At 42.5% G+C, this 72,089-nt stretch overlaps 1 protein-coding gene across 1 annotated transcript; it reads right to left on the bottom strand.

Moving 5' to 3' along the window:
* Positions 1-40,301: 40,301 nt before the first annotated feature.
* On the bottom strand, positions 40,302-71,285 carry ZBTB10 (zinc finger and BTB domain containing 10). The gene is made up of 5 exons (XM_061995832.1): positions 70,328-71,285; positions 61,635-62,532; positions 47,460-47,633; positions 45,214-45,389; positions 40,302-42,485 (listed from the first exon to the last, which is right to left on the bottom strand). The coding sequence occupies exons 1-5, from the start codon at positions 71,273-71,275 to the stop codon at positions 42,180-42,182; spliced, it is 2,502 nt and encodes an 833-aa protein (XP_061851816.1). The 5' UTR covers positions 71,276-71,285; the 3' UTR covers positions 40,302-42,179.
* Positions 71,286-72,089: the final 804 nt, after the last annotated feature.

Here is a 72,089-nt window from a genome sequence, read left to right as displayed (position 1 = left end):
TTTCCTATTTCCCAACAGAGCTCCTCTGCTTGCACTGCAGAGAGCAAGAACTCAGTTAGTGGAGGGGAAGATTGACATCAGGGGAGAATCAAGCTGGAAGTGATGTTTCTGTCTAGGAAAACTATGGTAGAGGTCAATTCAGTTTATAGTAGTGCTGTTCCATAAACATTTGAATGCTTTCTTTCCTGACCAAAACTTTCAGTTGAGTCTGGGTGTCCTGAGTCTGTATTAAGGCTCATAAATAAGAGGACGATTGTCAAACACATTATGTTTTACAGTTGCTTTAAAACTTGAACCAAAACAATTTATAGGGAATCACAACTATGAAGACATTTATTTTTCCTAGAAAAAAAAAAAATAAGTATTTGACCAGTGAATCGATCATCTTAATTCAAACATGGCTTGTTGGAACACACTGGAAACAAACTGGATGAGTTTGGTAGTGACCTGTTAGTGTCAGACCCACAAGACATTTCTGGGAGATGTAGTCTGATATACTTAATCCTTTTTCCTCTCTGGGATGGTTCTTGTTAAGATGTTGTGGGATTTTTTTTTTCCCTTTGATGTAACCCACATTTTGGCTGGAACAGAATGTTGCAGCAGCAGGAGACCCACGACTGTTCTGAATGGGGATGTAGGTCTGAGGTCTATAGTGATGAATATACATCTCCATGTGGAACAAAGCTGAAAGGAACTGTGTTGAATTGCAAAACATCAAAATGAAACTTTCCACATGCAAATGTGTATATATTTTGGGAAGGGGGGTAGTGGTGTCATATTTGTCAGTCCTCATCCTAAACAATACCATAGTCTTGAAATATGAGAACTTAATCATTCGGATTTCTTGTTCAGCAAAACACCTGCAACTTATACTGAGGTTAGCCCAAGGAGAAGTTTCTAAAAAGACTCAGAACAGCAACAAAGCTCTAACCAAGTGCTGGATCGTGCAGCCAAGCAGTAGGGTGGAAGATATCTTCTCTCCTATACCATGCCCTGCTAGGAAGCAGCAAGTGATGCTTTCTGTGGACAGACCTTCAGATGTTTCTCATTGTCAGAGTTTCCAATTTAAAACTAGACTTTAAAAATATCTGGTGAAGATATCTGGTGGCAACTTTTTCTGATCTGCCGCTGTTAAAAGACAATTCAATTTGAGGAATTAAATCGACATGGAAGGCAATGCATGCTGCTAGAGGGCAAGTGACGGCTCAGATGAATGGGACTTGGGTTAGATTGTTGAGGTAATCACAACTAGTACTCTGAGAACACTTTTGTTCCGTTGTGCCACCTATGTCAGTGTAGCTCACATCTTTGTGCAAGTCTCTGTTTGCTCTAGGCAGGTAAAACTAGAGGCATCTTTAGGTTTGATGCTACTTTTTGAAAGGCTGGTGCTTGTTGGTCTGCTGTAAACTTCTGAGCCCTTCCAGCGCACTTCGTTACATCTCTGTCACACCTTGGCACAAGCTGAGGTAGGAAATTGAAGAATGGGCTTGTAGGGACAGCAGCCACAGGAAAAGAACAGGCAAAAGGATAGTCTGTGCTCATCACAGAGCTGTGCTTAGATGCAGTGGAGATGTTTTATCTTAAGCTGGCAATGACTTTTGCTTCTTTGATCTAACAATGTACAGCTGAAGGAACTGTAACAAGAGACATTTCAAAACTGGAGGAATTTTAGCATAGTGTTTTCTAAAGTACCTCAAAGTTATCTGAGACATGATCAAACAGTCCCTGGTATGGGAGGGAAAAGGACTGTAAAGTTGTGGACAGCTAATGAGCATCTTGTGTGGAGCAAAAGGGAGGGAGAGGAAGAACTTCCCAAATGATTAAAAAACAAAAAAGAAAGGAAGTGAAGCCAGTGAAATGCTTGGCTTAGATGGCCAAAACTTTTTAAGGGTCTTCCTGATAAACTCTGTGAAGCACTGACATAAAACAGCACCATAAAATAGACATGCAAGAGCTTTGCTGAAAGTGCCTTAAAGTGTTCTTCTCTTTTCTTCAGCCTTTCTGTACTTGTTGTGACTTAACTCCAGCCAGCAATGAAGCCCCACACAGCCACTTGCTCCCTGCTTTCCGTGGGATAGAAGTGTAAAAAGGGTAAAAGTGAGGAAAAAGTCATGAGCTGAGATAAAGACAGTTTAATAGGTAAAGCAAAAGCTGCTCACAGCAAAACAAGAAATTCATTTGCTGCTTTCTATGGTCAGGCAGGTGCTCAGCCATCTCCAGTGTATCAGGGCTCCATCGTGTGTAACGGTTACTTGGGAAGACACGTGCCATCACTGCAAACATCTTCCCTCCTTCTTTCCCCCAGCTTTATACGGTGAGCATAACATCATGAGGTTTGGGATATCCCTTTGGGCAGTTGGGATTGGCTGTCCTGTGCACCCCCAGCCCACTTGCTGGTAGGGTGGGTGAGGATCAGAAAAGGCCTTGAGTGTGTAAGCACTGCTCAGCAGTAACTGAAACACCTCTGTGCTATCAACACTCTTTTCAGTACAAATCCAAAGCACAGTCCCATGCAAGCTGCTATGAAAAAAATCACCTCTAATTCAGTTCACTCCAGCCCAGTGTTCCTTTAGCCATGTTCCATCCCCTTCAGCTGCACTGCTGGGTGCAGTAGCTCATGCCTCCCCATACACACCATAAGTGTCCAGAGAAACACCTTGATAGGTTCAGCACAAAAAAAGTGGGACGGCAGAGGTTAATAGTGCCTGAAAAAATGGATTGTTCCAAAGGGCTGGTGGCTTGGGTAGCTTCTGCAGGGGGTTTGGACTAGATGATCTCTAAAGGTCCCTTTCAACCCCTACCATTCTATGTAAAGAAACACTGTTTCTGTAACGGACAGAAGGTATCCACTCAGGCCTGAAAGGTGAGAAGCAAGTGAATAAAAAAAGATAAAGCCACAATTCTACTGCTTTGTTTATTTCTATTCAGAGCCTAATACAGCAACTTCTCCACTGAAAATACAAGCTGTGGCAAGTGCCTTGGGAACTGAGAAACACAGATGTTTTCTTTTAGAAGTGGTTTTCATGTGACATTCCAAAGGTGAAGTGCACTTTTAGCTACTTAGCTTTAAAAATAGGCTATACAAAATCCCACTTGAATTTTCTGAAAGACTTCATTTAAGTTCACACACAGAGTTTTCTACTGTTCTCATGTTTGACTACTGGAATTGTATGGGCAAATGTAAGCATTTTTCTGTATTCCACAGTTCTCTGGAAGGGCTGAAATTAAAAAGGGAAATACACAATTACGGGGCTGTGGATTCCTGTAGGTCAGAGCCTTCTGACACTTGCAAAGCCAAGCACAGAAAGCTTTCCACTTAAAAGTGCTGCCAAAGCAGTGACAGCTCCTTTTGGAAGCACTGCAGATGTCTTTGGGTCAAGCCCGGATGTATGATAAACAGTAGGATCAACAAGCATTTCAAAAGAAGCTTGTCCTCCATGCTGATAAGGAAAACCTAGAACCTTTGAGAGCCAGTTTACAGAAGCACAATGGCTGGAGCTGTTCAAGGACACCACTGTCACTGAAATGGTGCACAGTTGTGGCTGCTTGATGGGAATTGGGAGCACATACTGGCATCCATCGCCTTTGGTGAGAAAAGGGTTACTCCATGTCACTCAGCTCGTCTCTTTGTGGACTCACAGTAACTCTGTACTTCTAATTACTGCATTTAAGCGCTCTGGTACCACTGCAAATTTAACACCTAAATCCCAGAGGCACCTGTGGAAATTTCACACAGAATCACAGAATGGTAGGTGTTGGAAGGGACCTTTAGAGATCATCTCATCCAACCCACCTGCAGAAGCATAGGAAACCATTCAGGTGGGTCTTGAAGATTTCCAGAGGAGACTCCACACCCTCCCTGGGCAGCCTGTGCCAGGGCTCCCTCACCCTCACAGTAAAGAAGTTTTTCCTTATGTTTAAGTGGAATTTTTTGTGTTCCAGCTTTTATCTGTTACTCCTTGACCTATCAATGCGCACTACAGAAAAAAGTGTCACCCCATCCTCCTGACATACACTTTTAAAATACTTGTAAGTTTTAATGAGGTCCCCCCTCAGGCTCCTCCAGGATGAACAGCCCCAGTTCCTGCAGCCTTTCCTCATATGAAAGATGTTCCAGTCCCCTGATCATCTTGGTGGCCCTGCACTGGACTCTCTCCAAAAGTTCTCTGTCCCTCTTGAGCTGGGGAGCTCAGAACTGGACACAGTACTCCAGATGAGACCTCACCAGGGCAGAGTAGAGGGGGAGCAGAACCTCCCTTGACCTGCTGGCCACACTCTTCTTGATGCATCCCAGGATGCCATTGGCCTTCTTGGCCACGAGGGCACATTGCTGGCTCATGGTTAGTTTATTATCAATCGGGACTCCCAGGTCTCTCTCTGCAGAGCTGCTCTTCAGCAGTTCGACCCCCAGCCTGTACTGGTGCATGGGGTTGTTCTTTCCCAGATGCAGGACTCTGCACTTGTCCTTGTTGAACCTCATGAGACTCCTCTCTGCCTAATTCTCAAGCCGGTCGAGATCCCGCTGAATGGCAGCACAGCCTTCTGGGGAATCAGCCAGTTCTCCCAGTTTGGTGTCATCAGCCAACTTGCTGAGGGTACACTCTGTCCCCTCATCCAGGTCATTGATGAAGACATTGAACAAGACTGGCCTCAGAATTGATCCCTGTGGAAGCCCACTGGCCACAGGCCTCCAACTCAATTTCAAATTAATTCATCAAAAGAGTATATGAATTCACCGTGTAATCTGCACAAGCCTGGGTTAGCAGCTCCTAATCCCACACACATCCAACTTCATGCTGGAAACAGCTCTCTTCCTTTTATGCACATGGATGTTTTTCCTTAATATCTGTGTTTTTCCTATGTTAAAAAGACCTGTCTTAAGAGTGTGGCAGATGAGCTTGTTTCTTGATTTTACAGACTTATCCACTGCACAGCTTACCTGCTCTTCTACAGACAGTTTTGGAGTATGGGGCTACTGCTTTGAGGAACCCTGAAGTCAGCGAGGCACTTAGTCCAGTGTCTCAAACTCCACATTCACATGGCCTAACAGGAGAGAGGAGCAAAATCTCATGGACTTCAAAGACGAGCTGCCTCAGAAGTGAGGACTTGCACTTGCTGTCATGTTTTTAAGGATGACAGTTCTAAGATGCACACGGGTCCCTGTGTTCTGTTTCCAGGTTTACCTGGACATCACCGTTTTCAGATGTGGCAACCTGTGAATCGGACAAATTAAAAGTGCTTGCAGTTCAGTGCACAGCCAGCCTTCTTGCCTGAACAGCCATCAGCCAACCCTAAATATGGTCTCAGCCCTGTGAAACTGTCAGTAATTGCTTCCAGTCTTCACTGATGTGACAGCTCACAATGCAGTACTGCTTGGCTTTTCCCTGCTGCTCTGCTCAGACTGTTTGCTAAAAGGGCAGCACTAGGCGAGGCCTCTACTTTCCTCTGGTCTTCCTTCCGTTCCCTCTTTCTGCTCTTACTATTACAAAACATACTCTCTAGCACTGAAGGAACACACTTGGTCCTACAAAACAACTGTGGTGAGACTTTGCAAGCAACCTAAATAGGTGACCACAGACAGTGTTTAGGGAGAAGCCAGGGTATTTGGGGAGGGAGGGGAATGGAAGCTGGAATTTATGTTGTTATGTTGTTTTACAGCTGCTATGTCCCTAAGCTTAGTGACTGAATAGCTGAAGCAGCATGCTGAAGGAAACAGGCTCCCAACTTCTTCCTTCTCTCTCCAATTGATGTCAGTCTCTCACAGACAGACACTGGCAGGCTTAGCAGTAACATTGGAGGCCTGAACACACCCAGCTGACACAACTCTCACTGCCAGAGGTTACAGGCTTCTAGTAAGAGAAGAAAACATGAAGTTTATGAAGCTTCTTTCTCCCTTTACCTTGCAGCTCATATTTCACATCCTAGAGGAAGCGCATGGTTTTCTGACAAACAAAAGACTACTCACACAGATACAGCTGAAATCTGCATTTTGTTACTTAGATCACTATCTACTCTCTAATGAAGAAACCAAGTAAGCAGCTCCATGTACCCTATGTGTTCCACCAGCTTGAGACCCTCTGAACAGATCCTGCAGAGGACCAAGTCTGTCTAGTGGAGGACAATGAAGCACTCAATGAAGCTGAGATTCGTGGCCGTGCTTCATACTGGTTACCTGATTATCAAAACCTGAAACAGCAGCATTGTGAATGTGTGGCCTGGAAACTCAACAGAGATGGTTTGTGTTGTATCTCAAGATCTCCTATTACTTACCCTGGCTGCTTCGCCTCACTATTTGGTCCCCAGCCTTCCACTTGAAAATGGGGAATTACCTCCCTTATAAATAATTTCAGTGACGTCTGTATTAGCAGCCTGAACATGTTCAGTGCCTGTCCTCTGACTCTAAGGGCCAGTGGCACTGCCCAGCTTGTGTCCATGTGGCAGCATTCTCCTTCTCTGCTAAAACATGTGTCCGTGCTGCCTGCTGGGAACAGTGGCTGGCTTGTGCAAAGGCATTGCCCCAGGAGCACCAGCTGCACAAACTAAAGCCATCCCAAGCAGCACGCTGCCAGCGTGAACAGCCACTCATCAGTCACCACTTGTGCCCTGTTTAGCTCATTATTTTTGTGACAAAATAAAAAAAAAGGGGGAAGTGCTTTTCATTTTTTTGCTTACTAACGAGAACAGAGTTATGAAACGTGAGTTCTTCGAATACAGACTTAGGCAAATGTGCAACATAAAGCACAGCACAGAGTGTCATGGGGACACAAGGAGCAAGTCCTTCCCAAAACACACAGCATGATCTGCATTTTAGGAGGCTTTAGGACATCGTTTTAGCAACAACTAAAAAAGCCTGAAGTAACCACACCTGGCAGCCCAACTCTTTATTTACTGGGAACTGTAAAATGAACTCTGGAGGCAATGTTATGTTCTTAAAGAGTCCTTGTCAAATTAAAAACAATAGAAAACACACTTGCATTTCGAACTCGTTTGTCTTCTGCTGTTGTATGTCACATAGACTGCAAAACAGATGCGATTAGGTTTTGGTGGTTTTTTTCCCTTTGCCTGGTGTGCTGGCAAACTTCAGGGCTATTTTGGGGGATCTTCCACGCAGAAACAGGAAGGAGAAAACATTTTTGAAAGTGTGATTGTAAAACCACAAAATACTGGGTTGGGAACTTGGCCACTTGTCCCCAAAGCTGCCCTTACTTCAAACCAAAAGTAACTAAACTCTCTACACACCCCACCCTTATCCCAGTAACCGCCTCCTCAACTATAGACAACCTTAAAGCAGTCTTTAAAAAAACCTGTCACTGCTGGATGGACTGTGCCATACGGTGAATAAAGAGGTTATTCCTTTCCCAACATCCACAATCCTTAAACCTATTTCCTCATCTCCTTTTTCCACAACATAAACAGAACAAAGGAAACTTCTGCCCTCCTAACTTCTGGCTTCACTAGCGGCTGCTGGAGCATACAGATCTCTGATGGGGCAAGCCATCCTTACGCGGAGCCCCGCTGCCCTCTTCTCTCTGCCCTCTGGCGAGTCTCTCCCGGCAAATCAGTACCGCATTCCGGCGCCTGGGAACGCCGGCTCCCCAGCCGCGCAGCGCTCAGCTCACACGCGGCTCTCAGCGGGGACACGCTGCACCTCCGTGCCCCGTGAGCCCAGCCCCGCTCCGCAGGCGCTACTCGCAGCCCACAGCACCCTCCCGAGAGCTGCAGGCACCGTGAAAGGAGAGACAGCCGCCATGACCGGATCGAAATGGGAAGAGAGGTATTTTTACATAAAGAGAGTATCTCAAAGGACATCAGTACTGCGTTTGGTCAAATGCTGGTCCCACGGTGGGTTTTCTTCCTGTGGGATTCTGCCATCGTTCGGTGAGCAGAACAGGCAAGGGCCACTTGGTCAGTGCCAGTTTCTCTTCTTTCTGCCTCTGTGTATCCCCTTATATGCCAGACTCTGCTCTACACAGAGAATTATTCATCAACGTTGCTCAGGGCCTCAGCACAGTAACTCACCAACATTCATGTATATGTTGTTACACACCTTTTGGAGGAAGGGGGCAAGTTTTCACACCATCATTACTTACTCTAGGGATAAAGGACTCAGGGTGTTGCTATAGGAAAGTTTCCTCCCGTGGCAGAAGAAGATGAAGACATTACTTCTCTCTTGGCCCCCATTTCCAGCTGCCCAATCCCACCCTTGCAGTACAGTTCACTGCCTCCATATCAGCACTGATGTTGCTGCCATTTATGAGATTGGCCTGTAAATCACCTGCACTGCAGGCTCACAAATATTTTCAGTGATATCCAATGATAGCACAACAGGCAATGCGTTCAAGCTGGAACACAAGAGGTTCCAAAGAAACGTAGGAAAAACTTCTTCACTCTGAGGGTGATGGAGCATTGGAACGGGCTGCCCAGATGGATTGTGGAGTCTCCTCTGGAGACATTCAAAACCCTACTGGATGAGTTCCTGTGTGACCTACTCCAGGAGGTCTTGCTATGGCAGGGGGTTGGACTAGATGATCTTTTGAGATCCCTTCCAGCCCTTAAGATTCTGTGTGTGCGTGAGATAGAGCTGGGAACTGCTGTGCAGAGGCAGGGAGCAGCGTACAGGCAGGCATGATGTGGGGAAACAATTTAGCTTTGGTATCACTGTACATGCTCATTTAACTAAACCTTAAAGCTAGTAAAGAATATGATGAAGAAGGAACACAGTACTTTGTATTCTAAGACAGTCCCAAGTTCTATTTTGCTTACTTTTTCAGAGTATTTGGGGGATTTTTTTTCACTCTGTTGGAACTAGAACTCTGGTGACAGCTGTAGCTGTGATATGACAGGCTGGACATCCAAGCAATGGAGCACACACCTGCTAGTGGCCAGCATGGTGGAGTTTAAGCTGCTGCCCACCTGTGTATAGCAGCTCTGTGACTACAGTTCTATTAAGTGCTGTTTAACTTTGCTCCTGAGACCATCTATCTTGTTTCCCTCCATCATGTTGATCACTAGATGTGTTCCAGTTTCTGCGAAACTGCAACAGGAGCTGGCTGGATAACAGTGCCCAGCTACAGCTCGTCCCCAGAGCTCCATCCACTTCATGCACTGAGGAAGAGTGGCATCCTGTGGACAAAAAAACCCACATGGCCATGTCATTGAAACCTACAACGTGATGAATATATGCAGAAGGATAAATTGAGTCCTGTGGCATAATTCTGAAGGTTGTATTAAAAGCAAAGAGGGGACATGCATCCCATCACCTGAATTCATTTATGTTACTGCATTATCATTAGCAGGCTTGATGAACACTGTAACTCCACAACATATCCTTCTGCCACTTGAGCTGGAGCACTAGCTTCTGTCAGTGGCAAATTGCCATCTTTCATGCAGATGGAGTGGTGTGGGGATTTGATGGTTTCTCACTGTTATTTTTTGACAGCAGAGGAATTGCAAATCGTGGGTGCAGCTACACATTTTCCTGCCTTGCTGGTCTATCAGCATGGCGTCATCCCATTCCCCTCAACTCTGCAGTAACGACCAGCACCCCTCTCCCCGCAGTCACCTTCCTTGCCTTTATTTTGGGCAGGGATGAGGAGAGACTGAGCAAGGCGGCTGCGGTGAGCCTGGGGCCTCCTCCCTCGGCTGAGTGCTCAGTCGGCAGCCTGCGAGGGAATGCGCCCTCCGCCACCACGACTGGGAGGGTAGTGGCAGCCGATGATGAGTAGCCTTGCTGCCTTTACTGTTCCCAGGCTCATCTTAGATTCCTCCCCTTCAAGCCGCTGCTCGGGAACCTTGTGTTACGCTTCTGCTGCTCTGCTTGCGTCCCCATCCACCCCAGCGCGCCCCATGCTGCGGTCCCTCCAGCGGCTGAAGGAGGGGACTTGCAGCATCCTCTGCCTACACCGGGTCTCGCCCGCCGTCCGTCCGCTTCCCGGCCGCCGCGGCTGCCGCTTGCCGCCCGCGTCGTCCCGCCGCCCGCTCCCGCCCGCCTTCCCGCCGCGCCGGCCTCCCCTCAGCGCCTCCTCTGCCGCCACAGCCCCGCTTCGTCCCCTTTCACACAGGAAAGGCTCCCCGCCGGCTCAGCCCGCTGTCGCTTCCCTGCGCTATTAAACATAAATAAATCTAACGGGCGGCGCGCTGACTAAATTTAGACTTCGCCATTCCCCCGCCCCGTCCTCCCGAAGCAGCACTGCGTGGCGCGAAGGAAATCTCAGACCGCGGCGTTCTGGCCTGACTTCTCGCGGCCCCTCAGCGGGCCGTGCCGGGCCGTGCCGTGCTAGGGCCCCGCCGCGCCCGCCGCCCCCGCGCCCCACTGAGGAGGACGTGTTGCCATGGCGGCAGCGGCCGCCAAGTCGCGGCCTCTCGGCCTCTCTCCTTCCTGCTCGCTGTTGCGCGGGAACGGCGGCGGGCCGGCCCGACCCTGCCCTCCCCCAGAAAGCTTCTCCAAGGAGGGAAAACGTGAGAGAACAGGAGAGCCGATATGGGGAAATCCTTGCCTTTCGCCCCAGAGGATGCGGTGTTATCCCAGACGCAAGCTCTGGGGGCGGTCTGAGCGGGCACAATCCCGAGGGCAACTCAGGTCCAAGCCACCAGTTTTCCCCGTCCCTGGGCAGGATGGCAGTGACAGCCTGCTTTTTCCAAGGGGAGGCTGGTTTTCCCCAGGAGATTTCCATGTCCCTGTATAAAACACACAGGTACCATCCCAGGGCGTGCTGTACAGTCAGGCACCAGAAAGTCTTAGCCAACATAATAGCATGTGCTGCATCAGGGAGAGGGTCAGTTGCCCGTGTCTGAGCCACTTTTGGAAATGCTTCCAAAATATTAAACCATTAAACCATTCAAGTTTTTCCTGAAATACTTGTATTTCATGGAAAACCAGGTGATTAGTGCCTCTTTGAAGGTTCCACTGCTGAGTAGGGGTGGGGGATCAGGTTGTAGTCAGGCTGGTCTGAAATAAAAACTGCTATTCAAGGATGTCTCTATTTTTTTATACATAAGCAACACTTCAGTCACGAGTCAGACCAGAAACTCCAGCGGCACTGTTAACTCTGCTCTTTTTGCTTGCAACTTTGGTACTGAAATCTTCCACGGAAATGGAGTACAAAGTGTTCTTACAAACATCAGGGCTGTTGAAATTATATATTACATCATTTAACTTTAAAAAATCAAGACCATTAAACGTAGGCATCAACAGTCTAAGGCTAGTGTGTGCGTAACTGCATACATTATGTCATTTCTTATTTCAGGAAATTTAAAGAAACCCACTGTACCCAAAATGATTCACTCCTCCAGCCTGGCACCCAGATTTAACTGAGTGCAGAAGAGTAACACATCCTACACATTCCCTGCAAACTTGTTTAAAAATCAACTTCAGGAATCCAGGGATGGGCAGCACTCTGCCACAGCCAAACTATATACACATATTGCCTTGTGCTGGAGCCCACTTGGCTGCGTAATTGTACAAACTTGTTTGATATTTTGCTTATTATGTTGCTGCTAAGAACTCTCACCCAAATTGACTAGTTTCAGACAGTTGCTTTCCAAGCACGTGTGAAGATTAAAAACCCCTTAAGGTTCCATTTATGGGCTATTAATTATATTATTATTATCATTTATGTAATACCCTTCTGTGCTAAGTACTTGCTACTCTGTGTGCTTAAGGAGCTTACTGGATGGATTCCAAAGCAAGGATGTTGCAAAGCAGGAGAGGAAAGAAAAAGCCAGCTGCTTCTTAGAGGAAGGTGGCACGTTATGTAGGGCTTGTGAAGGAAGGTGTTGTATTTAAGCATGTAAAAGGTGTAAAGCATAAGAAGAAGGGACAGTAGATGGGTTTCATGTGTGTGCAAAGTCAAGTCGCTGAGAACAAGAAGCTAAATTCATGATGGAGATTTAAAAGGTGCCAGCAGTTCCCTTGAAGCACGTTAGCTTTTTAACTGCTTTGAAACCTAATAGCATCCACAGGTTTGAAATAAGTGACCTGTTCCCTCCTGAGATACCCAGCATCATCAAACCCAGCTGGCATCTCCCCAAAAATAGCTGTAGGAAAAGCTCAGGAGAGAGCCACAAGTTAACCCCGAGGGACTTAGGCTCAGATTCTTAAAGGTAATTAGGTGCCTTTAAATACAAGTTAGACATCTAAATCTTTGAGGCTCAGGGTCTTACTTAACTAACTCTGGACTGGAGGAAGTCTCCTTTACTGATTCACAGCCATGAACTCTTTCCTGGATTTGGATCCCGATCTGTTTTGAGGAAACTGAACAGGGCAGTTTATTTTACCGTCATGCCAGTTAGGCTGGCATGGTGGGGACTCCAATAGTCTCCAGGAAACATGGGATAGAAACGTGAGTTGGGTAGGAAATGCAATAATCATTGGTCTCTTGTGCGGGAAAAAAACCCCACAAAACAACTCTTGCTTTTGGTCAGCACTGAGGTTTGCCTAACGTAAGAAAGCCAGTGAAAGTAGGGAGAGAAAGGCCTAATTTATCATGCACTCATTTCACACTCGTATTCTTATATTCTGGGAGTATAGGAAAGTTGCTTTTATTCATCTCAGGCGTAAATCACAGCCAAAATAGTTTACATTATCTGTGGGAATCCTATGGGGTTTTTTTAATTGATTCCTTGAAATATTTGTACACAATCTTTGGTTTGGGTCACCAGCAGGTATTGCATTCACAGAATCACACAATCTTAAGGGTTGGAAGGGGCCTCAAAGGATCATCTAGTCCAACATCCCTGCCAGAGCAGGACCACCTAGAGTAGGTCACACAGGAACTCAGCCAGGCAGGTCTTGCATGTCTTCAGAGGAGACTCCACAACCCATCTGGGCAGCCCGTTCCAGTGCCCCATCACCCTCAGAGTGAAGAAGTTTTTCCTTATGTTTCTTTGGAACCTCTTGTGTTCCAGCTTGGACCCATTGCCCCTTGTCCTATCATTGGACATCGAGAACAGCCTGGGTCCATCCTCCTGCCATTCACCCTTTACATATTTGTAAACATTAATGAGGTGACCCCTCAGTCTCCTCCAAGCTAAATAGCCCCAGCTCCCTCAGCCTTTCATCATAAGGGAGGTGCTCCACTCCATCATCTTGGTGGCCCTGTGCTGAACTCTCTCCAGCAGCTCCCTGTCCTTCTTGAACTGAGAGGCCCAGAACTAGATGCAAGATTCTACACACAAGTCTTGAGGGGTTCAAAAGAAATCCTAGTGTATATTTTCTGACAGTTACATTACTTGAAATATAGTCATATATTTGCTGCTGTATAATGTTTAGCTTTTAATAAATGACCTTTTCTCTTTGTCTCTCTCTGTCTCTTTTCCATCCCTGCAGCCTACTGTCATAAAACTACAGCTTGTCTCTTTAGGAGTTTTGGCATTCATTGTTTAGACATTTTTGGGGGTATAACAGTCAATATTTATGAACCCTTTCCTGCTATAACATTATGAGGTAAATAAAGAAGAGCTAAATCTGAAAGCATCAAAGCTCATTTTTGTACAGTGTGAGAAATTCATTGTAATAGAAATGTTTCTGTGGTTTAAGATCCAGAGGAAATTGTTTTCTTTAGAGTCCCCTGAAGCATTTACAGCCTAAACATTTTGCAGCAGTAAATGACATGCCAGCTAGAAATGAAACGTACAAGCGTTTGTTTCTTTTCAGTTGCTGATGAAGTGAGATTCTGGAAAATTGATCTAATTCTTGGTATTTCTATTTTTAATAACTCAGGAGAAAACAGAACAAGCCACCTCCTAAATAACAATGCATTGAACAAATTCACCCCCTTTTCCACAAATAAAAGAGATGTCAAGAGGGAGTGTGAATGACACCCCTTTTTCTCGCTGAGCTTCCTGTGGACCGTCTCCTCCCAAAGGACTGCATCCTTTCACATCACCTTACCTAGTTTCCACATGGTTGTACAGCTTTCATCTTCCTGCCCCTTCTCCCATCTTCTTTCTGTCTGAAAAGCCTTTGCACCCTTCCACACCTTGCTAGACTAGTGCTGTGGATTTGTACTCATACTGTGCACAAGGGAATGGCCCGAGGGCCTTAACAGTTACTAGGGATGACATCAAGGCCAGGTTATTGCAGCTGAAGAGTCAGGAAAGACCACAACTGTAGTAGGAGAGTTATTGTATCTTGAAAACTGTGTAGAGCAGTCGTAAATACTCCCACACAGTAGCTGCTGTGCAGGGAGTGTTCACTCTTACGTGCTATAGGGGCTGCTGGAATGAGTTAAAGGAATTCAAGGGCTGCTAAAACAGCCTCAGTTCTTGATGTGTGCGGAGCCCCTAGAATCCAAGCAGAAAAAGAGCTGGCAAGGTGTGTTAAGTCACCTTCCCCCATCTGTGCCTTTGAGAGGTGATACAGCTCAGCATTTGGTGTCTCATTATCCAAGTTAGCAGATGTGGTATAGATCTAAAGGGTTTTCATAGCAGGAAGTGGTAGGTGGAGACATCCTAAGGGCTGGAGCAAGGCTGAGACACGGCTGCCAGGAAACTTGGGTGGGAGGAGGAGGCAAGAACATGCCTGGCAAGAGAGCCTTCCCAGGGATGGACACAGCTGAGAGACAGGGTAATGGAGAGGGTGGGACTGAGCAGCAGTGGCTGGGGTGGGCTTTGTCCAGCGCTCCATTTAAGGCCAGATGTGGAACTCAGCTCCCTCCCTTGTGTCGTAGAGAAATGGGAGATGTGTGAATTTCCTCTCTCACTCCTCCCAGCCTTTCCCCTCTTTCCAAGTAGAAGAAGAAAATGTATGGATTGAGTGCATTATTTCCTTAAAGCCAAAACAACCTTTTCATGCCTCCCAGTGTTGCTTTCACAGTGTTTCTTGTTTGTGCTGTTGTTACCAGCAAAAACAGTCTGAGGAGCTCCAGTCTCTGCTGGAGCAGAAAAACCTTGTTCTGAACTGGGATCTGGCCTTCAGCTCAGAGATGGAAAGTGAGTGTCAGATGATGCGCGTGGAAATTCCAGCTGCGTTGCCTTCGTTATAGGATCTAACACTGTGTTTGTCTCTGCAGCCAGCTCGGAGGGAGCATCACTAGGAGGCCTGCTGGCACCTGCCAAGGACCAAGTTGGCTGGAGCAGCTCGCAGCCACTGCTGCCCACAAGGGTATGGGGAAGGAGTTTAGGGTGCAACCTGGTCAGAGGCCATGCTCCCACTAAATCTGGTTGGTTACCAACTTCTCACTAATAATTAGGTCCTGGTTTTACTGGGAGATCTTGCAGCAGTAATTGAGAGGTCTGCCTGTGGGCTAAAACAGCTCTTGGAAAGCTGCAAGTAAGAACTTGATACAAAGCACTGGTATAGGAGAAAAAGAAGAATCCCAGACAGGAGCTGTAGAATTGCACGTAACTTGACATTGTCAGTTCTGTCCGGGAGCTCACAGGCTGGTATTGCAAGTAACATGGAGGCAGAGGTGGCTTTACTGGAACTGGAACACAAGGGCATGGCAGCTATGGGCTCAGAGGCAGTTGTGTAAATCCACACGAGCACAGCAATCTTTGACCTTGACTGTAAGCAGTTCCTAACGCCTGTTACTCATCAAAAGGCCAAGATTAGACAGTTGTTTAAGGCTTTTCTTTTTTTTTTTTTTTTCCCTGAACAAGTTATATCCATCTGGGTTTGCTCTTGTTGTTCTGGAAGCAGTAACAAAAAATATTTGTCATATAAACATATTTTCGACAGACTTCAGAAAGGTAGTTTGTGTTTAAAAAAGAAACCCCAAACCAAACCACTTTTCACTTTGTCTGTGCAGACAGGCTCTCCCAAAGCAGTCGGAGCAGAGAAGATAAAGAAGCGAGGGAAACAAGTTTGCCTACTGGAACCTGAGACATCATTTCTAAATCCTTTTGCAAAAACAAAACTGAAAGCACAGGAACTTCAAAATGCTGAAGGGACTGTTTTCGTCTAGGAAAGTATGCTCAGGTCTCTTAGCGGAAAAATGATTCATTCGACTTACAGTAGGAAAAGGGGATGATTTCCTTTGTTTAAGACTCCGTGGAGAATTCCTTATTTGGAAACCGTGTGCAGTTCCCTGTATTTGAGAGAATCTGTTTACTGCTTCCTAAGGGTGTGTTTCTAACTGTGAGAACTGCCTAGATTTTAGTGACAGAGGACTTTCTTCTCACTAGGAATGCAGCCTACCAAGCTCCTCCGGCTTCTTCTCTCTCCAGCTGAACATTTGTCTTTCATTTGGCTATGGAATGTAGGTATCTCTTTGGAGAATAAAGATGGAATGACTGTCTTGGTGTTACATCCTCCTTTGGTCCTAAACTTCAAGTAGGCAGATAGTAGTTTTAGCCATTTTTTCTGAAACAGCAGGTGGTTTGATTAGGAAAGTACAGGACGTAGCAATTGATGAGAAGTTATGCAGCTGGAATAAATTGTCTCCGTGTAAAAGTCTGTATTTACTGTGGCTCCAAGAGTGTTTTGCATTCATTCACCAAAGCAACAGCATAGGATTTTGCAGCATGGGCCTTTTATGCATGGCAGCAAACTAGAAAATGTCCAAGTGACTGGGAAAATTCCTTAGGATTCATGTTTTGAGTTAATGCTTAATCAGACTTTGCAAAAGCTGAAACAGGAGTCAGATCAGACACAAAATCCCTATTATAACATGGGTAATAACGTTATAGCACCATAACTAGTGGCTTTGTTTTCAAAGTAGGCTGTAAAATGTGCGCGGGGTTGAAATACAGTGTATGTAATTAGATTTTCCTGCAAAGCTTGTTTCTGGAGGGCTAATATTCTCAGCTGCTCTGGGTCAAAAAGAGAAAGAAAAGAAAATAGAGAAAAGCTATAGAGGAAACACATCAGAGCTCCAAGCAGAAGGAAGAAAGCTACGTTTGTGTTTTGCATGGTCTCATTCACCTGTACGTACTTCTGACTTCACCATTTGTGCAGTATCAGAGTGCAGCTGCATCTCACTGCTCACCAAAGAGCTGTTGGGGTCAGTGTGGAACAACTGACTTGGCCAGAATTGAACCAAATGTTCTTGTGGGGTTTTCTTGAGCGTTATGTTGTTTGCTTGGATGGCTGTGGCCATCCTTGGAGGAGATCTGCATGCCCAGGAGCCAGCTGCTGGAACCTGGGTTAGCTTGCAAGGGCAGAGGGAAGTCATGCAGGTAAGCAGACTAGCGCAGGATTTCTCCTGCTAGTACAATAGTCATGGTCAGACATCCTCTCCAGACCTAAGGAGTTTATGGGACAGGAGAAATTACAGGTCTTCATCTTGTTCTGGTAACAATTTACCTGCAAAAATTAAGCTATAGGCCTTATTCCCACATTATAAATGTGGTCAGTAGCTGCATCTAAGACAGACACAGTATGTAGGCTGCACGTACTGCTTCCAGGCAAGTTTCTCGTAGCAAAATGGAGAGCCATTCCTGAAACAGCCAGGGGCCATCCGGTACTGTCAGGCCCCTGCCCCCCCAGGACTGGAGTTGTCATCCTCAGCGAAGGAGCAGGAAGGAAAAGGCAATAAATAACAGGAAAAAAAAAAAAGTCACATGTAATTTTTTTTTTTTTTTTTGTCTTTACCTCTAAACCTGAACTTTCTCCTGATGGAAGTAATGCAGCAGCCCAGGATTTCAAAGGGAGGAGAGACATAAAATCTTTATTATGGGTGGCCTTAGCTCTTGCTTTCCTCCTTTTCAGTGGGCTGTTGCAACCTTGTGTTTTTTAACTGTGTGCCTATCAGCTCAGATAAACCAAATGGAGTGTGTGTACTGCTGCAGAGAAATGTGACAAATAGCCTGCAACCTCACAATCCCTGGAGCCCCGTGCTGCAGGCCCACCCCAACGTTTGGCAGCCAGGCAGAGGAAGGCTGTGCCCAGCCATGCTAGGGGGCACAGTTGGCCATTTTCACTCTGTAGTTAGAATATAGATAGATTTCCTAGATTCCTCCTTACAGTAGCATTAAAAACCCCTGAAACTTTGCAGTGTCTTAGTGATACTTCAGCAGCCTGCTGCTTACACTAAGCAAGTCTCTTCATTATTAGTTCTTCCAACATTTCATGCTTTCTCCCAGATTTGGCCCTTTGAACCACTTTTGTGGTTGTGTTGGCTTTTAATGACAGCTATTATTTTCCTTCCAAAGAAATCACATACATGACTTTGGTGCAAAAATCTCACAGTGAAAATCAGTCCCATGTCTTTTATGAGTTTGTAGTTTTGGCAGTATTGGTGACTCTGGAAGAGATCAGAGACTCTCAAGTCTTTAATATCCAACTGTTAATTAGATTCTGCCTCAATTAAATCTAAATAAAGATTTTCTGTCTGAGCTAGTTAGCTCTGTTAAGACTGTTTAGCCATCAAATAAACCTGCTTTGCTCTTATACCCAAACAGCCTGTATTGTGAAGATTTAGTAAAGCCTCTAGGACCATTCTTTGAGCTTTACAACTCAAAAAAAAAAATCTATACTTGAACTGTCAAGTTTTTATCAAATCCACATGAACCCAAGCAGACACTACTTCTCACAAAATAAGGGACATGTTGGGTTTGCATGGCAAGGTTTTGGTAGTGAGGGGGGTACCGGAGTGGCTTCTGTGAAGAATTGATAGGAGCTTCCCCAGTGTCTCCAAGATGGACCCACCACTGGCCAAGGCTGAGCCCATCAGCGTTGGTGGTAGTGCCTCTGGGATAACAGATTTTAACAGGGAGAAAGAGTTTCTGTGCAACAGCAATTGCAGCCAGAGAGAGGAGTGAGAATACGTGTGAGACACAGCTCTGCAGTCACCAAGGTGGTCAGCAAAGGAGGAGAGCAGGAGGTGCTTGAGGCGTTGGAGCAGAGATTCCCCTGCAGCCCGTGGTGCAGCCCATGGTGAGGCAGGCTCTGCCCCTGCAGCCATGGAGGCCACGGGGGAACAGAGATCTACTTGTAGCCTGAGGAAGACTCCACACTGGAGCAGGTGGATGCACGAGAAAGTCTGTGACCGCATGGAGAGCCCACACTAGAGCAGGCTTCTGGCAGGACCCGTGACCCTATGGACAGAGAGGAGTCCACACCAGAGCAGGTTTGCTGTCAGTACCTGTGACCCCGTGAGGGACTCATGCTGGAGCAGTCTGTTCCTGAAGGACTTTACCCCATGGAAGGGATTCACACTGCGGCAGTTTGTGAAGAACTGTGGGAAGGACTTAGACTGAAGATGTTCAGGAAGACTGTCTCCCATGGGAAGGACCCCACACTGGAGCAGGGCAAGTGTGAGGAGGCCTGCTCTGAGGAGGAAGGACCAGCAGAGATCACGTGAGACAAACTGACTGTAACTCGCATTCCCCATCCTCCTATGCGACAGGGAGGAAAGGAGATAGAGAAACTGAGAGTAAACCGAGCCCAAGAAGGAGGCAAGGGTGAAGGGAAGGTATTGTAAGATTTAACTTTTGTTTATCATTACCCTACTCTAACTCATTTTGCAACAAATTAAACTAATTTCCCTAAGTCAGATATGTTTTGCCCATGATGGAAACTGATGACTCTGTCCTTATCTTGGCCCACAAGCCTTTCATTATGTTTTCTGTCCACTGTCCAACTGAGGAGGGGAGTGATAGAGTGGCTTTGGTGGGCACCTGGCCTCCAGCCAAGGTCAACCCACCACATTGTTTTCCAAATTTAACAGCACTTCAAACAGAAGACCTTTTTTTAGCCAGTTGTAATCTGAAGTGAGAAACATGAGATGACAATTAAGGCTGTCCGACCTGTAGGAACAAACATACTGTCATAATGCTCCTCAAGTACCCCAGAAATAGCCCCAAGTCAGTTATTTTCAGTGCACATATGTATCAGTGTGCTGTATTAGATCTGCTCATTTGGTCAAAGTTAGAAGAGTTAATTATTTGTCAGTTTGGGCCAGTAGCTCTGACACCTGCTCAACACTTTCCTCAGTGTTCATATGGTCTTTGTCTTCAGCCTCACATGCCACCTTGAGATGGAAACATTACACACTGACCCAAGGAACAAGTACAAAGAAATAATATGACATTTCCTGACAAGTTGGCTTTAACAGTTGCTGTGAGCATTCAGAACATGAGTACATTTACTTGCTACCAGCTGTCATTGTTTTCTCCTTAGTCTTGCATCATAGTACTTTTCCCCCCATGAAATCATAAACTCCATTGTGTCAGTTAAGATTGTGCAGGGATTCCACCTTTTATTTTCTTCACCATTGATAATCCCAATGGTTGCAAAGAAAAAAGAAGAAATTGTATTTGATAAGACACTGGAGTTTAAAGAGAAAAGGGAACGCTTGAAGCATGGCTTGTGATGTAGAGAGGCCTGACTCGCTGTGCCTGCTCAGTCCTGCACGCAGCTACGCAGGCACTGTGATGGTAGGGAAGCCACGGAAGGAAGCATACAAGTAAGTTTTACGACAGTTTTTAGGGTTTCTATTTCTCTATACACATTTTTCATATTAGCTGTTGCTAATTCTTAGGTTAAAATAAGGTGGTTGGATAAACACATTCCTGGGATTTCAGTAGAGGACCTGTTTGGCATTTCAAGTCACTTCTCTGAGAGGCACTCACCTGTGACAGATTACTGGGACTACTAATTTACGTCTCAGCCTGTTTTACATTAGCTTGTCCTTTCCTGACTCCAATAACCATTTGTTTATTTAGTTTGTGGCAGATGTGCCAAGCTCAAGGATTAGAAAAAAATGGAGGCCTTCTCCTCCCCACACACCCCCCGGTCAGGTGCCTCCCCACTGCGGTTATTTACTTTGGAAAACATTGTTAGGTTCTTTTATTTGCTCTCTGGTTTCTGTGCTGGAGGGTGGATCTGACTCACATTTTCCAAGTGCTCTGTGAGCTGTGGGGCTTATTTTTTCTTTAGAATGGTCCCGTTCTATTGCAGTCACTCTATTCCTGCGACTCCAGTCTTCAGAAGGAAAACCTGTTATAGAGTGAGCTTTGACAAAGTCCACAGAAGCTGGCACCTCCCCTGTGTGCACTACTTTACTGAGATGGAGAGTTCAGAAGGGGTATGTGGTGGTCTGTTTGTTGCGAGATGAGATCTTCACTGTTGTGTCAAAAGATTATGTTCTAACCAGAAGCAAGAAAATTGCAGCTAGTACGTGATTCCAGTTATCATGTGATCCTTGGAAAAAACCAAGCCCATGCTGCCCTGTCACGAAGCCAGCAATTCCCAAACAGTAATTCATAACGAGGGCAGGCCAAAAGGGCTACCAGCATCCAACTGAAACCGCTCACGCAGAACGAGCCTTGCGGAAGATGAAGGTAGCTCTCTAATTCTCAGAACTTACAGCTCCCACTTGTATTAACTCCGTGAAGTGTGACTCCACAGCTCAGTGGTACGTGGCCTTTTTCACCTTGAGAGGTATGTTCTCCGGTGGCTGCCCTCTGCCACATTGCACCCAGCCCGTTCAGTGAAGCAGGACCGTCCCCTCCGGCCCCTCCAGCCTGAGCAGCCTCATTTATTCAGGAACTGTTACACTTACTGCTCTTACAGCCCTGGCTACAGAGCTATTATTCTCTAAAGAATCTGAGGGTGAAAACTTTTGTCTAAGTGTACACAGTGGATTTCCACCCCCTCAGATGAAACCCCCTCAGAGAATTACAGAAAGCTCTGCAAGAGCTGCGCAGCTCTTAGGCTACAGCTCCATGAGACGTGTTTTAAGGTACCCAGTAGAGATGAAACTTTTGCAGGCACAGAACCCAAAGCATTAAACCATCACAAATCCATTAGAAGAGAAAGTTTAGAGATGTAACTGTAATTGCTAAATCATTTATTGTTTTCCATTTGCTACACTGATCCAGTTCAAAATAATTTCAGGTATTGTTTTGTCCTCCTCCAACACAAAGCCACGGGTGCGCACTCTAACGTGGTTATGCTGTAGAGCTGTGGCATTAGGAGTATGAGCCCCTATGCTTCTTGGCATTTAAAGCAGGATTAGAACTAGAAACATGAACAAGAGCACATTAAACCCAGGCAGTCAGGTAGAGCCATTTCATTAAACAGGAGCTGCCAGTTTTAACGTCATGTGTTGTATTTGTGAGCATTCTAAGATAGAGCATTTAGAAAATCTGTGGAGCCCCACATATCCTCTAGGAAATATCCATCAGCTAAACTGTTTAGAGGTTAACAAACACGTCTTAGCACCCTGTGGTGCTAAAGTACTGAAAATATTTAACACATCTTAACAAATAGTGAGAGGATTTTGCAGATGAATGAAAAATAGAAAGAACAAATTAATAATATTCTGAAATTCAGCAACACTGCACATTAAGTAACTTAAATATCTGTAAATGTACCATAAATGTAATAAAGACTAGATGCAAACATAGGGGGTTTATTTCTTTAAAAGCAGAAGCAGTGAATCTAGATCTTAGTGGTATACAAGGGGCAAATCAGAAAAACCTGTTGCATGCAAACTTGCCTCCTGCCTTTTAGCCTCCTCTTTCTAAACCCTTCTAAAAGGGTTTGCCTGTGTGGACATACACATGCAGATGGGTACAGTGACATGTTTGCTGTGACTGCATGTTGAAGATCATTTACCATCTTGTTAGCTGAGTCATCATACCTGCGCCTGCCTCTAAGCCAGTGCAATAAAATTGCTCAATTTTTTGATGTCCCGTGATTAACCTTCTTAAAATGCCTGTGGTAGTTGTGAATAAATTGTATTCACCTCTGCCTCGTGGTGGCACTGAGCGAGTCTCATTGCAATGTGTTTTGCCCACTGCATGGGTAACAGCAGGGGTGAAGGCTGGAAGCCATGACTCCCACACGTTGAGTATTGACCAAAGAAACCAGAATATGACCCCTGGGTGCTGAGGCCTGTAGGTGCTGTGCAGTTATGTTTGGCGCAGACATGCCTGCTGATGCTGCTGAGCACGCCTGCCTTGGAACACCCAGCATACACACTCCAGTGGAGGCTAAAGGCAACAGCAGAACTGTCCCAGGGTATCTTAAGAGGGTACAGTAGAACTGGTGCCTTTAGCCTTGTGACTGCAAAAGTTACCATCTGCCTTTCCCCGGAACCAGCAGAACAGAGTGAACTATGGATTCCTGCCTGAGCTGTCCCCGCTCCCAGCTCTCCACATGAGCTCAACCCATTGAGAGGGGTGAGTTGATGCTACTTGTCAGGTGGCTGCAGCACCGCCATGAAGCTGTTGTAGCCTGATGCTCTCTCTGCTTCCCCAGACAACACGAGCTCTCTGCTAACCTTAGCTATGTCCACCACCACCTCAGTGTGATCTGAGACGACTCATCTGCCATCTCCAAACCCCTTAGCATAGGCTGGGCAGCTTGTTTCAGAGCCAGGATTAGAGCTCCTGATCGCCATCCTGATCTGGCTTATGCCTGGACTTGGGTCTGTTGTGCCAAACTGCGTTGTGGCTGTAGACTGGGGAAGCTCAAAAGACAGGCAGTCGTTTCACTGCAACACAGGTAAGGATGTAGATCTCTGAAAGCATGTTTTAATCCTTTGATCTAAGAGTCTGGTATTTTTTCTGCAGAACATACCATTAGTGCCAACGTCAATGTACATTATAAACCTCAAGTTTTCTGCTTGCAGCAGTTACAGCATACTTACTCTACAGTTGGAGAACAGAAGCTGATAAGCCAACCATTCCAGTGCTGGCTACTGAAAAGCTGAAGTGGCAAGATGTAAATGTTCAGGCCAATTTCCATCTTCTCTTGTCTATAATGCCACTGCTTTCTAAATCTGTTCACATCTCATTTGAAACAAAGACTAGTATTTTTTTATGAAGTTTAAGCCTTTTTAAGCATCCTTCAAAAGCAAATTTTTAGGTCTTCAGCAGAATACCCACTGTCCGTCCTGGGAGATGGGGACAAGATCATTAGCAGGTAACAGCAGTGCACACAACTGGCAGACTATTTTAAACTCACTGTTGTATTGTCTACTTTAGAAAATAGTTTCTAAAATTGACACGGAAACTCTGATAGAGCCTGTGGTGAAACTGATATGTCCAGCCCTTTAAACAAAGTTATACATCGGAAGCTCCAATAAATACATGTGCTTTTATGCACATGGTTAACACATGCTCTAGGGAAACGGAGCCTCTCATCCAGATTTGGAGAGACACAGCCCTTTGTCACTGCTGATACATCTTTATAACAATACAATTAGGAAAACACCAGCGTTTCAGAACCTAGCATTTCAGTTTCTATTGCTTTTAATGGTATTATAGCCAAAACCTAGAAAAGTGCACTAGGAAGTTTGAAGCTTTGCTCCAATAATTAAAGCATTCTGAGATGTCAGAGAGAGCCCTTGCTTTTCTTTTACAAGCACTGGGCAGGTCATAAATAAAGCATGAGAAAAACAAAGGCAGTAAAATTGTGCCAGTCCCCAAAGCACCTTAAGGTTAATTTAATTCTCAGAAGGGTTTTCCCAGTGAAGGGAAATTGCTTGTGTAAAGTAAGATGCAAAGCAAATTGATATTGGCAGCATTCAGTTTGCCTGTGTATCTTATGCAATGTGTTTTATTTTGCTTAATCACAATTTTCTATAATGAGTGAGAGTGATCATGTCTCCTCTCAGCCTCCTCTTCCCCAGACTAAACAACCCCAGCTCCCTCAGATGCTTCTCATAAGACTTGTTCTCCAGACCCTTCACTGGCTTTGTTGCCCATCTCTGGACATGCTCCAGCACCTCAATGTCCTTGTAGCGAGTGGCCCAGAACTGGACCCAGTATTCAAGGTGCAGCCTCACCAGTTGCAAGTACAAGGAGACAGTCACCTCTTTGGTCCCACAGGTCACATTATTTCTGATACCAGCCAGGATGCCATCAGTCTTCTTGGCCACACTGCTGGCTCATATTCAGCCTGCTGTCAATTAACACCCGCAGGTCCTTTTCCAAAAGACAGCTCTCAAGCCACTCTGCCCCAAGCCTCCACCATTGCCTGGGGTTCTTGTGGCCCAAGTGCAGGACCCAGCACTTGGCCTTATTGAACCTCATGCTATTGGCCTTGGCCCATCACTCCAGCTGTCCAGGTCCATCTGAAGAGCCTTCCTGCCCTCAAGCAGGTCTACACACCCACCTAGATAGGTGTAATCAGTAAGTTTACAGGAGGTGCACTCAGTTCCCTCATCTAGATAATTGACAAAGGTGTTAAACAAAACAGGCTCCAGCACCAAGTCCTGGGGAACATCTCTGGTGACAGGCTGCCAACTGGATTTATCTTCATTCACTACAACTCCCCGGGCACGGCCACTCAGATTGGTTTTAACCCTCAACTTGAAAAGGAATTAAGAGCAAAAAATTATAGATTTTTCCTTCAATTTTAACTTAGTATTCCAGGACTGTGCTGTTCCATAGTGCACTTTCTAGAAGAAATGTTGAGACTGTGCATGTGTAAGCTTCTTCATTAGGCATTTTATAAGCAGGTATGATAAACTTGGCATGAAACTAACAGCTAAATATAATTTTACAGCTACTTTTATAGTTTTCTGAGAGCTAAAGTTTGTGCAGACTTGCTTTAATTATCTAATTAAAAAACAATCCATAATGCCAACCAGCTATCAGTTGACATTATCTGTGTATGTCAGCACTAGTTTGTTTTACTGAGCTTTTGCTTAACTCATGACTCCCTTTAATTGTTATACCCTATGAATCTATCAAAGGTGAATAACACACTTTCTCACATAATAGATATTCTGATAGTTTCTGCATATTACTGTGTTAAGAATCTAATCATAAGCAGCAGCCACTTCTAAAGAAAGTCTGATCTAAAGAATTGGATGCCAATCTGAAGATTTCCCTGGCAGAGGTACCACTGCCTGAGTTTTTGCAGAGCTCTTTGCCACGGCTGACTCATACACACGTGCAAGTTGCTATACCACGTTGTTTGGTGAAAAGAAAAATAAAGGATAGAAGTGTCCCACTCTTTGGCCCAGCTAACTAACAAAAACCTGGAGTCCTGTGGATTGCTGAAGACAGCTGTCCATTAGCTTTTCCATGCATTCCTGCATACTTAACAAACCCTGCTCCCCTCAAGAGAGAGCAGGACAGAACATTGCTCTAGATACCAGCATTTAGCTGGTAGCAAACCTTTTCCTTTCTCGAACTTGCACACCTGATGCTGTTGAGAGTCTTCACTAGGGCGCTCTTACAGCTTTCAGCTCCTCTGCTCTTTTGCCTCACAAACGTTCAGAAAGCAATAGACGCATCAAGTGAAATTGTTATCTGACCAAAAACAACGTGAGCTTTAGCTCCAGATCAGACACCTACATTTAGGTGTCTGCCTGTCTAACAGGCTCAGTGCAGTCTATGGAGTGATTCTGTTTACCCTAAAAGAAACTCTCGATAGCTTGCCTGCTAAATGACTTCCTAGTCTACATCTGAGCTAAGCTTCCAATGCAGTCAGCACGGTGATCACCACCCCACTGACTCCAAGAGACACACACCTCAGATGGAGACACCGCATAGGTTTCTTAGCACTAAACCCTATCCCATTGAATCAATTCAGTACTTCAGTTCTCGAAAGCATCTACATAGGACTGGCATCTACCATGCAGGATCTGAGTTACCCATACACTTTCTCACCAGCAGCTGAAGACAAAGTGAGATACCCTAAAGCACCTGAAATTGGGCAGCTAAATTGAACCTTAGCTCCCTCCATCTGAAAGGGGTTTGTTTTATAGGTACTAGAGAAGCATAAGCGTGAAACAGGTGAGGTACACATAGCCAATGAAGGTCATATGCAATCGATTGCTGGTGTTAAGCCTTGCCTATGCCTTTCTTTGGGTGGGAGAGCGTGCCCATGTTAAGGGCAGAGGCTGCAAGTGTTTCATATTCATCATCGTAAATTAAGACCAGCAGCTACGTTCCCCAATTCTAATGAAACTTGACTATTAGTCAAAGAAACAATTAGTTTCTTTTTCCATTAATTAAAAATGCTGCCTGCGTGCCTGCTCTTTGTTCATTTTACTTAAGTTTATTGTTTGTTAAGAAGCTTGGCCCACTTCCAGAAGGAAGCTTTGATGCCTCTCCTGATGGCCCAACCCAGAGAACCACATGGAATTTTTATTCCTCATTTCTGTCTTAGTGGCAGCAGTCAGAAAGAAATAACGTCCAGCTAAAACTTGGAAAGAATGACAACCAGGAGAAGGTTTTAGGGGGAGAAAAATCAAACTATGTGGAAAACATCGGCAAGGTCTGTTGACAATTTAAACATCATTCTGCAGACAGCACTGACCTGAGGCTGTCACAAAGACATTTCATTTCTCAGAGGATTGGTTTTGATTAATATGAAAGTGCATATTAAGCTAATTAAGCACAGAGGGGTGAAACTATTTGAAAACAGCCTAGCACAAGACAAAAGTTCAATACCACGCTGGGGACAATAAGAGGAAGGCCTGCCATACTGGCTCAGATTGAGGATAGGGATATTTCCTTATGTCAGGCTCTCCAACAGCGGCCAAAGGCAGTTGCATGGGCACAAGCATGAGAGCAACGTGGTACATGCCACACTTCCCTGAGAGCAACAGCAGCTCAGGGGCTGGAGTGGGTGAGAAGACACCCAAGAGAGGAGCATGGAAGTATGATTCACAACATAGGTAGCTTGAACATCAATACTGGCACTCACCAGAAAATGAGGCTAAAGATAAAAGAATTTTTAGAGGAACTTGACCAAGGTAATTTCTAAAAACAAAAAGGTGAAGGGAAAACATTGGTTCTTGCTGCTCCTTCATTTTGACACAGACAGCTGGGTCCATGCGGGTTCCCACAAATTAAATCTCATGCATATACTTCACTTTTTGACAGGGACCTAAACAAATGGGTTCTGAAGAGGTGCTTGAAAGGGAATGAAGAAGGATTTCAGGGAGATATTTATCGCTGAAAAAGAACTAATTGTCCAATTAAAATTCACTCTTAAAGCGACTTAAAAAGAAGGCTCTCTAACACTCTTTGACACAATCTAACTTAACTGCAATCACCGTGTGTTTTTCTTTCCCTCTCATTTTCCAAAGTGCTATTCAATATGGCAATTTAATAAAAATTAAATCTGAGAATTCTTTGTGCCAATCGGAAGAAAACAGATTAAAATCTATGCAACAGCTATCTGCATGAGTGAATATTTTACACAAATGCAAATACAGGAAAGCTGTTCTTAATGGAAAACCTTACACGGCTGAAAGGAGTTATTTCCATTCAAGATATTTCACAATGAAAGAGAATACCAGCAAGAACTCCACTAAAGCAGTGACAAAGAAAAAAAACCCCACAGCATTTCTCTTTTAAAATGTAAGTAACATCATCTCTACCATAATTCATAAATTGATTTCAAAATAGGACGCTCAACCTGAGGTCTGCCAGCCAGCCTACTTAGAAAGTATTTAGAAAGGAAAGGTTTTCACTGCATCCTTTAACTGATTTCTGTAACTATTTTTATTAGTAAACTTTTTTTTTTTTGTAGTGTATTAAAGCCTTTGCAAGCTCTTAAGCAGGCCCCCAAACTCTGGATGACTCAAGGTAGTAAACGGGAGTTCAGCATTTGAGTCTGTATACTGAATTTCTTTTGAACTGGCCAATACCTGAGCATACTCAGTGATAAGTATCACTCCATCAGGCTCCTGGATATTTACAGAAATTAAGGACCATACTCAAGTGCTTTAAAGAATCAGGCCTATAAACTGAAGTTAAACTTCAGGAAACATTTGATTAAGCTCTTTTAAATCAAAGAACCAGCAGTTTAAGAAGTTAAAACGAATGATCTAGAATAAAATATTTGTTTCAGATTGTTTGTAACTGATAAGAGTAGTAAATCTGTATAAGAATGGGCACGACCAGAGCAACTAAAAGCAACATATGATGAAGGGATGAGCAGCCAAAGCATATCTAATTAATATAATTTGGACTGTTGCTGCAAAATTTCATGGGAATATTAAAAAAACATTTGGGTTTAAGTGCTACAATTCTATTAAGAAATGAAACAGTTCAAGATCAAAGTGATTGTTTTCAGAAGGTCTCCTTATACAGTGGCAGCCACCTTTCACAGGTTTATATGGGAATCACAGATCAAGGTCTATAGGTTCAAAAATGTGACAACTAAAATGCTTTTCTGTGCAGGCACAAAAATTCACCTCTGCCACATCCAGAGATGCATAACTAAACTGAAGCCACCATGGCTTAACTGGGCATGCCTTGCTGGAGCAGGCTGGGGTGCAGGGGCTATGCCACAGGTTCTGAGTGCCTAAATAAACCCCATATTGCTCTTCCCTGAACTGAAAATCTGTCAGCAGCAGGACTCTCAGCAACTGTGACAGTCAAATATGAAGTTCATCTCCCAGATTCACATCAGATCCATTGATAAGAAGCTGTCATGGTTTTGTGAGGAGCCTCTTTGCCTTGGTAACACAGGGAGGGGGCTGCAGTGGAGGCCTAGTAAAGAGTTCTTGGACTTTCCCCTGGCTCTGAGGTTGGGATATCACTTAAATATCACTATTTAAGGATGGGAATTTGAAGTGTTTGAGGGAGATGGAAGGGAAGGGCAAAATGGAGGCAACCATGCAGACCCTGCAGCCAGGAAAAGACAGAGCAGCAATGTTAGACCAGAGACATCCTTGTAGCCTGCGATGAGACATAGAGACCTTGTGATAGAGCTGGAGACTCCGGGTCAGAGGGAGCGAGCAGTTTATACTCCAATCCAGGGAAGATGAACTGCGGTTTCAGCGCCCTGTCAGAGTGGGCCATGAAGGGCTGCTGGTGTGTGGGAGACCCCAAGCTGGAGCAAGGGAGGGCTGGCGAGGAGCACTTGACCTCAGGAGTGTGATAAGTTGCAAGAGACGTCAGGAAAGGACTGACTGCAGATTCCATTCCCTGCCCCCAGTACTGCTTTTATAGGGGAAAGAGGTAATGACACTGGGCTCAGTGCTCCGAGCCCTGGAAGATCGAAGGGGTGAGGGACAGGTGATCTCAAAGAGCTGGTGGCATTTCCATCATTCACCCTACTCTGTATTATTTTTCCATTGGATATTTCTGATTGTTATGTTTTAGTTTGAGGCAGATTAAATTAGGTTTCATTTTCTTCCCCAAGCTGAGTAGCCTTGTCTGTTTTGTCAGGGACCATAAGCAGCAACTAAGACCCTCTCTGTTCTTCAGGAGTTCTGAAGTCTAGGGTACTTCAGTTTGATCATGGTTTTTTGTCCCTGTCTGGGCCTAAACCACAACAGAAGCAAAAATAGCGCTTGTCCTCTTTAATCCAAGTTCAACCTTAGCCTAATGTCTTTTGGGCAAAGACTTGTGATGCTGGTGGGTAAGAAACAATTCTACAATTAATTCAACATCTGTTTGCCACTTTCTTTGAAACCTAATAGATGGGCCACATCAAGTGAGAAAAAAAAGAACACACTTTGTGCATACTCTGACTGAAGCACTTTGTGATATATTGTAAACAATTATTGAAAAGGAAAAAAAGACAGATGTAAGGGGAAATTATCTTTAAATTACACCCCCATATAACTGTGCAGGTAGGAACCAATTGTGACTTTGTTTTGATTCCTATCCCCCACACATGTCCCTTTCAGCCTTCTCCCACCCAAACTCTGTTGGCCTGACAAAAGATAAGCTTGCTTCCCAGGGCTGTAGGTGTTTTGCCTTCTGACTGCATTATCACAGTGTGATCGCTGAATGTTTATATAACCTGGTTGCTAAAGTTTCCCCACTTTGCATGATCAAAGTTTGACCAGTGATTTTTGTGAACACTACAATAATTAAAAGCCTGGTTTCTGAGCTAACCCTTGGCTTCAAGTCTAATTTCATCAAAAAGGAACTCAATGAAGTGTTCTGCAACATAAGGCTGGGTAAGTGGAGGTGAATGAGAGTTCTGTTTCAAAAGTGACCTTCTAATCAAAATTAACCCTCTGATGTGAATGCATTTACTTTAGTTTTGACTAATAATACTGGAAAGTGATGCTTTTTCTTTTTCCAAGCAGAGACTTAACAAGTGACCATGTCTGCACCTTGGCTCTGCAAGAGATACAGGATAGTTCAAGTCTCTGAAAAGCCTTCCTACCCTCAAGTAGATCAGCATTCCTGTCCAGCTTACTGGGCAAACTTACTGTAAATTTACTGAGGGTGCCTTTGACCCCTTCATCCAGAAAAGTTCTAATAGGAGCTAGATGAAGGGTCATCTTTGTTTCTCCCAGCACTAGTCACAGAGGGTCACAGTTCTTTCAGCAACAAAAGACTTGGAAAACTAAATCACCTTTGCTTTCTCATCCCTTTGGCTTTGGTTGTTATTTAACATGCAGATAGGGCACAAGGTATTCAACAATACCAGCAGAAACACCCAGCCCTAGTGGGGAGTTTTTGTTTAGATTATTGTTGTATATTTTTTTTGTTTGTTTTTTGGGTTTTTTTTGGGGGGTTGTTTGTTTGTTTTTAAGGGGATGGGTTCTTTTTGTTTGATTTTAGTTTTGTTTTCTAAACTGAGCAGAGTAATAAATTGCTCTTCCTTTCACAAGGTGAAAAACATGGATCCAAATGTGAAAGTTTAAATTTTAATGAGTGTGATGCAATATTTCAGAACAATGTTTCATTCAAGTCTGTAATCAAGTTTATATATTTAGCAAGGAAACAAAAAACTTTAGAAAACAGCTCAAACAAAAAAAGAACTTTCCACTGATGAAAACTGTCAATGCAACAAAAAGGCAAAAGATTGTGGAGACATAACAAACTAAATTCATCTTTTATAGTTTCAAGCACTGTGAGTCAGAAGGCAACTCAATCAAGTCCTTTTTTTAAAGCAAGTTCATTCAGCCTCAGTGAGAAGAGAGTAAAGGGTGTGGAAAGACTAGAAAAAGCAGCTGTAATTGTTTTACAGTTTGTTGGAAAACAAACAAACAAAATGTGACAAATATGTAGGAAAGTGGACATGGATAAATTTTAAGAAAATAATTTATTATTCTGAAAAAAGACACCCCAGTACTGTAAATTCTAAACAAGCGCAACCTGAGTAACAGCAGTTGTCCTTTTCTTACCGATTCCCTCATTATTTCTTTTAAATTGCAATGATCTGACAAGGCTGATTTGCACTTTACTTGGATATAACAACAGTAGTAGCAAACTGATAAAGCTTAAGAGTAAAGTAGCTTATTAGCACTGGCAGCTTAGCCAGCAAACACCATAAAAAGGATTTACATCAGAAACTGAATCCCCGCCCTTTGCTTTTCCACTGACAACAGCAGAAGATACAGGGCCCCAACAAATCAATCACATCAGTCTCTGACTGACAAGAAGCATGAGTGGTACAGACTTGCTATAAAATCTGTCAATATTGAGCCTGTCATACCTATCACCTACGTAGCACGTGATCTCTACTCGAAGGTAAGACGGAGTTGAGCATCAAATTTGAAAAGCTGAACATACACTACCTCTTAGGACAGTTCAATAAGTATCTGAAGCCTCAAGAAGTGTCATAATCCTCCCAACACTATTTAAAGAAGGGCATAAACAGCAAGCTTGAAGAACAGCCCTGTCCCTGGGAAGAAAGGGGTACACTGGATGTACTCACCTTTTCTCCCTGAGATGATGCCCAGGAGAAAGCCACACACTGCAGAGGACAAGTGTTGCAAGAAGGATGTGGCCAACCTTTTTCACAAGGCTGTCTGGCAATGTTTGTGTCCTAGTAGCTCCAGCCTGATTTCTTCCACTTCATTTGCCCAAAAGACCGGCTGCACCTCTACTACAGCTGCATTCTGTACCATGTTTTATTCACATAGTTGAGCCTGAAGGTACACACTTCAGCATGGAACCACCAGAGACTGCTTCGAGGTAAAGTGGATGGTACATTAATATTAAATGCAATAACAAGATACCACTTTGACCACCCTGAACATCAAGCGGTTAAATGTTCGGGAACAACCTTTATTTTAGCACCTGTAAAACACTCTGAAGTTTTTTGGGTTTGTTTTTTTTCCCTTGAAAAAACTCTGAAGAGTGTAAAAAAATACCAAGTTTCAAATATGTGCTTACCAAACAAGCTAAACGTGATATGAGGAGTTTGATGTTCGATTTGGTGCAGGAAGAGCAGCTGAAAGAGGTGGAGAGCTGCTGCATTTCAAAGTGAAATTCTGAGCTAGCCTCCCTACAGGAACAAAGGCAGGCAATCTGAGATCAGGCTGCTTATCTAAGCAACAACTGCAAGATGAAAGACAAAGCCCTTGCTGCATGTGAAAAGGTACTGCCTATTTTATCTTTTATACATCAGTTGCATCAAGTACTGACTACACACGGTGTCAAATAGTGGATTCTCAAATGCTTACGACAACAAAAAACCTTGTAAGCCCAGAATTTAAGTCAGTTTAAAAACCAAGCCTGACCTTCATGTGGCAGGTTGCAGACTTCACGCTGCAATGTACTAACAAAGCCCTTATATACTGTTAAAAGGGATGTGGTGTAAGCTCAGACTCCAAATATCTAAGTGCCCCAGCACAAAAGTTCAAATTCCAACAGGGTTGACTCAGTCCTTCCTCCTTCCAAAGTACATAAATCTAATTCCATGCAGTTTTACTCTGACAGGAATTCTTAAAAGCAGGGGTCCTCCTCCCTGCTGTACCGAAGCCGAGGGTTCCCTCTCCTGTGATATTTTCTGCTGTTTCCTGCCATTCTTTATGAGTGAACTGACTGGTGGGCTCCATGGTTACGTGCTGACGTTCGACATGTTGCTTGGAGAGCCAAGGACAAGTTACAGAAATACAAGTAACTTGCGGTAATTTATATAGTTACTGCAACGTAGTTCCAAATACCGGTCACGTAAACAAACCCTAAACAAAAGCTTTAGATGGTTTCACCTACAGTGTTTAAGAAGAGTAGCATCAAATCCAAAATTATAAGCTATTGTTTGTTTGCCTACCAACGATTTATTAAGTATTCTCGCATGCTAGCGATCTTCAGGATACACTAAATGTGCAGGGAACTTACAGTCAGGGTTGTCTACCCGACATCCATGCTGCATTCGCTTTAAATTTTAACTGTAGCTCCCCTACCCTCAGTATGTGCAGGAAAAGCCAGTCAGGTTCATTAACATCAGTAAAAGCAAAGCAGCATCACCAAAACCCCCCCACCTAGCCCAGCAGGAGATACTCATGTTTAAAAAAAAAAAACCACCAAATTTTTTTTCCCCTGTTGTTTAAAATTTTTAACTCAGATTGACATTGAGAGGAAAAAAAAAAATTCAAGTGTGTTCTGCAACTACAAGCTCATGTTGAGCAGACCCAGCCCCTCTGACTCCACTGGGGTTCTTCCCACAGAACTCCTTTCCAGAGTTTTTGTGACAAGGGAGAGGTCTGTGGATCTAGAGGTACAACAACTTGAGACGCATAATAGAAGTAGAGAAAAGGTAATTATGAGCTGAACTGAATCACTACAGCCTGTGAAGAGAAAAATATGACTATCTCATGCAAGATAAACAGGTAGAAGAACAGTTGGTTGAGATTTCAGCCTGTGATGATAAAGGAATGAGTCATCATCCATCACAATGAATACACTCTAAAGTTAAATCATTTGATGTGGTAACTTAAAACCACATACGATTTTAGATTCTTTTCTAAACCTACATCAAAGAAGAGGAACTTGCAATAATTTTCTTTAAACCCCACAGATTTACATAGGTACTCCAGTACTTTGGCCTCTTGAATATCATCTTTCTTAGTACTTCTGGAGCTTTATGAAGTATCTCAGCAAAAAGGAAAAAAGAGACAACAACATAAATGGGGTAAGATATGAGGCAAAAGAGCCTCCAGTGATTGCCCAGCAGGCCACAGCACAAATGGGCAACAAAAGGGCTTTTAAAAAGCCTCATCAAATGCTGTAACCAGACAACATCACTTTGGTAGCACTGTTATTAAACCCCTGCAAAAACGAACAACTGCCCATGTAATGAGATTGCACTTTTAACAACTGAAATGGTATGCAAGCAGCAAAATCACCATAGCAGCTCAGACTGACTGGTGGCCTCTTAATACTGCTACTTAGGGTTCCAGACTGAAATGCTTCAGATGAAGGTGCAAGAAATTTCAGGGAAGTCTGCTTCCAGTATGAATATATATATATATGTTCCTTTTCTGCAGATTAACAGGTGTGGGTTTTTTTTTCCTCTCCAAGTGCACACGAGCCGCCATACTCTTTTCTGCATCTCCTAGACAGTAAAAAACATAATTCAAGGGTGAATTCAGGGCAGAGTAATACCTCTTAACAGAAAAAAGAGTTACTAACAACTTCTTTGTGAATAATATATATTTACATCTTGCTGCTTCTTGAAAATGAGCAGATCTTCTAAAGTTGTAAATTATGGTAGAGGTTTGACAGTAGAGATGACTTTGAGATTACAGCTCCAGTAGTTCTGAAAGTATATCATTAAATCCAACATAATTAAACACAGCAATGGCAATTTTTCCAGTGACCTGGACTTCTAAGAAAGATGACAAAAGCACACAGGCACATTAGTACTGTATCCTATGACCGCAGTAGCCTGATTTTAAGGGGATGCAGGGAATAACTTGCAGAAAAATGGCACAAAATTCAAAGAGTGTGTGCAGGTCAGTCACCAAATGAGCGTTAAGAAAAATAGTTACTAAGATCTTTCAGTTAAAGCCGCACATCAGAAATGTACTTTGTGTGCAGGTCACTCACCAAATCAGCGTTAAGAAAAATAGTTACTAGGATCTTTCAGTTAAAGCCGCACATCAGAAATGTACTTCCTGCATTTCTATGACAAGAAACACAGGAAAAAACATTCCCAGGTAGGATTTATTTTGTGACACTTCCTCAGTGATGACATTTTGCAATGTTATACCAGAAGGAGGAACTCTGGGCTTGTTTGAACAAGATGTGACTTAGGGAGACCATATCTCAGGAGAATGCAGTGCATGCTGACTGATAAAGGAACCCTGCCCAGCTGGAGGCATTTTAAGAGCTGGCAGCAGCAGGATGCAGGTACCATTTCCTATCAAGCTGACAGCTTTGGCATTCAGTGTCAATGAAATCTCTGAACTGAATTAGTACTGTGCCTCTACTGTACACATTTGCTAAAGAGATTCGCTGAGGTGCTGTAATCACTTGTATGGTAAAAAAACATAACACCCTCTTAATTTGGTTTGAAAATAATTTGGGCTATTTCTCAGCATAAGTTTGGTGCCATTTGACAATTAATCCTGTAGGTATTTTCAAGTTAAAGGGCTAGAAAGAGGCTCGCTGCTTAAAAGTTTGGTGTTAGATCTGTCCTTAAGGGCCAGCATTTCAACAGTTAAGGGGTTTACAGCAACATCAGCTCATCCTCTATGCAAAGATAAGCATCTTTTCCCATTCCTGATGAATGCAGACAGACTTCAGGTCCATTAAGAAAGCTGCTAGAGACCACTTTATTCAGCATTGGCATTTTTCATGACCATCCTACAAGCTTTGCACTTCATCTTCTGCTTGTTGTTCCAATGTTAATTCTTATCTAATTAGATTCAATCGCTGAATTTTAACAAACATTTCTTCTCCCGCTGCTCCTTTCTAGCTACAAAATTAACATCATTCTGTGGAATCTTAAGCTCTTTTCCTAATGTACTTAACACAAAACAAAATCATTTACATAAATACAACAAGAAATATCACATTACCATATAATACTCGATTGAGGAGCTGAAAATATATTTGAGTCTTTAAACAAGACTGAACGGTCTGAGACACCATTCAGATAATTTTAAAGGCATTGCAGAAGTTCGTTTACTGGCCTGCAAGTTGTTTTCCAGGCTCTCCCGAACCCAGAGCTCTTGTCCCCCTCAGGATGATTTTCTTACGTGCTTTACCTACCAATCAATTTTAAAGCTGTGCAGAGCCAGCTAATAGGAAACGCTAAATCAGACCCAGGCCTTAGTCTTCAGAATGCCCTAGTATCAAGATGTACAAGCAGACTTACCTATTCAGCACAGGGAACTCACTGTTTGCTCTACAGAAAATTCCAAGTTTTCAAATTCTTGGGAGAACTGACAAAGGGCTGATCACTGTTTAACTGAAGGAACCCATTTGTGCATAATCTACCAAAATTAACACTTCAGAAGGTAACAGAAGCCAAAGGATCAGTTCAAACATACATCCAGCCATTCAGCCAAGGAGCTTTTAAAAACCCAGGTGAAAACACTTTTTCCAAAAAATCCAAGGTTGGTGGGGCTGCAGAGATGGAACAAATCACCAGAAAAAAATCTTTGGTATGGGTGCACACAGCACAACTGCATTTCTGAGGGAATCCAATCCTTCTGGTATGCACCAGACTGTCTAAAGCACCCCTTCTTAAGTGATCTGCTCAATGTTGCACTGAAGTTTGTCTGAAATCCAGTTTTAGGTAACCGGGATTAACGGGGATGATGGTTTTTGGACAACAGTTATATTAAAAGTGATCTGATTTATAAGCCAAGTTTTAAATATAATCTTAAAATAAAGTCTAATAAAAGATCTATGTCAGAAGCAGAAATTAAGTTGTCTGTTAACAGTTATCCAGCCAAAGAAATCTCTCTGCATCAACTTGAGGATGGTGAAGAGGCAGGGCACAGATAAAATAGATAGAATGAAATAGTTATTTTTTACATTTATTTGCAGCATGGTAACTTAAAAGACTGGTGCACACAGTATTATTAGAAGTTTTGAGATTATGTTTACATAACCAATATGTTAGTGAGAAATGACTTATGTCTGTATTCTGAAGTGGCTAATGCAATCCAGTTCAGGTAAGCAAGACATTATGTATAGCTTATTTTAAACATTCACTTCAAATTGCAATAATGTTAAATACAAAGTACTTGTTAAGCCAATTTTATTAGCCAGTTTAAGTCATAGGATCCTTCTAGCACATTTTTACCTACTTGCACATCAGAGTATTTTTAAATCCTCAGTGAATTATATATGGGACCTTCAACATCTCAAAATGTTCAGCACAGCAACGTCCTTGCCCCTGGATATCAAACCTGTATTTTCTTTATTACAAAAGACTTATTTCATTACAGGTTTTTTTAAAGGATATTACATGAAAACCAACTTATTTCTTTTGATCCATTATGTCAGTGTTTTAATCTTTACCATACTGTTTAGAGAAACACAGTAACGTGCTATTAAAACACATAAAAGGCAAACCTTGGTTCTAAGGAGCAAACATTTATCAAATAAAAAACGGGTAACAGATTGCATAGTGAAGAGGGACGCTAACAGGAAGGTATGGTACCTACAGGAAACTACTCAGTGGTACTACCTCTGCAGAGCCTGAACCACATTCTGGAGACATTGAATACACTCAAAATGGGCTTCTTGCATAGCTTCTTCATCAGAAGGTTGTTGCCAGATTGTGCTAGAGAGAAACACAGTGAGTTGTCCAAAACATTCAAGTAGTAAACTAGAGGAATTGTTAACAGTTCAAATCTACAAGCCTTCTTCTTATCACATTGCACTCAACATTTTTCTCCTTTTCCACCTTTTGGCACAAGTTTTTTGGGCTGGTGGTGGTGTCAAACTATCTAGCTTTCATTTCTCTTACTAATTTCCAAAGCCATTTGAGTATAACAGAGTTCAAAGGAACAGCAAAGAAGATACGGTTCTTGCAAAGTGAATTCCGCATCTGCCTGGAGCCAGCAGACTACAGAAATATTTTAGAGTAGGTGGGAGACTTGTGTTACTGAGCGGCAAGAACAAGAAAAGTCAAGTGAAACAAAGCAAGCAAATGACAGAGATTGGCCTCATTAAAGAAAATCCTATTAAAAGCCTTACCAACTTAAAGCTTGACAAAGAAAGCATCTTCTGCTAAGAACTTTACTGCTGTGACCCGCAACTAGAAGCCTACCTGCAAGACCAGCGTCCTGGCTCCAAACTTTTCTTCACTGGCAATGCTTAGTCTCTTCAGAAGGAAGAGGGGCATGTAGTGACACCCAAAAACTCCATTTGCAGGAGTATGTGCATCTCAAAAATAACAGGGTATATACTATGAGGACCAGTAACTTCCTGCAACTCTAAGACGTAAGAGTGCATCATTGTCTTGGCAATCGAGTATCATTTCTGAGTTTCAAAAATTATTTTACTAGAAGCTGGTCTGCAAACTGAACTATGACAATGCCCCACAAAACTGAAAAAAAACCTGTCATTTTTCCTGCAAGATGCGTTTGACACTACAAATGAAAAATGCTTGCAATTGCACTGTAGTAACACCGGTGTAAGACAAATCCATTTTAAGCTGTCTTCCTTATATCACATCTACTTTGACAGGGACTTCTAATCAAAGTGAATCCATTTATTGATTTGATTTTGTCCTGCACTACAGTGCCCTGCCAGAGAGTGCTCTGTATGCTTATTTCTAAAAAGATAACTGACACTGCTTGAAGAGACCAGAACACAAACAAATGCCCACAGAAAGGGGGAAACCCCAACAGCAGAACTCTGCTTTTTACAACACACATGATCCTTTTCGTGAAACTACTTGTGTGATACTGCACCGAACAAGCAAATCTCAGACATTTGGTGCCATCAGTACTTCATCAGAAGGCAAAATTAAGGACTGTGTGCCTTAATTAAGGAAAATAGTTTAGGGGCATTAGTCTTTCTCCAAAGAGCTAGTATCGCATTTCAGTAGTCACCCCTCTCCCTTCTGATCCTGCCAAGGGCAATTACATGCAACTTCTAAAAGCCAGCAGATAAGTATTAACAAGGAAATGATGATTGTCACAATGCAACAGAATATTAAGGCCAGTGAATAATAACTGAATATTTATAAATAACACTAGTTTCTATTAAAGCCTGCTTTTCAAAATATAACCAGAACAAAAGCACAACAATTCTGTAGTGTACCAAGTGTATATTTCAATTTACTGTATGCAATCTAACAACAAATTTGGTCATAATTTACCAGATATACATAAATGACTTAAGTAGTAAAAGAAGATTTAGTTCCAAGAGAATAAGTTCATATCTTGAGGAAAAAAAACCCAAAAACAAACAAAAAATGGAAAATACATTAAGAATGTATAGCCAGGTCCAGTTTCTAAGCATTAAGTGAGCAGTATTCTAATAAAGCAGATTTAGGTGAATTTCAGATATATATATATTTATATATATAGACAGATCTACCAATTGTAAACTATGGTTTTAAAGGGGATAAATGGGATGGAAAAATCTTTATGCTATACTTACATATTCACAAAGCAGAACATTACTTTAATGTTTAAAATACTTTTTGATTCATATCATCTTTGCTCAGCTAATTTCTACTTTGGACCCCACCAGAATTACACATTACTCATTTCAGTCTAGAACAATGAGAATAAATGTATTCTTCAGTGTAAAAAAAGGCATCCCACCCACCCCACCCTTTCACAAAAAACTAATTGTCTGTCAGGTTTACAATGATGTGGAAACTACCAATGAAACAAGTGGACGATAAAAAAAAGCATTTTAATTCCCATATAACTGTAGTTCAAACTTATCTCAGCTTCAATCAGCAAAAACAATGTCTTGACACGTTACTGTCCTATCGATGTGAAGGACAACAGTAAAGCTTGTCTCTTTAAATACATACCAACTTGGATCGGATGGAGCACCATTAAGATTCTGTCCGTCAAAGCATAGTTCAAAGTCATCCTCACAACTAGCATAATTTAGTTACCCAATATAAAATAAGGAAAAATATATTCATTTTAAAATTTAACAAAGCTGAAAAATACGGTGACCCTCAATTGGTTTTTATACAGTACTATCACACTGGCCTAGCTATGTGTCATGATAAATGCTCTGCATATTTACTTGTTGTGACATACATAGATGTATTGTTCCAATGATTGCCTGAATTGATTTGCCTTAGGCTAGGCAACACACAGGAGTTTAAGATGAAGGTGTAATGCCCTCCCCTCCCTAAGAAAGAGGCCTGAAATCATTGGTACAGTATTGTAAGCTTAGGAAAAAAATCCACATGGCTACAAAAATTCAAGTTTCAATGCCTCCTAGAAAATTTGAAGTAAAGAGCGTAGGGAGCATATCACCCTGAAAAGCAGACAACTCAAAAGAGCATTATTTTGCTTTGGACTTACTGTTTTTCTTTAAAAAAAAAATCCAGCAAATGAAGTCAACAAGTTAAATGTAGTTGGTTACATTAAACACTAGCAACAACCCAGGAAGTACAAAAGAATAAAAAATAGTTTGTGTTCATTTTAATGACGAACCATGGGCACAACAGCCTAGTGTCCAATTCACATCACAAACTAGCCAAAAACCGGACAAGTAAGAAATTACCAACCAAAAAGTTGTTTAATATGACACTTTCTCCATTCCTTGAATTTTTATTCTGTGGGGCTGAGGTATACACCAGGGAAGTCAAAAAAGTCTGAGAGGAGGGGGACCTTAGAGGAAGGAGGAAACATTATTACATCAAATACCCTTCAGCACAACTATTTCTTTTTGACTAAATGCCAGAAGAGTTACCCATGCCCTGATCAGTCCGTTATTTTCATTATTGGTCATTTCTTCTGCGAGATCATTTTGGAAATGACAAACCGCTAACAACATTCTTGAAAATTCAAAACTGTGAAGAAATATACGCTAAATTAATGCCATTATTAACTTCTCCAGTGCTTATCACCCATACCACCTGCCAGCATAGACTCTAAAGTTTTAAAACCATATTGAAATATGGTGTTGGCATTACCTGTGATGCATATTTAAATGACTGGCTTTCAACCTATCAGAGTACGGGAGAGGTAAGGTTTGTATGGCAAAGACATACTTGTGGAAACAAGAGCCACTAGCCCCAATTAGCTTCACTGGTTCACTGACAAAGTACAAGTGGATTTGGGAAAGCCGTCTTTGTACTTCCATACCAAGTTGCAGTTTTCTTCATTCATATTAACAGACACATGAATGTGTTAACATAAGTACAGTTACTACTATGTCTGAATAGGACCCAAGTAGCTATATCCTATAAATAATAAAAAATACATTTTTCTTTTGATAACTGACTGTAGATGTGAGGACTCTGTATAATTCAACCAAATGGTTGTATGCTGTACAGTCCTGTGCAAATATAATAAAAAAATTAATAATCCTTTTTTGCTATAAGGCTTTGACCCTACATTTTTCACAGCAACACAACTACCATCCAGCCTGTACCATATTTTGCAAGCCTTCAGTCCAAAAACTCCAATAGTCAATCCACGTAGTGTCCGTCGGCAGCCTTCTGAAGCCATATTGCTCCGTCAGTCATCCAAAGGCATACAAACTTCTGCAGATTCATCCCACCGAGACTGGTCGTTCTGTTCTTCCACATCGTCACCAAGCTCCTCGTCACCTTCTCCCACTTCATTTTCCTCGTATTCTTCATCCCGAGGGAAATCTGTGTCCTGCACCTGGTCTGTTCCCTCTTGCCCTCCAGGCTGAGATTTATCTGCACAGTCTACACAAACTCCATAACGTCGTGATCCATGTCTTATTCCAACACTGGCTGCTAGCATGAAAATCTTCTTACACACCATACATTTATACTTTTTATCCTTTTTATGCACCTATGGAAGAGAGATTTTAACAGCTCAACTCACACATTCCAGGTTACATTTGCACATAAAACTACAAATAATACTAACCAACCAATACAAAAATATTTTTTCTTTGCCTCTTCCAAGAATACCCCCACAGTGCTGATAGAGACATACTACTAGAGATCCATCCTACCTACAGGAGCTATTGCCCACAGCCAAACTACCTGCTTACTGTTCAGCAGGCAGCTCAATAGCTGCCTGTGCCATGGGCAGGTGAGCACTCATTTTACAACTATTCCACAGAACAAGGCTGAAAGGCAGTGAGAAGAGTATAAGCACTTACATTGCACATAGCATTGTATCTCATTTAGAAAACTGCCTTTACAATTTTAAATCCTTAGATACATTAAGAACGAGCTGAAGTTATTAAATTTGGTGGAATTCTAAGAGCAAGATTTTCCTTCCACAACACCTGCCTTGCAACACAACCAAACCATCATCTTTCCAGGTCCCTTTGGTGAATTCTGTGTCCTCTTCTGTGAGTGAGCTTGTGTGTAAAATTATAAGGCTTGTTGACTAAATAGAAAATTTAATTTTGAATTTGGGAGTATGTTACTCATACAAGTAACTGAATTCAGTAATCACATAATAATTGTCATCTTGGAAAAAATTAAAGTTACAGACTCCTATCTGATGATCCCACAACAGCCTACAAGCATGTACTTAAGTATCTCATTTAAGGTCACACTGAAAAAGTTGCCATCTTGGCCAAAACAGAAACTATCAACCAGATGAGGGGAAAAAAATTACATCAAGATACAAATAGTTACTTGAGTCTTGCTGTATAATCTGTACAGCTGATATTGCCTGTTCTTTCATCAGCCTCTAGACTATGACATTTCACACAAAGCAAAATGTTTTAGGTGCTTGTTGAAGGGGTGTGCCTGCCCCCATCTGCTTGTGTGTTCTACCTCTGACAGTGAGAGCACTTCAGTTAGAACACAGGCCTGGGCTGAGCTCACTCTAGCTATATTCACACTGTCTAACTCCATCACTTTTCCTGGAAGGTAAAGTATCTTCAGCTAAAAGAGCTGGTCAGATACAGCAGGACAGAAACCTGAAGTCCCACTCTACCCTTCCTGGTAGACTGACTGATAGCAACAGCAAGTCGCTGTTGCTATATTCTCTGGTAAAGCAAGGACACTGGTGGCATCACCACCATTAAGGTGATAATAACCTGACCTCCCCGGCCCAGCCACGGAGTTAACCCATGCCATCATCACATCCATCACTGCAGTCACCTACACATACTACAGAACAAAATGTCCTTGCGACTCTGTAACATCATAAATACTCTTGTATTATGCCCTTCAGGCACTAGGTCTTCACCAGGTGATATGGGAGGAAGAGAAATGGCAGCAGTAGCAGTGTGGAAAGATGTGTATCTAGAATGAGAAGTCCAGTGGAACACAACAAAGATGTTGGTTCTAAAATTTACCTAGGAGCTATTAACATATACCTTTCCTACTAGTGGAGCAGTTTCAAGGACACTGAAAATTACTACCTTGGTCTTACAAACAGCTTCTAGAATTATATCCTGATATGACTCAGGTTATCATTTCCTTTTAATAATATTACTGGCTAATAGCAAATTCATTTCACGATAGCACAAGCTAGAAGGGGAAGTTAGTAAGACTTCACAACAAAAGCTCTTTTCCACACATGTATTCAAACTTGGAAGCTCACAATCACTTTTTCTACTTACTGAGGAACAAAACACCAAGTGTGAGGCGGCTATGGAGAATAACAGAACACCTTTGGGAGGAAGCAGGTGGTCTACTGGTTCTCAAAGGACTGAGGAAAGCCACCACAACAGAGAGCTAAAAGTTCAGTTTACCTCACTATGTGTACTAATCTATTTTGACTATCTGCAAAACATGTTGCAAAAAGACTTAAAAAAAAAAATTAGAAAAAAAAAGTTACTACCTTATCACTAATATGATCTTGCTTTTATTACTCCCCTAAAATACACCTTGATTTTATACAGTAAATAGTAGCCTTAATTTCCTTACAGACTAGCTACAAAGTACCTCTGAAATACTCAACAGAGATAATACTTTCTTTGGATCTTCGGACGAGTAGTGCTCAACTCAAATCCTGAGTTATGCAACATGCACAGGACACAGTAAGCTAAACTGCTGATTACGATAGTGATCCAGTGCAAGCCAGAAGGACATTTACTTTCTGCATTTCAAATATTTTTAATTATTTCCTAAATATTTAAAGAAATTCTATAGCTTTGTCTAGTTGTTAAATTCAAGTATTTCAGAACTACTCCACGATATTGTGCAATTGCTGATTAACACGGTGTCCTTGCAGAAAATGATGATGCAGCATTACAGAGCAAGAACATGAGCCATTCTATTGCAGTAACATTAAGCCAAAATTATTTTTGATTATCTACAGAATACTTACATATACCACATCTCTTTATCATGTCACTTTGAAAATCATCTTGCAATGATCCCTATAAGAATTCCAGCAACTGTCTTAATTTATACTGCATGTTACATTAAGAATTTGTTATTACAAAGAGATGTTTATCCTCATCTGTTTTAGATGAAGAGAAAACAATTTCCATTATGGCAACAGAGATAAGAGTGTTTCTCCCAAGTACCAAAACATCCAAAAAAACCCATAAAACCCCACTCATACATGTGCATACACACACACACACACACTTGAGGTTACCTACCAAGGAATGTCTCTTTACATGCTCTCTTCGGGTAAACAGTTTCCCACATATGTCACAACTGAAAGATCTCACGCCTGTGTGAATGAGCAAGTGTCTCTTTAGTGTTCTTCTGTATTTGGCTACATAATTACAGTGTGGACACTTCAACTTGTTCATGATTAAAGCAGAGGAATCGCCTACAAGATAATAAGCCATTGGGAGAAAAGATGATGAAACAAAGGAAAACTATTTCAATACGTTCTGCCTGGTGCACAAAAACAAACAGGTGCCAAAACAATAAAGCATCCACATGACTTCTCATCTGCCACATCAGAACAATACCTGCCTGCAGAAACCACAAATAATGGTAGGTTCTGCATGTATGATCTTGCTAGAAAGACACCTACTCGTAACCATGTAATTTTTACTACACAGATGCAGGATCAATTCATTGAAAAGCAGTCTTATTTTATGAATCAGAGTAAGCTAGCTCTACAAGTTAGCAGTATTCCATTTTCTAGAGGTCACTGACACCAGAAAACACTTTATTCTGGATTAGAAAACATCTACGTCTGCAGTGTTTAGATAGTTACAATCCTCTCTCCCAGTATTCTAATTAGAATTGTGTAAAGAAAGTGCCTGCCAAGATCTGACTCTACAAACAAATAAAAAAGAAAGTATAACTAAGCAAGAACAAATATTGACAAATGGAGTAGGATAGTAAGAGGTAGCATGATTTTGAAATAGCTAAAAAGGAAAGTCACTGGTTCAGATCTTAGATATTCTCTCCCCAAAGTCTATTTTGGTCTAATAGTAGAAACAGAGTAGAAAAAAAACCTTCTGAAAGTAGCAATATCCCACTTCCTCCTTATGATGGAAGAGAGGTATTTACATATCCTTGGAGAAGGATAACGTAGCTTGCTCAAAGGATATGTGCAAAACAGGTTTACTACAACTGTCCATTACTGTGTGAAACAGAAATGCACAGGATGTTGTGTCAGTTAGGCAGAAGGCCACACAGGAATACAAGGATTATTTTGAAAACAGGATACTGACTCAATTTACTACAGGCAAGATAACTTACAGATATGATCATAACCATCTAGAAGCATCCCAAAAGGACTGGCTATGGCTACATGAGTATAGGCATAAGTGTTTCTAATATTCATACTAGTAGGAAGAAAGTAAAAGTAATCGCGTAATACATGCATGGGCCCGTATGCCTGTATCTAAAATGCCTCCTACCAGCTTCAAAAGTTCAGTTTTGCTAATATGCAAAAGTTAGCCTTGGTATACTGGAGCATTCATTTTAACTGCATGTCAACACAGTCTTACACACAAACAGGGGTATGACAGACAGGCAGACATAAGGGCTCTAAGATTTATGAGAATGTAATAGTTTAACAGGCATACTTTCTAAGACCCAAGTTATAATCCCCTGCCTGCTAGTGAAGTTCACTTTCTCATGACCATAATTTCTTCCACTGTAAAAACCAAAATACTTAGAAGTAAACCATAAACCACATCCCAGTAATAAGTCAAAGTTATGGAGAAGAGGTAGGCATTACTACCACCCAATCCCTAAGATCCTCTTTTTACTGAAGACTTTATGCATTTTAAGGATTTAGCAGTAGCTATTTCCGATGTGGTGGTTTTTTTGGTATGTTCTCAGGCAGAAAAATAATTGCAGATAATTGCTTGCTTGAACTATTAAGAAAGGCATATAAGTTGTGAAAGGGGAGGTTATGTAATGTAAGTTTGACTGAAGAGATCTTTAGTGATCGCTGCATTGAATCCAAAACCTTTACTGCAATGAAGCTATTATTTTTAATAGTGAGAAAGAAGCATGCTCCAAATGCTCCAACATCTACTTTTAAACTTATATTCAATGCTGTATCTTCATCATCCAAATATTCAATTTCAAAGCCTATTTGGCTGTAGTTAGCTTACTAAGCAGGAGAGGGGTGTGGAAGAGCTCTCAAATTGTTTAAAACTTCAGGTATCTTCATGTTCAGGCACAAAATAAGAGTTGATATAAATCACATTCTGTTTTTACTTTTCCATACGCTTGAATTCCCATTTCTCCCTCCAAGGAGGTACTCCTATTTACACTATCCAGAAAGGCGAATTATATGGAAGATTATGTAAACACTTAATCTTATAAATCTCTAAACAAATTAATCAAATATTACAAGCAGTGACACAGCAGATAAAGAACCCCTATCAGAGGGGAAAAAAAACCCATCCTCTCCATCAGATATACTTGCCATTTTCCCAGGCGTCTTTTGGCCAAGATTCTGGCAGCAGTCCATACTTGAAGTCACTTGAAGTACCCGGTAGCAGTCCATACTTAAAGTCACTTGAAGTACCCGGCAGCAGTCCATACTTGAAGTCAGTTGAAGTACCGGGCAGCAGACCGTACTTGAAGTCACTTGAAGTACCTATTACAGACACACTTACTTTAGCTTCCCAGGTTTCATCAGCCATATTGTTTAGCAGAACATTTATCCATTTTAAGCCATGACAAAAATGGTTACAAACCTTAAAGTAGTAATTATAATATATTTTTTTCACATCACCTTCAATCCTGAAACGAAATTAGATGTTTGAACTACTCCCCACAGCACCATTTCTTCTCCCCATTCTGAGAAAAAAAAAAAAATCAAAGCCTTTTTCATACTACAGGAACTTTAACGATAAGGATATTTATTCCCTCACTATCACCACAACAGGGCTAAAAAGTTTTCTACTCGATTCTCTTTGCAACTGCTTTGTGCAGTGACTCCATCTGGTCTACCACAAGCAGTTTAGTTGGTGTAAAAGTAAACATTTCCTATCAGAGGCATGATTTCCTTATTGTCTTAAAATATTTCAGTGGTATATAAACTACTTTAAATATCTTTATTTATATAAAGTATCCTACAGCTATGTCTAAATCCTTCTTTTGAATAATCATCTTCATTACTCTACAACCACATCAATTCAAGAGACCATAATTACTTGGAACATACCAGCTTAAAAGCCTAGTTTGCATATTTACATTTGGTCTTTAGACAAACTCTTCATGCAGTTTGCATGGTTTTGTAGCTTTTTTCCTCTTCAAAAGAACAAAATCATTCAGAATTGAACAGCGTCTTAACTGCAAAAGATCTTTGCTTGTTTAATTCTATACTTCTGTAACAAGTAAGAGTTGCATGAGTCAATATGGAATCACTGTTACACAGTATAGAGAAGAAAACGATAAAGAGTACACAAGCAAGCTGCACTAGGCCTTTGACAAAACTGTGCTTGTGGGGCAGACTCTACTGGGAAGAGTGCAAATCAATCTTCCCCCTCAAATCTCCAAGACAGGAGTGTTGGAAAACATGAATTCATAGATCTATTACTTCCCTCACAGGCACAGAGTTGTTAAATAAACAGACTGCAGTGGAAACTGGCAGATTTCCTTTTATTTGTCTGGATGGTGCCCATGTCCTCATACTGGATTCCCAGCGTCCCTGTTGTGAAAAGCCTTGAGAAGCGCTTCCTAGAACATAAATACATTTATACTTTCCAGTCTGAGATCGTACTTTTTAATAATCCAAAGATTTTTCTTCCACTGTCCTTATCCTGCTCATTCTAAGGATTTTACTAGGAAAGGAAACACCCTCACAGTGTAAACCAGAATGTCGTGCAGCTAGCAGTAAGCTGAGTACTGAAACACTTGCAGCTTACTGCTAACTGGGAACAAGTGCAGACTACAAATCCTCACAAGCATTAGATATATACGGAAGTTTAATTTACTGCTCAGGTGTTACAGTTGGAAGTAGCGGTTTCTTCTGCAACAAAAGACAACAGGAAATCAATGAACAAAATAGGAAGATTTTAATTCTATCCTATTTCTTAGGCAATGGCAAATGATAAGCAAAGCTATATCACACAACTATGCAAATTAAGTATTGCAGTGGAGCTTTTAAAAAGCTGAGCTTGAGTGGATGAAGGAAGAGAAATCCCAGTATTTTAGCTCATCCATCTAGCTATTTTGGGATAGCAAGGAAGAAGGTGGAAGGGAATAAATCTCTCCTTTAAGAAACAAAGTAATGAGGAAAATATTTTTTAATTACTGACTCCAATAGCTGCTGTTATGTCCAAAACAGGAAAGAACTCCTTAAACTAATTCAGAGCTATGGACTCCAGCAAGATCACAACTGCTCAAGGAATAGAACACAGATACCCTATAGACATGCCAACTACACATTCCTTTGAGGTGAGCAGTAAATCTTCTTTTTGGAATACACAAGAAAGGGTCAGTGAGGAAGCACCGTTGTCATCTTTTCTCTTGCCCAGAACTGTACTAGATCACCAAATTAAAGCAGGCTTCTGAATCTAGCAGAAATAAAAAATTAAAAGTAAACCAACTTTTATAACCTGTTAAAAAGAATCTTTTCCTTATAGGTTTCCTCTCTAATAGAACTATCCTGTCTCTAGTTGATGAGCAGCAGATCAGCAGACCAAGCCTTTACTGCTCACAGATGTGACGTTTATGCTGTGTATAGGCAATGCTGCATAGCTTCTTCCAAATTAAGCATCAAAAACACTGACCGTAAGTAACAGCTGTACCAAGCTGAGCACATCTACAATACTATCACTTTGACAGTTCTTCTTGATCTAAGAGAACATAAGTGGAGTTTCCTTATGAACATTTATGCTCACAGCTGGTATTGAAGTTGAGGGAAGTTCAGAGCTCAAATCCCTACATAGGTCTAGATCACAGAATGGTAGGGGCTTGAAGGGACCTTTAGAGATCATCTAGTCCAACACCCCTGCAGAAGCAGGGTCACCTAGATCAGGTTGCATAGGAACATGTCCAGGAGGGTCTTGAAGACGTCCAAGAAAGGAGACCCCACAACCCCTCTGGGCAGCAGTTCCACTGCACCCTCATTTGAACAGTGAAAGTTTTTTCTTACATTTAAGTGGAACTTTTTGTGTTCCAACTTCATTCCATCTTAGCATAAGGCTCAGCATGGAGCCAAACAAACTTCAGAGCTGTAGTCTACTGTAGATACTAGCTACTGAATCTACCTCTAATTTGAAGAGAAGACCTGCTATAACATGAAAGAACACTGGCATAGATAGTGCAAGAGATAAACAGACACTTGAGTCTCTGCACAGTATAGGACTAAGCAGATCATAATTAAACCTAGTACTTATTCTTAGAATAATTCGTTGACCTAGAAAATCTGCTTTCTAGATTAAGCACACATACAACATGTTCAAAACAACAAAAAACATTTTTAATGTCTAATGCCTCATCTATACAAGAAAGATGAATTACATGTAGCCTGGGAACTGGAAGTACAATACCAAACCTCTACTAGTTTCCTCACACAGACATATAGTCAGATAAGCTCTCACTGTAACTAAGAATGTTACACACACCTTAGGCTCACATCTCCCATTCCTCCTCCCACCCAGGCTACCGCCTCCTGAAACCTGCTTCCAAAACTGCAGATACAGTCATGATCTAACCTATTCATGTCAAATTAAACCCAAACGATTTCAATAGGAGACTGATAGCAGCTACATATACATCTGTACTGGTAGAATGGGGGTGCAGTGCAAAGGGAGAAATATAAACAGCCAGGAAAAATATCATTAAAAAAAAAAAAGAGGGTAATTAGAAGGAATAATGTTCTGTATCTTGGACCACAACTTTCCTCTGACTTAAGGATAACTTTTTACAGTTTACTGAATTCCTAAAAGACATGTAAGTTAATAATTCAAGTGTCAATTATCCTCCAAAATCTATCCACTCTTCTACCATGCATGGTGCAGAAGCTTCTATCTAGAACCTGATCCTAAAAATAAAAATCAGAATACAAACAAGCTGATTGACTATAAACACCAAAGTTCAAGACGTTAATCTGAGAAGAGGTAAACATATTCTGAATACAACGAACTGGTTGTGTAGACTTTTACAAAACTAAAAAATACTTTATGAAAAGATTTCATGTTTTACTGTGTTTGCTCTCAGGAAAATGGATAACCAAACAGACACATTGATTTTCAGTTTCAAAGTCAAGATGTAGGGGAGCATTGCCAGAAAGTGAGAACATATCCAAGCAGAAACATTCTTAGTTGGCCAAGTTTTGCTCTTTTTCTGCAATCAGAAATACACGGATTTTTTGGGGGAAGAAAAGGAGATACTAATGACTAGAGGATGATCGAGGAGATTAATGAGAAGATCAATGACAGAAGCCATTGAACAGGTCACTATAGAAAGGGATATGGGCATACGGTGCACTGAGGGAGAAGACAAAACTTAGCATTAGTTACAGTTGTCCGTAATGAATGTGACTTCTGTTTCCTTTAGACATAGTAACACTAAAAGTAGTGCCAAAAGAAGAGAAAAGGTAATATTGGTGGTTTCTTTACCAGATTTTCTAACATTGACTGCTCATTCAGACCAATTAAAAGCAAGAGAAGCAATGAGGCCATAGCTCTCAAGAACTTCAAAGAAAGCATTGGTAATCTAATGATACAACCTGCATTGCTCTTAGCTGGATCTGTTGCTTATGTTAGGTAACGTGACATAAAAAACCAGCACTGCCAAGACTGACATACAAGACATGTGAGGGAAAGAAGATATATTGTACTCCATTCACTCCTAGCATATTACTCACATTTTTAACCTTGCTTCTGAAAAAGGGGCAAAGCACATTACTTCTCAATTGCCTCTTGCAACAGAAGGCTTGGACAAAGACATTTTGCCAATGCAATCTTACTCATACTCACTGTTCACAACCACTCTTAATTTTCACTATTTCTCGTTCATGATTTTTGCCTTCACTATGAAGGCAGATCTTTCACCAAGTAACCCTGACAAACAACCATCAATTGATGCCAAACATATAATCTATTTGCATTTTCAACTTGCTTGCCACACCTTCCCTGAAAAACACCTCCCTGAGAAAGTGATGCCATTCTCACTAGAATGCTGTTGTGCTGATCTCTGCCCGCAAAGTCTACATCATTGAAACACAAGATAGTAAGTGGTTTCTTCATCCTGATCATTTATTTGTGAGGGAGTTAATGATCTCAGAGACTATGACAGACTCTAACAAAACCTTGGGTCCAAAGGGATCCCTGAAAGTGACCTAGTTCAACCTCCTGCTCACAGCAGGGCTAACTTCAGAGCTGGACTGTATGTTGCTTTAGTCCTTGCCAATTTTTAAGTACCTATATGTTCTGGTTTAGCAAGGAGCAGCTTTTGGCTTAGTAACAGGGGGAGCGGGTTGCAGTGAAGACCCGGTAAAGAGTTTGCGGACCCTCCCCCGGCTCCTGGGTTCACACCCACCTCCGGCCCGGCTGGGCCAATCTGGCGCCTCTGCGATCACTATTTAGGGGACGGGAATTTGAAATGCGAGGCAGGAGGTGTAAGAGGGATACAAGATGGAGGCGACCACGCGGACCCTTCAGCCAGAGGAGGAAGGAAGGAGGAGCAGTAGACCGGAGACCCTTCTGCAAGCCGTGGCGAGAATGCAAGCTGTGCCCCTGAAACCTGTGGAGATCCGTGGCAGGACTGAGAGCCACCAGCAGCTCCATGTGAGTGAGCCCGGACGGGCGAGGGACTGTGTGGGGAGACGGCCATGGCCCAGGCCGTGTTGGAGAGCCTGCACGTCGCAGAGCAGCCCCACACGAGAGGCAGAGAGGAGCTGCAGCCTTTGGAATGGGTGCACGTCGGAGCAGCCCGTGCAGGGCTGCCATGTGTGTGAGTTACCCCACGGACTCGCAGGGAGGACTGGTGTGGAGTTCACCCGTCCTGAGGAGGGACAGACGGCAGAAACTATTGGGAGCAGACTGACTGAGACCTCCACTGCCTGCCCCCCCGAACCGTTCAGGGGGGGGCAAGGTAAAAACCCCGGGATCAGGGCTCTGAGCCCGGGAAGAGGGGAGGTGTGGCGGGAAGGTGTTCTTAAAAAGGCTGGTTGGACTCTTCATTGACGTATTCCTCTGTGTTGTTTCGTTTTGGTTATGTTTTGGGTTTTTGTGGGTATGTTTTAGTTGATGTTGCATTAAATTATTTTCTGTTTTTTTTTCTTCCCCAAACCGAGTAGCCTGGTCTGTTTTGTCCTGAACCTTAAGCGGCAATTAAGCCCTCCCTGCCCTTGAGCAATTCTCAGCCTCTTCGGTACTTGAGGCTAATCGTGGTCTTTGTTCCCTGATGGGCCTAAACCACGACACTATAAGAATGGGAGATTCCACTTACCTTCTAATCAATCTGTTACAACACAACTGCTCTCATGGTCTACAGTTTTATTCATAAACAACTCTAATTTCCTTAGTTGCAATTTGCAACAACTGACTCTTGTTTTTTTTTACTGTGCAACTTGTAAAAGCATCTGGGTTTATTTTCTCTATAAATGCCTTAAGATGGCAGAAGACCACAGGTAGATCCCTCAGCCTTCTCCATACTAAATAAATTCAGTCTGTCATTACACACTGTCCCCCTAACCACTGTAGTGCTCTTTCACTGGACTCTGTCCAGCTTGCTGGCATCCTTCTTGTACTGGGCTGCCCTAAACTGGGAACAAGTTTTCAAATCTGATCTTGCCACTCATGAATATCCCTTCACTCAGCCTGCTGACAATGTTCTTGCTAACACTATCACTATGAGGTCTGCCTTTATCACTCCTATGATGCAGCACTGACTTCTGTTCAGCTTGCTGCCAAAGACCCCCCTGGTTCTCTTCCAGAGTTTAACTAGACAGACACTCAGCACTCCGCTTGTAATGATGCACAGGGTGGTTACTACCACATTCAGAACTTGACATTTGTCTTTGCACAGCATCTTGGGTGTTCCTGTTGGCCAATTCCTACAGACTGTTGAGGTCCATCTGAACAATAGCCCAGCCCTGCCCTCTAGCTTATCAACCATCCACACCAGTTTGATGTTATCTGCCAAGTTGCTGACAGCATCTGTCCTACCATCTGATCACCAAAGATGTTAAACAGTATGAGAGTCAGTAAGCTATTTTCAGGAAAATATCCCTTCTTGACTTCACTGTCAAGAAAATACTTTATCCATACACTTCTGGACTATTTTGTGAGCTCAAAGCCAGATGATGCAATATTGCAAAAAAATCAATTTAAGATGGACCTCAAGAGCTTCCTCAACTAACATATTCAAGAGAATTCATAGACTTGCTAACATGAATATTTCCCATGTCCTTTTTCATCAAGTCTTGCATTTAAAACATTAATATAAACAGTAATTTCAAGGAGATATACCCCTGAAAGGCTGCATGAAAATCCTAGAGACTGACTGTGACTTAGGATTAAGATCCTCCAACACAGTACAAAACCATCAACCAAATTAACTGTCTTGGCATTATGTTCTGCTCCTATTTTCTTCCTAACTCTGAAAAGCAACTATAGAACACAATCAAGGAAGTAACTTTGACTTGTACTTAAAGTTGCCAGTTTCTCCCTAAACAGGGAGTAAAAACTCATCCAATTCCGCTTATTCCCATTTTGGCTTTACTAGGTAGAGAACCCTAGAGCTATCAGCTTCTTTCTGCATCAGCATTAGAGAACTGCTATTGTGATCAAAGATCACTGATTTCACTGTATAGGTCTTCATTTGTATTTATTCTTTTGTAAAGGTGTTAGCACATCTACCATTGCTGTGTAGAGATTGTTTTGGTCCAAACAACTTTTTATGCTACAAGAATTTAAAGAAAATGCTAATGAGATCTTTATTTCACTTTAGCTTCTCTAATTGTGGGCATTCTTAGAAGCAGTAGCATAACTGACCAAACCCTTGTTTTGAACTTGCGTTACAGTATCATTAATTCAAGGTTTACTTTGCCAAAGCCTAACTTTGTCCAGGAATAAATGCTGAAAAAATACTGTCTTTACAATCGGCTTTGAAGAAAATGAGAAGTACAAAACAGAGGCATAAATCTGTAAAAATATCAAAACAAAAAATAAAACCCCCATCCCTCCCAAAACACAAATGGCAAAACAAAAGCCAACAAAAAACATACCACACCAAAAAAACCAAAGAAAACCAACAAACCAGATACTTTCTTGGGTACCCTGCATAGTAAGACAAAAAAACCATAACTAGTGTTATGTTTTCCTTAGAGACTAACACGAAACACTACACCCGAAAGGGAACAACTCAAGTCACAAGCAGGCATACATGTAAAAAATTAGAACTTTGCACAGCTCATACTTTTGTTACACATGATCTGACCACAAATGACAACTGCTGCTTAACAATACAGGTTTTTTTCCAGCTTTAGATCACGTCCCCTCAAACTCTCCTGAGCCCTGGGAATATCAGAAGTGACTGACTAAAGTTCTGCATTTGTGGCTACATTTTCACTGTACAAATGGCAACTCTAATCTTGCTAACTCCCCACTCCATTGTTCCCAGTATGACAGGGTGAAGTCTGTAACTAACAAAGCTGCACTGATGAAAGCTAGCGGTTAAAGTGAAATTGTCTGTGAAAGCTGTACTGCTACCAAAGCATGTGCACTGCAAGTACCACAAGGAGCTTTAGGGTAAACACATAGTATAAGCTTGCTGTGCTAGTCCACATTTAGTATAAGCTTCCTATACTATGAACACATTTCTAATTGGATGTATTTACTGATACCTGCCAGAAACCAGCACAAGTAAGAAATGCTGCCTGCCTGCCACTCTCCTCCACTCCAAGAAACAACTCTAGGTCTGTACACAAGAATTCCAAAATGTATACAAAGAATAAATGGTTGGATAGTGAGCAAAATGACTCAGCAAAGACAGAGAATCTGAAGGAAGAGTCTTTTAGTCAAACAACATACCACCTAAAATCTGTTCTACTTAGCCACCAAAAAAAAAAAAAGCCCGAAAAAAAATCAGAAACCAAAGTACCCCAAACCCACACAATACACTAAGACTTTTAAGCCCAAAGTAACTGAACAGCAATCGATCTGTTTATACTTCTAAAAACTCTTACATGAGAAAGTCACTCTAGCTATGGGTACTCTCACAGCGAGTTATGGTTGTACAAGTCAATAGAACAGGCCTACCAATGCACAAAACCTGCATGTTAAATAAGAAACCTAACATTTTCTTGTACCATATGTCAGTGAAGACACAAAGGATATTTTTAAAATCCTTTAGCTGTCTTTTAGCTTCATAAATACCATATGAGAACAGAAAAGTATGTGAAGACGAGCACATAGGAGTTAAGAGGGCTTTGGATAAAAACAAGACTTTACTTTCTAGGGCAATTACCGTCTGGAAAAAGCTTATTAAAGCAAGTTGCATCCTAATCTTCAAGATGGTTCAGAAAAGCTCCAAACTACCCTGAAAATCAACTACAATCCAAAAGGAACTGATATATTTGGAGGAAAACCACTTTCGCTGCTCAACAGTGATAAAATTAATTAGATTTGACTTACTGAGCTACATTTTTTACAATCAAGAGGGAAACTACCTGAAGAAATAGCACAGCTAACTTATGTGGCTGGAGTTACGCACCACAAATGGATCAAGAAGATTCGTTTTCTTTATTCATGCAGTTGGTGTCACCATCTTCACCAGTTCATAAATAAGGTAGCCAGAAAGACCAAATCAGCACTTTAGATTGATAGTTTTTCAAAAATGAATGTATTGCTTGCATTTCATTTGCACCAAGACAAAAAGAGTTTCAGGCAGAAAAGATCTGTAAGCACCACACAAGCCTTCTTTTCCCAAACCCATACACCCTGCTTTTTTAAAAACAAAAGAAAACACCCACCCAAACCACACTAGATCCAACAAAACAGTAATTTGCACAATATTGCTTAAAGTTGCAAGGTCAGTGACTCACCATGAGAATGCGAGGATATACCTCACAAGATACACCTGGAAGGAGTAAATTTAATGAATAGGGAAGAGATTGACCCTTGAACATTGTACTCTCTTACAGATGACTTCTAAAACCCTGTGAAGCTTTCAATACTAAGTTATGTAGAGAATGGAGCAAATAAAGAGGTTAAGCAATTTTGATCTTTCAATCAGGGTATCAGCTGGAGAGCTCAGGAAGATCTGACAGTCACAGAAACATGGAAAATCAGGGAAAAGCAAAAAATTGTAATTTTCCTATTTTACTTCTTAACATTTGTAACTCCCAGTCAGGTAGGGTTTATCCCCACAATAAATATATACCTGTCCAGGTAAGCCCATAAATGTTGATTTCTTCAAATACAAAGTTACCTTTCTTTATTCTAAAGTGCTGACGAAGTTGTGTTGTGCTGCTCCCTCAGTCATGAGAAAAGCTCTGACCAGTGCTACGTTTCTGTTAAGAGCTTTAGCTGCTGCTTGTAACTTTCTGAAAAGTAGTTGCTTCTACAGCAAGCTGAATTAAACTCCTCAAGAACCCCCTATAAAATCCCTTGGGAGTCCTCTTGATCAACAAAAGGGCTGGTTTTCATCCTGTCCTTCTTACCCTTTCCCCTCATCCACACCCTACCCACAATGTGACACAGCATTATCTAGCCTGAAAATCATCCAGTGGTAGCTTCATAAAGCCATTGGGATATCACATACAAGTCTCCTTAAGAATCAACATGGTCAGCTCTGTAAAGCATAAGCAATACTTCACAGTTGTGTTCTGAAGCCTGAGGATAGGATACTTGGACTCCAAAAACCAGGCCCAAATTAAAAACACATTCAAGGATAAAAAGCTATAAACAGACATTAAGACTATGATGAATTAGAATAACTGAGCTTTTATGAACTGGAAACTAAGAGATGCTGACTGTACTATTGTTTTCATCATGGTAAATTGTTAATTGTAGGATGCATCATGGCTGTAAACAGTAGACATTTTTAGCAGATTATCAACTAGAAAAGAAAATAGTAAGACAGGCAGTAACTAGCTGTGTTTCTTCACACTCCGTTTTAATGACTATAGCTATAACTGGAGAAGGCTTGAAAACTCCACTAAGAGTAGATAAATGAAGATGGTACTACATGCAATTTAAAATTCATTTCCACCTTGTGGAGTTTTGTTTTTTTTTTTAAGTCCAAACGTGCTACTTTTACAACAAAGGTGTTAAATACAAATTTATTGGCAATGCAGGGTGAGAAGGAGGAGACGCTGACAATATCCTTATGGATACCTGTAGGGAAACTCACATTTGGCAAAAAGCAGTTTAACATGTTTGCTTTACTGGGACAAGAAGGATAGCAGATAATCAACAGTAAATGCTTTCTGAACTATCTAATACTAGCCTAGCAGTACCCATCTGGAAAGTCTATTTACTGTGGAACTCAAGGGACTGGCTTTTGGGAGAGATTTTTGTAGTGAGAGAAGTATTCTTAAACAGGCTTGCCTTCCACCATGTCCATGATATTTATTTCCCCTCATAAAACACCAGACAACTCAAAACCATAATCGAGGACACAGTAACTCACTTTGCATGTATGTGGTCATCTCATACCCACAGCTGGTGTGGGTTATCCTCATCAGCAAAACATAGCATAACAAAGCCTAACAGTAGAAGCTCATTGATTCCCTTTAAGCAACTAGAAGGACAGTGCACTTCTTAGCTTTCATCATAAGAATTTACTATTCCTTTTCCTTCTCACAGCATTGTCTTAGATGTATTCCAGAAGATATTTTCTTACGCATTTTTAACACCTAGTGCCTATTATTTTTGGTAGTTTTTAATCTCTCTGAGAAATGTAATCCACAATTAAAAAGTTACTGTATAACCTGTAGGTTACCCTACAACTTATTCTTGTCATTCTTCCAATTCTCTGCTCCACCTTTTCTTAGAAGGAACAATTGAAAGAAGAGCATTTAAGAGCAGAATCTACTTGTAGAGTGGATAAACAGAAAGCCAGTAGTAGATAAGAAAGAACACTGAATGCTAAAGCACAGACTACAGGTGACCAAAGCCCTACTTCCAACATCTCTTCTTGTTTCAAACAATGTGCATAGCACATTCCAAAAGAGTTTTAACATTGACAGCAAATGTAATTATGTACTTGGGACCACTTATGTCATTCTCTGAAAGTATCAAGGACATTATTAGTTGACACTACTTTACAGTTCAATAAAATAAACTCCCCCAAAACAACCACAGAACTTTCAATGCTTTTGAGCAGACACCACCGCACAAATTGAGTGCCATTTTGATCTTTTCATCAAAACACTGCATGCGTGTGTTCTGTAATTTAATTATTTAGCACAACCAGTTCATGGTGCTTCTGTCAAAAAAACCCTGAACAACCAAGAACTAAGTTTGTTTAATCATGGCTGCACTGTCCACATCCTTCATTATTTCTTCAGGAAAGCTACACAGCATATATTTATATTCTGCAGAATGCAAACAAGTACTTATTTCTGTTGCTGAGGATATAATTTAGTATTACACACTGTGATATTTCCAACAGTAAAAGAGGTTAAGTATCTACTCCATATACATCAGAAAGAGAAATCATATGCTAAATTGTGAGAGAAATCTGATGTTTGTGTAACTAATATCCAAGTCCTTGGCTTTTGCTCCAGATCCTCTGCTGCCCTTTCCTGCCACTGCAACCAAGTACTTATTAGCAAGTAGCATACCATAGCCCAGCACAGGCAGATTTGTTGTGGAGAATCTGAAAATGTTTTATTTACAGCTAGATCTAATCTGGTGCTGTGGACCCCAAGGCCTGTTGGCAGTTGGCACACAATTCACACTCATTTCAGCCAGAAGAAACCCTGAACAGTCTATAAAAGCTGAGACAGTAAGAGAAGATCAGGAAATGCACTTTACAAGTGCACAGCCCCACACTGAACCACAAAGCTAGTGTAGACCTACCCACTGAGTTCGGAGATGAAGAGTGGAGATAAGCAACCCCTCTGAAGTGTTTACAGAATGAATGTTAGCTCCTCAGCACAGCTTCCCTTCCAGGGCTGCTCCTATTGTGCCACACTATTTCTGAACAATATGGATGTATCTGCTGCTGCTCCTGTGCCAGATGTACCTGTCCATAGCTTCAGTCTGCATTGCTCTGTATTATGGTGGTGCTCGTGTATGTACCAGTATGGCACAGCATATCTCCTCTGCTGCCTTGCTGTTTGTCTGGTGCCTCCTGGCAGCTCCACAGCCGCCACCACGACACAGACAGGCATCCATCCATCCACAGCACCAGGGAGAAGCACTGCACGGCCCCAGGAGAAATGGCCTGGCCCTGATGTTACTGAAAGGATTTCTTTCAGCCTTGTTTTTAAACAAGTCTAGGGGTACAGGAAGAAACTAGAGCCACCCTTCACTCCACCAAAATAACTATCGGTTCCTAAAGCCTCCCAGAATTTGGGTTGCCTTCAGACCTATTTATTCACTGAATATAAAATACCCAGAAACAATCTATACCCACAGGTGTGCATGTTAGGGTTTTATGCTTTTGGTGGTGGGTTTTGGCATTTTTTTTTTCACCACTCTTAATTCTAGTCCTTGAACCTGGGAAGCAGAGGATACCCAGAGCCCCTGATGTCCGAAAGGGACATATATTTTCAAATGTTTTAGAAATAGACACATTTAAAGAACTTTGTTCCAGCTATGCCTAAAATCCATCTTTAATTTGAATCCTAAATTGGGGTAAATTTTCAATACTGCTAGTTCATCTAAAAATTATGAGGTAAATGGCAGTAGTCCAAATACATACTTGAACTACTCATACAGTGTAATGATAGTAATTTAAAAAAAAAAAAACAGTCTGATGTTCATTACATTGCCCTACATCACACTTCGTTAAGTCTGTAATTCTTTGTGTGACTAAATATGCTTGCTAAACAAATACAGTCTTATTGTAGCATTTACATTAAGCATAGATCCTTAAGGAAAATATATTCTCTCTACTATGTCATTTAAGAATCTCTTTGCCACTTGTTTCACAAGTTTAAGTGATTCTATTACACTATTCAGGATTACTCCATTTTGTAGCTTCCCAGATATATTTAAAATAAATAGCAGCAGAAAGCTGTCATCTGAGTGACATTTGGGTGACGGAGATGACCTCAAAAATCTTTTGCTAGTGTAGGGAAGGAAATTGTAAAGGCCCTTCCTCTCTGTGCAACCAGCTAATATACTTAACCACCAGTTACCACTCCTTGACTTTGTGCCTAATAGGGGCTACAGATTAAATGTAAATGTTAGAATTTTAGTTTTTACCAGCTGGTAAAGACCTCCAACTCAAGAGTCAAATGCAAACAGCATGTTAGAAACTGCACGGCACAGCACTACTCCCTTCTCCAGCTGACAACATGCTGTCATGCCAAAAGGTGGAGAATCTGATCACCAATTTAGTAACTTGACTGCTGTGCTGACTTTTCCAAAAGATCCTATCCAACATATCTTTAAAAAAAAGTTAGTCTTGTACTTATTAATTATTTTTTTTTCAACTGATATGATTGACATTACACAATACTTACCTGCTTCTTCTTTAATAAATGACAAATCTTCTTCTGGGTACGGGATTGACGGTTGCAACACTGAACAATCTTCTGAGTTCTCTTCAGTATTAGGTGGTATATTATAAATAAATCTCTTTGCAGTTTGGTTTTTCCTTCTTGCTTTTCCAGGTTCTTGAACTGATTGTCCCTGTGCGCCCATGTCGTTCCATACGAAAACTTTTCCCTCACCTTGAGATTCATTTTCAGCCATTTCAGGTGAGCTGTCCTGGACCCAACTGCAGTCATTCATTTGGTAGCTTTCCATTTGGCCCTCATCAATAGAGTAACCATCGTTCTCAGTTTTTATGCTACTTGCCAAGTTGGTAAGGTTTCGCGTTGCCCAGAAGCTGGCAACTTTCTGATCCCTTGGAGACAAACCATCCCTACTAACAGATCTTCTGTTGTAATCCACTACAACGGTCTCTGGAGCTTCTGATTTTATACTTATGTTTAAGGCATCTTTAATGAAGTTGCGGCAGGATTGGACAACCTCCGTCATTTGAAGGTAGCTGGCTACCGACATCACTTCGATGGCATTTTGGCTCGTAAGCACGAGGTTACCAGAATATAAGAAGTCCAAGATGACAGAAAAACCTTGAACAGCAACAACATCTAAATAGGTAACAGTGGTTTGGTTACGGCTTTCTTTGTTTGTAAAGCAATACAGAGTCTTAAAGAAGCGGCTGCCTGCAACCAGGATGTTCTTGTGAGCTCTGAAGACCCTCCCGCTCACCACAATATTAACATCACAAAGAATGCCTTTCTTCCTCTGCTCGTTGAGCTCTTGCAGGAGCTGATAGCAGTAAGAGTTCTCATTTGGCCTGCTGTTAAAATCACAGTATCCTTCATTATTCAGTTCTGATGGTAACTCTGACTCCTGCAATTAAAAAAAAAACACAACCATAATTAGCTCCTAATGAATACTCTCCTTAGTCTTCCAACATTATAATAAGGATATGAGAATAAACTTAAGTTCACAATGTTACTCAAACTATTATTTTTTATTTATGTTCCTGGTCATAAAAGCAGACAGAAATATATAATTTAAAAAGTATTTCTGAAAACTATGAATCACAACCTCATTCAGCACCCTCCGCCCCCAAATTTAAAACAAAAACAAAACTAGCAGAACTGCCTTGAAGGCAAAGGAAGTGAAATTTTAGCCAAAAGTAATGAAATATTTAGTTGAGTGTGAAGTACTTGTTTTCCCTAACTCGCATACATTCAAGATGTAAGAGTCTCCTTCGAAAGATTTAAGTAGAGGGTTCTCATATCCAACCCCCTGTTCTTCCCTAGAATTCTCAACTAAAACAGATTAAGTGGAACCTTGACAACCAATTCAACACTTTCTCACGCAGAGAGATGAATGTATAAAGATTAGGTCTCTATCTCCCAATCTAACTGCCTTGTATGTTTTAAAGAAATCATATTAAGGAAGTAGTTATAATAACAGATACATTTCTTATGCAGTTCTACAAAATAAGCATTTCTTCTTTATTTTCTAATTACAGCAGGTTTAGGATTAAATAGCTGTATTATATGACAAGCAGACAGAATACTGCAGGTGACCAAAACTGAAGCTTCCATTATGTTATTGAGTGCATAACCGGCTGGCTAGATGAGGGAGATCAGCAAATGTCATCTACCTTGACTTCAGCAAGGCTTTGGACACTTGTCTCCCACTCTCTCGGTTCTGGGGCCAGTCTTGTTCAACATCTTCATCAGCAACCTGGATGAGGGGACAGAGTGTACCCTCAGCAAGTGCCCTGATGACATCAAACTGGGAGGACTGGCTGATTCCCCAGAAGGCTGTGCTGCCATTCAGTGGGATCTCAGCTGGTTTGAGAGTTGGGCAGAGAGGAAACTCATGAGGTTCAACAAGGACAAATGCAGAGTCCTGCATCTGGGAAGGAACAACCCCACACACCAGTACAGGCTGGGGGTCGAACTGCTTAAGAGCAGCTCTGCAGAGAGAGACCTGGGAGTCCTGATTGATAAGAAACTGAACATGAGCCAGCAATGTGCCCTCGTGGCCAAGAAGGCCAATGGCATCCTGGGATGCATCAAGAAGAGTGTGGCCAGCAGGTCAAGGGAGGTTCTTCTCCCCCTCTACTCTGTCCTGCTGGGGCTTCATCTGGAGTCCTGTGTCCAGTTCCGGGCTCCTCAGCTCAAGAGGAAGTGCTGGAGAGAGTCCAGTGCAGGGCCATCAAGATGATCAGGTGTATGGAACATCTTTCCTATGAGGAAAGGCTGCGGGAACTGGGGCTGTTTAGTCTGGAGGAGACTGAGGGGAGATCTTATTAACATTTACAAATATCTAAAGGGTGGGTATCAGGAGGTTGGGACATCCCTTTTTTCTATAGTAGACAGTAACAGGACAAGGGGTAATGGGATGAAGCTGGAACTCAAAAAGTTCCACTTAAACATATGAAAAAACTATTTCAATGTTCAGGTGAGGGAGCAGTGGCACAGGCTGCCCAGGGGGGTTGTGGAGTCTCCTTCCTTGGAGGTCTTCAAAACCCTCCTGGACATGTTCCTATGCGACCTGATCCAGGCGACCCTGCTTCTGCGGGGCGTTGGACGAGATGATCTCCAAAGGTCTCTTCCAACCCTACCATTCTATGATTCTATGGTTAAGATTTTTTTGAAGCAAGGTTCATTGAAACTTTCCAGTAGCAAGACCTTTAACTGGTACATATTTACTATGCAGACATTAGTCTCTTTACAATCTTTTCAAGACATGATCTCCAATGTGGCTGCAAAAACTTTGCTAAAAGTATTAACAGACAATCCAGCACCAATAAATTAGTTGTTACTAAAGATTAGTTGAGACAATTAGAGGCTGGTTAGTAACAACAGATCCAAAATGGATTTTGGAGCATTTAGAAAACTTAGAACTGATGTTTAGACAATGATGATTCAGAGCTGCAACAATGATTCTCCTAGCAGCAGCCAGGAGAAAACAGACTGGCATATTTGAGAGCACACGTATGTTGATTGAGACATGCTGCCATCAACAGTAGTGATGATGACAGTCTCCTGTATACTGGATCTCTCTCTTCTTTCCTAGCAAATAAGAATAGTTCAAAACTGGCTGGCTCCAACATGGTTTAGGATGAGAGAAGATCAGATTTTGCAAATGATATCATCATTATCTAATTTCCTACAAGAACTCACAGATTTGGGGGCTAGAGGTATTACTAAAGCTCAATGTTACAGGTCAAAATCAGCATTAACAAAGTAATGTTAATGCTGTTGTGAGCCTATAATTTACACTGGGCAGAAAAAGTACTACCCTTACTTTGGAACTATGGCAGAAACCACCTATATATTTTAAAAAAAGTCCATTTCCACCACACAGGAATTAGTGCATTCATTCAGCACTTACCTCAAGTTACAATCCCAGTGTGGAACACTGAGATGACAACTGAGGCTCTAACTACATCCTCTAAAATGGTAAATGATGCCCAGCATAATCTAAATATAAACTGTACCATTTCAGCATCTCCTGCAGAGAAATTTCAGCTTGCTGTCATATTTAACTTGCTTCTAAATTTCTACCTTTCTCGGAAAAACACTTCAGTGAAAAGGCAAAAATGAAGCAATTAGGCTTTTATGTGAAAACAATCAACCGATCATTGTCCAACCTTGGCTTAATTTACCTGCACACTCTGTCATAACTCAGACACTCCCTCAGAGCTCTGAAACAGAAAATATGTCCCAAATGTGTGACAGCCAAGTCTACTACTCTTTAAGTTCTCAGCAGATTTTAGATTTGGACTAGCTTCCTGTCACTCCAGCAACAGAGTTTCAAAACACCAATTACTGACTGTGGATCAGATCAAGATGAAAATTATCATACCCTACAGCATTGTCACTCTAGTCAAAGTCAATCATCAGTGACTTTCACCTCACACAGTAAATGTTAGGTAGCTACGGTGATAGCTGACAAATTCATACTCTGAGAACATGTTATCAACGTTACATAAAATTTTAAAATAATGTGCAGAGGTTCTTTCCTGCTTACAAACATCTGATTTAAGAATGGAGACAGAATACATTTTAACCGAGGAGGTGCACGCAGCCAATCAAGCAAACAAACAAACAAACAAAAGAGATAACTTGAGATTTGCAAACTATTTTTTGTTTTCCTAAGACAATGAGAAGACCCTGCAGCAAAGGGAGCTGCAGGTCACAAATGTGCTGATGTCTTCCTTATGAGGAGGCTAGAAGGCAGAGTGAAAATACAAGACATTACACAACTCATTTGAAGACTATCGCTGTATATGCTGGGGGAAAGAGATGGGTGTTACAGCTTTACACAGTTCAATAGGAGGTAGAGTGCAGAAAATAATTACAGAAAAATTTAAAACGTGTATTTTCAACCTTATGTTACGTATGTTGTGCATATGACACATTATCATACAGGTACTGGATTTTTTTTAAATGAGAATCACAAACTAATATTTGCTTAGATCTCAACTGTATTTTCAAAATACTAACCAAATATTCCCATCATGTAAGTTCTCAACACCAAACCACCTTATCCTTTAGTAAAAACTGATAAGAAATCTCATAAAATCAGGGCTATTTGAGTTTTCTTTGTGGAATCTACAGCATTATAAGCTTAAAAAGCTGCTCTCTGTAGGTGAGATCAAGAAGTTGTCTAACAGAACAGAGTCTGCTGAAGGAAACTAATCTGGTGCTCACTTTGAATTAGACTCATCTAAATGTACACAAAGATAAACGTACATATGTTTCATATGTACAATTCACTAATTAAACTTGCCTAAAATCTAATAAATTAGAGCAGAAGTGGATGATCAGAAACTGCTACTAGAAACTTGCTTTTTCTCCTGCTGTGCCATCAGCATAGTCTGTCTCCTGGGAGCAACAACAGTGAGGGGAGGAAGAAGAAAAAAAACCTAACCAAAACCCCAAACCAATGTAACCATAAATTCCATCCGAGTTGCATGTATATGAAAAGTAGTTATGCCACATTTTTGTAATCCCTTCCCTACTACCACAGCTTACTCTAGAGCAGTTCCACCTACAGTTCCCCCTACAGCAGTTCCCTCACAAATTAATTATTATTCTGAAAATGGATCCTCTAACCAAAGTAAGCTATCAGGAACTTCTGAAGCATATGCAGCTACAGAGGAAAATTATCTCAAAGTATGGTCCCTATCAGCTGCACACATGATGCTCCGCTGCTGTTTTACATGCCACAGCACTGCTCATAGAAAAACTCAGTCAATTCATACTGTTCCATTAAGTGCCTAACATCCAATGGATTAGTTCGAGGTCTGGTAAAAACACTACATAAAAGGGCAGTAATTGATACTCTTTACTCTGAAGGCCTGACTTCCTCCTCAACTTTTTCTTGGTCTGCAAAGAGGAATTCAAGAAGTTAACTTAGACTACTGTAATGTAACTCTTACATCTGAAGCACAATTTCTATTCATCACTGCTCACATAAAGCAAACAATTACAGTGCACATGAAAAAAAAAATAATACATCAAACATCTTCCTCCTTTTGGAGGGCTTCTGCTTTAAACCAACGTGCCTGCTAGCCTGGAGAAAGCTTTCCTGGCAGCATTTCCAAAGCTCAGCTTCAAATTATGCCCAGAGAGAAAATGTTTTAAGAAGGTGGTTTGAGTGGAGGAACCCCTTACCAGGCAAGAAAGGTGCATCTTATGCATCTAAATTCATCACAGAATTATTTTTTCTATGTGACAGTTTTCCAGTAAGTGTCTTATTTCTTAAGGTTTTTGCAACAACACTGTCCATTTATTAAGAAAACAAAGTTAGTTTCAAGATAATTGTATCCTTCCTTAAGCTTTAATATGAAGATGGATTATTTTGAAAACTAGAATAGTCAAGCACCGATTGACAGCTCAATATCCCTGAATTACAGCAGCTGCAACCACTTGTGATGTATTTTGGCATTCCAAATTAAATGTATCCCAAAAATAAACTGAAATCATCACTTCGTAAGTGTAACATCCAACAGACATACAGAAATTTCCACTGCTTTACTGTCTCAACACCTACAATTTCCTTCTTGCACTTGAACAGTGGCTCTGTGCCATGTTTATTAGCAGCTACTAAACATGCCCTGCAGTTGAAGCTTGTCAAGTCAAGAATACACGTGTGTTGTGTCTTAAGACAAAAGGCTAAAAGATCCCTCCTAAGCTCCATTAAATCTATATGTCTTTGCTGCCTCATTCTATATATGTTGGAAATATGGTCAGAGTACAAATTTCTGTTTCAAGTACCTGGTATCACGGCATTAAGGAAAAATGTGGCTATTGTTTTGGTATTAAGTATATGTATAAAGAGAAATTAAAGTGCATTTAAAAGTGTGAAAGGATATGGAAATTAAACAAAGCAGAAAGAAAACAAGGGATTCTTAGTCAGATGTTTGATAAAGTTAGCAAAACCCAGAAGTACACTGCAAAGAAAATTATACTGACTCTCACAAAACTGCAATTCCCTTCCCTTATATGAAGTTTTTAATTGAAATCTAACTGCACAGGATGCATCCAGCACTGTTTTCTACTTGAAAACACTGATCTAGCAGATTATTTTGTCCAAACAAAAGAACCACTGACACATCTCACCTATCCTATTGTTTCATTTATTATTACTGTTACTACAAATATTTTTTCTTAAACTATCAGTAGTATAAAAGTAGATATTAACTTTTAGAAAGATTCCTTTGACTATGAAAGGTCAATCTTCAAATAAATACTTACATTAACTTTTAGGCTGCTACGACAAACAAATCAATACCCTTCCACCTTCCAACAAATCAATACCCTTCCACCTTCCCAATATTTCTTAGTCTTACAGACAGATTGGGGATACAGACAACAAAGGAAAAAATAGTAGGCTTAGTTGGAAAACCTGCTAGGAATATATTTTATTCACACATGACTTACAAGAAAACTTCCAAGTGTGGCACAAATTACCAACATGTAGTGACACAGGCAGCTACAGTGACAGGACATATCTCTCCAGGTTAATCATTCACAGCTCAGAAGTTAAAAGTAGGCAACAAGATGCTAAGGAATATACTGCAACATTAAACAAAAGGAACATTTTCAAAGATATAAAGAGGTAAGAAAAAAAGTTTCTAAGTCAGAAATAAGTTATTTTAAACAAGTTTGGCTAAATACTGTGGAGTGAATAGCAAGCCTCAGATTGGAAGAAAATGATACTGAAATGTCTGTAACAGTAGCTACCTCAGACATACTGAAAAAGCAATATTACTCATTTTGAAAGTAAATGTTGCATTTTATATAAAAAATGCCATTTTGAATAACTGATATTGAGGAAATTTCCTTTCAACCCTGCAGCAGTTTAACAGAAAACCTGCATTTCTTTTCCAACTAGCTCCAGGAAAATCTACATTCACCTAACATTTTATCTGTCATCCTGATATCCTGCCCGAACATTAGAATAGTAGCTCTTGTCCAAGGTACCCTGACCTCCTTAAAGCACTGAAATAAACTCATTCTAACTATTGCACTACAACTCGAATTCCAGACACATCTATACCACCAATGTGGATATTTTACGTAAAAATGAGCTCTAAACCGTAAAAAACAGAGTGACTGGGGATTAATTTCAACTATCAGCTCAAGTTCAGCCTAACAGTTCAAGTACTAGCCTAAACTGAAGCACATTAGCTTGTGCCTGCTGGCAAATTTAACGACAGCTAGACAATCCGAGTGAACTTCTGCAGAGCAGATATCCTTTAGAGGAAAGGCTGCAGAAGGCTGGTGATTCAAGATGAGTATTCTCTAGGAGCTTTTCATCCACATACGTTCTAGAGTCAGTCCCACCTTATTCACAAGAACAGCCAAAAAAACACAGTAATTCTAAGTTCAGCAGGGAGCTTGAAGCATTTCGCTACCCCTAATGCATTAGAGGAAAGTTGGCATATTAACATGGCTTTCAGGAAACCACATGTTTATCTCAAACATACGCCAAGCAATTACAGACCTCTTGCTGAGGAACCCACTCTAAAGCAACACAATCGGGAAGTAGATATAAGTGAGGTATAGACTACACAGAGTTACTCGATTAGTGTACGGAGACTGCACCGTTAAGAGCAGCAGACCAATTACAATCTCATGGAGGCGCACAGTTTCACACGCAGTCGTTGGCCGGACACTACCCTCCCCTCTCTGGTACCGCAGGAGGAAGTTGTAACGAGTGTTTTTAAATCAGTGCTGCAACACTGGTGTTAGTACGCAACTTCTTCCCACATTGCCGGCTAGTCTTCGGGGGATGACAAACTAATGAAAATGGCCCTCGCTACCTCCGAGCGGCTAACGTTAACCCGGTACTACCAGAAGCGATAGCTGGTACAGAAGAGCCGCGCTGGCATCGCCGCGCTGCCCGAATCCAGCGGGAGTCATCTCGAATGGAAACGCGGGCTCGCCTCCCGCTCCGGCGTACGAAAGCGGCGCGGCGTGCACAGCCCGCGGGCAACAACAAACACAGGAAGACATTTAAAGAACTTCACACACGTGGGCATAAAAAACAATGCCGACCCACGGGAAGGACGCGGCCGGCCTCTTCCCCGCGCCGGACCCTGCCGAGGCCGATCCCCCTGCCGACACCCGCCCCAGCCCGGGCGCCGCCCCGCCGCCTCCACTACCTGCTCGGCGCTGACGGGCTCGTTGAGGCGATGCTCGGCGGAGAGGTGGTGCCGCAGGAGCAGGGTTCGTTTGTAGTTGCGGGTGCCCTTGCAGAGCTCGTCGTGCCCCCCGGGCAGGGCCCCGCCGGCCATGATCAGTTCGGGAGGAGCGGCGGCGGCGGCCGCGGCGGTGCACCAGGCGCAGGACATGAGGCCGGTCTCCTGGCAGTAGTAGAGCCATGGGAACTCCTTGAGCCAGGAGCCCTGGAAGGAGATGTGCAGCTTCTGCAGCAAGGACTTGGGCCTGGCTAGCGGGAAGTGCTTGATGCTTTCCCCCTCCCCCGCGCCCACGCTGCTGCCCTCCGCCTCGTCCCCGCCGTCGCCCCCCGACCGCCTGCTGCTGCTGCAGCTGCCGCCCTCGGCGCCGCTGCCGTCGCCCAAGCTGCCCGCTTCGCCGTCTTCCTCGTCGTCGCTGCTGTCACTCAGGGAGCCCCCGTCCTGGACCAGTTCCTTCCCCTCCAGCAGGCCCTCCGTCTCCAGGCCCTCCGCGCCCTCCAGCTCCATCTCCTCGTCCGCCCCCCGCCCATTGAAGTGCTTCCGCGGCCAGGCCGAGGCTTCGCAGCCATTGTTGGCCGCGGAGGGGGCGGCGAGGAGCCCCCCCCCGCCGCCCCGGAAGGCCAGTGTCCGGCGGTTTCTCTCGGCGAACATGGGGCCAGCGGCGGGGGGCGAGACGGCGTCCTGAGGCAGCAGCAGCTCCTTCTCGGCGGTGGCGGCGTCCAGCTCCTCGGCCTCCAGTCCCTCCAGCTCCGCTTCCTCGTCCGCCCCGCGCCCATTCGGCGGCTCGGGGTCCTGCCGGTCCCAGGCTTCTGCCGCGCCGCCGCCGGCCCCACCGCCGGCCGCCGCCGCCGCCGCGGTGACCAGGCCGCCGCCGCGGAACGCGAGCGTCCGCCGGTTCATCTCCGCGAACATGGCGCGCGCGCGCCCCTCGCCCGCCGCCGCGCGCCCCTGGCCCGCCGCTCCCCGCCCGGCCGAGGGCTCTGCCCGCGGGAACGGGGACAGGAGGCGCCGGCTGCCGTGCGGGAAGGGCGGGGGCGGCGGCCGAGAGAAACGCAGTCCGGCCACTCCGCTCCACCCCCCCGCCCCGGCTCCGGCCTAGATCGCTGCCGCAGGCTCCCCCACAATGGATCCCGCTCGGCGGCGCTTCCGTCCCAACAGGCCCCGGATCAGGTCGAATGGCAAATGAACAACGGACTGCTCCCACAATGCACCGGGAGAGCCACCGCAGGGGAGGGGGAGCGCGAGCGGGGGGCGGGCAGGCGGGGGGCCGGCGGGGCGGGCGCGACAGCTGGGGCGCGTCACGCGCCCCTGCGCCGCCCGCCCGCCCCGCCGCGCCGCGCGCGCGCCCCGCCCCGCCCCGCTCGCCCGACAGCGGGGGAGGAGGGGGCGACCCCCTCCCTCCTCTCCCTTTCACCCTATCCCCGCATTCGCGCGGGCCTCGAGGGATGAGCGACGGCCGCGGGGCGGGGGCGGCGGCGCGGCCGCGCCTCGCGGGGCCGGCCGCCGTGAAGTCCGCGCGGCGGCGGGCGGCGCGCGGTGGTACCGTTAGGCGCGGCGCAGCGCAGGCGCGGGCTGCCGGGCGGCGCGTGCCGCGTGCGCGCTGCCCGCACGTGCCGGCTGGGCGGGTGCCGCCGTGGGGCGAAGGCTCGAGGCGCGGCGGCGGCGTTGCCGTCGTTCGGCCCCGCACGGAGAGCGGTACGGCACCCCGCGCGCCCGCCTCGGCGTG

This window comes from Colius striatus, chromosome 4 (assembly GCF_028858725.1).
Source record: "Colius striatus isolate bColStr4 chromosome 4, bColStr4.1.hap1, whole genome shotgun sequence".
Lineage (NCBI taxonomy): Eukaryota > Metazoa > Chordata > Aves > Coliiformes > Coliidae > Colius > Colius striatus.
Note: the sequence above shows the minus strand (reverse complement) of the source record. Positions and strands in the feature narration are given on the sequence as shown.

What these genes read in the sequence shown, in the direction of transcription:
- ZBTB10 (XM_061995832.1), bottom strand. Translation starts at nt 71,275, where the DNA reads ATGTTCGCGGAGATGAACCGGCGGACGCTCGCGTTCCGCGGCGGCGGC. An exon ending in AGCCCGTCAGCGCCGAGCAG is followed by an intron (nt 62,533 to 70,327) that starts GTAGTGGAGGCG and finishes TTTTAATTGCAG; the next exon opens with GAGTCAGAGTTACCATCAGA. An exon ending in ATTTATTAAAGAAGAAGCAG is followed by an intron (nt 47,634 to 61,634) that starts GTAAGTATTGTG and finishes TGTCTGTAATAG; the next exon opens with GTACTTCAAGTGACTTCAAG.